Source organism: Lithobates pipiens, unplaced genomic scaffold (genome assembly GCF_037356315.1).
Source record: "Lithobates pipiens isolate NorthernLeopardFrog02 unplaced genomic scaffold, aLitPip1_a1.2 Scaffold_62, whole genome shotgun sequence".
In the NCBI taxonomy this organism is placed as follows: Eukaryota; Metazoa; Chordata; class Amphibia; order Anura; family Ranidae; genus Lithobates; species Lithobates pipiens.
The window spans coordinates 513991-586079 of NW_027507884.1; the positions used below are offsets into that span (position 1 = coordinate 513991).

Genomic DNA, 72089 nt, shown 5'->3' on the forward strand with positions numbered 1-72089 from the left:
AGTGCCCATAATTGCTGTCTCATCAGTGGCCATCAATGCAGCCGTATCAGTGGCCATCAGTACAGCCTATCAGTGCCCATCAGTGCAGCATATCAGTGTTGCTTTATCAGTGCAGCTTATCAGTGCCACCTCATCAGTGGATATCAGTTCCACCTCATTAGTGGCCATCAGTGCATCCCCATCAGTGCCCATCAGTGCAGCCTCATCAGTGCCCATCAGTGCAGCTTTATCAGTGCCCATCAATGAAGCCTATAAGTGCCCATCAGTGCAGCCTCATCAGTGCCCATTGGTGCAGTCCCATAGTAAATGGTACATTTTCAAATAAGACATAATGAACTGACCAACAACAACGTCCAGTCTGGCAGTGCCGCTTCTTTCTGTACCAGCCTCGCAGCTGTAGTCCCCGTTATACCAAGTGTTTGCAGATCTAGCAGTATAGATTTTTCCTGCATGTACCCATGTGCCATCTTTGTACCATATGTAGATCATATCTCTTTCTCCAGTGGACCCCACATCACACGTCATTGTTATAGACTCTCCAGTGAAGATCTTCCTCCAGTTCGGGGTGAAGGTGACCACAGGAGTGACTGCCAATCCTGCAGAAGATTAAAGTGAATTTCTAACTTCTGCCATGGTAATTTCACACAATAAAATATAATATATTCTAAGAAAGTTGCATGACATGGTACTTTCAGTTTCATTCATCTACATAGCTAGTAGTCGTAAGCACATTTAGAAGGACTTGTACGGTACATTTAGGTGCATCAAAACAAAAAGCGTGCAAAATTGTGCAATTTGTTGAATTCACAGTCTCCTGCCAACATGCTGCAAAGCAGGAACCTTGACCTCTGTGTGGAAGCAGTGGTCTCTTTGCAGACACCCATCATCCCCCTTACTTAGTTAAAGCTTAGGGCTCTCCAATCAGCAGAGAGCATGAGATTTTCTGATTGCAGAGCCATAGGAGTGACTCTGCAGAGGGCATGTCAGATCTTTGCAGAGAGGCCACTACTTTCACAGAGTTAGCTAGGGTCCTCCTCTGCAGCTTGCTTGTAATTGGGTTGAAAATAGCAGTTTGGTGCTGTCCCGAACAGGAGGGTAGGAGGTAATGCTTTCCTGGTTCTTTGGTCTTTTGGAGGGTTTTCCTCTGGGTCTGACACCCTGATACTGTGATATAAAAGAGGGGCTGTGGCCTCCCCACTAACAGAGAGTTCCCAAGCGGCGAGGTCCAAGGCCCACAAGGGAGTGAGACGAGGGGACAACACTCTCAAGGAGCAGAAGGATGTTGCTCACTATTACCTGGCTCTAAAGTCATAAGAACTTGGGGATCACCCCAAAGAAACCAGCTGATAATGCCTCTGATGGGCTCTGTAATTACATGTACACTACCTTTACAGGTATGCCAGGACAGCACATACATAGCTTGAGTTAAGATTAGGGATGTAAGAAGAATAATGTCCCTGTATGTTGGACTTTGTAATGTCTATTGCACTTTTTCAAGTAAAGCTTTGAAACCTTGTTCCCACCTGGTATGAAGTTACTAAAGGGATGTAATGCGAGTAACCGTCACTATCCCATGGTTCAGGTCACTAAGGTACTTGGGGTATGAAGACATTAGTACGGAGATAAGGCAGTGTGAAAACACAAGTGGTTATCTAGAGTAACGGGAGTTTAGCAAGCAGCCTGTCAGTAGCGTGTGCCTGTTGCAGGTGATATGGACTCCAGCAGTGAGGGAAATGTTGTTGGCACTCCTTCCGACAGCGGTTTGTCTCCCAGAGCAATGGGAGCAGAGTCGTCCTACAGAGGTTTCCATCCTGTACAGAGGAACGTAAGTTCAAGAGTTAGGTTAAGTTCACTTGTGGAGCCCACGCAAGGTGCAAGGCGGGGCCCTGGGCAATGGTAGAAGAAAGAACAGGATAAGTAGATGTGGACAAGGCTCAGCGTGTCCCTTCTAAATGCAAATTAAGGAGAAGTTGTGTATTGTCACTGGGACCCGAGAGTTGTTAACTGGAGAACAGTTGCAATGCAAGTGTACACAGTGTAAGTTCATCTCTAACAACAGAGGCCACCTTAAGGTCGAGTATTCCCCCACAGCAGCTCCAGCCTTGTCCCAGGGCATTGATAAAAACTGTATAAAGGTAAAGGTACCCCATGTGTAGCAAAGTGATCCTGTCCAGGTGGCTGCCATAGGCCAGAAGAACCCACCCCAGGGTAGGCCTCTCATGTAACCCTTGATTGGCACCCAACAAGGTGGGAAACATGGAGGACCTGACTTCAACCACCCAAATCCTATCCCCCCACCTACATGCTAGCAGGGGGAAGGCATTGCTGGGGCAGCAAGTGGTTCTGTTAATGTCTGTAAATTGAGCTGTCCATGGATGGCTCCATTTACACACAATGTGTACAAAGCTGCTCAGAGCGGCTCAGGACCATGTGATCTCTCTGATGACACATGATGTCAACAGTGTAGCTTAGAACATCTCACTGAGCACTGTTCAATCCATCATCCAAAAATGGAAAGAGTATGACACAACTGCAAACCTACCAAGACATCCACAGCTCAGGTGGGAGAATCTGTCCACAGGACAACTATTAATCTTGCACTCCACAAATCTGGTCTTTGTGGAAGAGTGACAAGAAGAAAGACATTGTTGAAAGAAAGTCATAAGAAGTCCCGTTTGCAGTTTCCGAGAAGCCATGTGAGGGACACAGCAAACATGTGGAAGAAGGTGCATTGGTCAGACCAAAATGTAACTTTTTGGCCTAAAAGCAAACTGCTGTGTATGGCAGAAAACTAACACCGCACAACACCCTGAACACACAATATCTCCGACGTGAAATATAAAGGTGACAGCATCATGGGGTTGCTTTCCTTCAGCAGGGACAGGGAAGCTGGTCAGATGGGAAGATGGATGGAGCCAAATATAGCGCAATCTTAGAAGAAGACCTGTTACAGCCTTCAAAAGACTTGAGACTGGGGTGGAGGTTCACCTTCCAGCAGGACAATGACCCTAAACATACAGCCAGAGCTACAATGGAATGGTTTAGATCAAAGTATATTCATGTGTTAGAATGGCCCAGTAAAAGTCCAGACCTAAATCCAATTGAGAATCTGTGGCAAGACTTGAAAATTGCTGTTCACAGACGCTCTCCATCCAATCTGACAGAGCTTGAGCTATTTTTTAAAGAAGAATGTGCAAAAATATCCCTCTCTAGATGTGCAAAGCTGGTAGAGACATCCCCAAAAAGACTTGCAGCTGTAATTGCAGTGAAAGGTGGTTCTACAAAGTATTGACTCAGGGGGGCGCTATACAAATGTACCCCACACTTTTCACATATTTAGTTGTAAATAATTTTGAAAACCATTTATAATTTTCCTTCTACTTCACAATTATGTGCCACTTTGTGTTGGTCTATCACATAAAATCCCCAATAAAATAAATTTACATTTTTGGTTGTAACATGATGAAATGTGGAAAATTTGAAGGGGTATGAATACTTTTTCAAGGCACTGTAAATGTGGGTTGGGGACCTTAGATTGTAAGCTCCTCAAGGGAAGGGACTGATCTGAATGTACAATATATGTGTAAAGTACAGCATAAAATTTAGAGTGCTTAAAAAAAGATTAAAAGACAAATAAAAAATAAAAAAAATTGACAGTGCTATATAAGTACCAATAATAAATTAATTAGTAAATGTGTCTGTAGCCTTGGAACTGACCTATACAGTTGTACCCTAGTCAACCATTCCAGTTGGCATTATGATATGCTCCAAAGTGATATATGAACAGCCCAATTACTTAATGTTGGGTATGTAAGAATAGAGATGAACAAACAATGGAAAATACTCTGTGCTTGTAGACTAGAGGACCCAACAGGTGTAATAATACGTCCTAAAGGACTGCTTACCACAGTCAGCCACCCAATAAGGATTTAGTATATTATCACGTAAGGTACTTTCTTATATTATAAAATTTTCTTAGCCCTTGTACACACGGTCGGAGATTCCGATGGAATGTGTCAGATCGGACCGTTTTGTTGGATATTCCGACTGTGTGTGTGGTCTACATCGGGCTGTTTCCGTCGGAATATCCGACGGACCAATTTTTCCAACATGTCGGTAAAATTTTCCGACAAAATGCTCCGATCGGACATACTCCGATCATGTGTAGAGAATTCCGATCGGGCAAAGTGCCACGCATGCTCAGATCAAATTCCTACACCAAAGCTATTGGCTACTAGCGTGAACGTAGTCCCGTCGTAGCAAAATAACGTCATCACGTCGGATTTTCCGACAACTTTGTCGGACCGTGTGTATACAACAGTTTCGGACAAAATCCGTCGGACAAAATCCGACGGATTTGGTTGTCGGAATCTCCGACCGTGTGTACAAGGGCTTAGAAGGGCAATTTTATCACACATGGGTTTTACAAAAAATTTTCATGCGGCAATTGGCAGCTATACATTGAAATCATAATGCACACATTTAAAAATCACCTAAATATTCACTCAATCAGGACTATGTAGTATTTTTGGGGTGAAAAAAAGGTAAATTGGAGCTCTAAATATACAATTCTGGGCAGCTGCACACCCATAGATATTTGGATAAAAACGTCATTGTATAATGAGCAATACATAAAAGCACCACATATGGAAGGAAGGGATGGATGGTTCCCACGTTTTACACTCTAGCAGTGCTTTCAACCCGGCCAACAAGACCTAAATACCTGTTCAGATTGCACCCTGTGTTGCACCGGAGAAGGAGTCTGACAGTGCCATCTTACCTGCAGCAGCAGTAATGCATACATACAAGGTGAATTGGGATATGTGCCTTCTGGAATTCCCTCTACAATTCTGCTATAATTTTACTATATTGATTAATTAATTGATTGAATGAATGATAGGTCTGAAATAAAGACTCACCTGTGTGTTCCAGTATTGTGGCTGTAAAATAAGATAAAAAATGTTACATATCTTAAATACAAACCAAAATCTATGCAAAAATGCAGTATTGTTTCTAAGAAAATAGCTATTTATTATGCATGGACAGCCCTCAAAAATCCACTCGCCTGCTCGCATTTTGCAAGTGGATTTTGAGGGCTGGCGAGGGTGGGCTGCCTGGGAGCATGGGGGCGAGCACCGTCGGCTGGCGGGTTGTACAGGAGTCCTTCTCCCAGTGCTTGTGGAGGGGAAGAGAGAGGAGAGAGCCGGCTGGATGATTCAGAGCGCGAGGAACATCATTAGTGGCTTTCATTTCAATAGCCGAATATTTCCTCACATTCGCTGTCACACAGCCCTGGTCCGGAGGAATTAGATCACCCCTCCAATTCCGGGACCAGTGACGTGTATCAAAGTTCCCAGGCCAGGGAATGTGGCCTTATGGGACGCCGAGCGGCGGGAACACAGCAATTGAAATCAGAGCTGTTCCAGTGATGTGCCTCGCGCTCTTATCATCCGGCCGGCAATGCTCTTCCTCTCCTCTGCTCCCCTGCATGATGGACATGTACATACAATTAGTTTTGTACGAATTTTCTAATTTTGGTAAATTTGTACATTTGGGGGGGATCCGAAAAAAAATAATTGCTATGCTTCTGGATTATCTACGAAATTTAATTTACGAACATTTGTAATTGTTACGAAAAGTTAACAAACCTAAAAGTTAAAAACCCAGGAAGTCAGCACAACACGGGGATGGTGGGAGCCCCTCATAATGCTAAATTCATCATAAAGAAGATTTGCAATTGTTACGAAAAGTTAATGAACCTAACGAAAATTTGTATTAATTCTAATACGAAATGGAACGGAACGAAACAAAACACATTTTTTGACGGCGCACATGTCTACTGTATGATGGACACAGGTAAAAGTTGCATGGTTTACATGAGTAGGCAGCATGATGGATATGGTTGGCAGCATGATGGACACGGGTGAGGCTGCATGGGTGGAAATGGGTGAGGCTGCATTGATGGATACGGGTGAGGCTGCATTGATGGACATGGGTTAGGCTGCATTGGTGGAAATGGGTGAGGCTGCATTGATGGATACGGGTGAGGCTGTATTGATGGACAAGGGCAGGCTGCATTGATGGATATGGGTGAGGCTGTATTGGTGGACACCGGCGGGCTGCATTGGTGGACATGGGCGGGCTGCATTGGTGGACATGGGTGAGGCTGCATTGGTGAAAATGGGTGAGGCTGCATTGATGGATATGGGTGAGGCTGCACTGATGGACAAGGTCAGGCTGCATTGATGGATACGGGTGAGGCTGTATTGATGGACAAGGGCAGGCTGCATTGATGGATATCAGTGAGGCTGAATTTAAGGATACGGGTGAGGCTGCATTGATGAGCACGGATAAAGTTGCTTAATTCTGCATAAAACATTTAAGCGTCATTTCATGAGATAATGTATGAGTGGTGTGTTTGGGAGTGGAATTAGGGGCGGGGGAGGGTAGAGGTTTGGTGGGACAACTGGTGGCGAGTAACCCTTGAGGCCTGGCTAGTAGTTCAGGGCTTGAAATTTTGAGCCCTGTGAATGAATATATGATGTGTTAATCATTTTGAGGGATAAAGAACTGAAGCTCTGTATGGTAATATTCAAGTCCAAATACGAGTTTTCAGTGATAAAATGTTTGTAAAGCAGTTTTGGGGGCTGTAGCTCCACCTCCTTCATCAAGGCTTGAAAAAATGATACATTGTAACAGTATATAATATGGAGTCAATAATCCGTGTATAATTGTATATTGTTACAGTGAATAAATAGTGCAGCAATCCATAAGCAGCTGGTATAGAGTAGTAGTGAAGTTAAGTTCTCCTGTATATGTATTCTAACAGGTAATAATAAATCTTTAAATAATACGTAATTATAATTGTAAAAAGGTGCTTATATATCTTTATGAAGGTACATGGCTGAAATACAAACTGTATTCTATGCAAAAACACTGTATTGTTTTTAAAAAAAAAATATTCAATATACTGTATATAATTCTAGCTCATATATATTATTTTGGGATGAGGTGCCGAATATAACGTTGTCACAAACCACTTTACTGCACAAATATATCATGTATAAATAATCAAGAGTGATTTTATTGATTGAAAATTGAAGAGCCATATGGTAACATTGAAGTCCATGTGATTAAAAACTTATATCTCCACAAAGTGTTACTATGAATACGACATTTGAGTATAATTTGCCACGTTCCCATAGTTGGATTATTAAGATAATTGTAGTTTTTGGATGATGGACTTTTTAGGCATAACACAATCGTATAACACAATTGTGTTATGCCTAAAAAGTCCATCATCCAAAATCTACAGTAAAACAACAGACATTCATATTGTCCAGATACAGCAAAACTATACAGTACATAAAATAACCCCACATATAACTCCCCCCCCCCAAAAAAACCACACCCATCTCAGATCTGGTAGCCCTCTCTTTCTGCCTTCCTCATCCTCCCTCTACAAATGACCTCCCCCCCTCAGGAGAGTCCCATCAACTAATATCCCCCCTCCATTTTATGGCAGCTCACATTTTGAGGCCCAGGACCTCCATCCAGTTTTTCCAAATAGCCTCAAACTTCCCTCGGCAATTTCTATGTAGAAGAGTAAATTTCTCTTTTAATATAGTTTCTTTTATTTGCAATCTCCATTCCCCCACTGTCGGTGGATAAGCAGAGATCCATTTCTGTGCAATTAACTTACGTGCCTGGAATAAACCTCTCGCTATTGTATGCTATTGTGCAGCTGGTCACAGTTTACATTATTCCAGATTGGGGTGTAAGGGGTATAGATATTAGTAATATTTTTCATTTCCTGCCATACCTTAAAAAAACTGTTTACCTGACATAAACTTTTTGTCCATTTGTAAAGTTTTTGTCTCCAGCAAGGAGATCAATCTATCTCCCTTACATAGAGGTAATAATAATCCTTGTATGGAGTCAATCTCCTCAATTTCCGCCCATCCATAGAACTGCTGTAGTTGTGTGGCCAAAAAATAATTTTTAGCTTGTGGAATGGAGAGTCCCCCTTCATCTTTAGCTAACATTAAACTTGTTAGTTTTATACGTGATTGTCTTTTTTTTTCCAATAAGCTCTGAACCAAAACACTGCTATCCCGATGGGACAGTTTTGGAAAATATACAATAACTGTGGGACCCAAATCATCGTTAGGAGGTTGGCTCTACCAATCACAGCTAATGGTAATTTGCACCATCTTTGGCATTTGCCTCTGAACCTGAGTAACAATGGTTTGAGATTCAAGTCAATATAGTCTTCCACATTTCGTGTTACCTCAATCCCAAGATATTTAAATTTATGTTTTATTTGTATTTGTGTAGCACCACTTGGTAAAGAGATATTCACATCATGCAAAGGCAACAATATTGATTTCTCTCAACTAATACGAAACCCCGAAAGTCAGCCAAATACAGAGACAAGTATCATAAGTTCCTTTAGAGAGTATACAAAGGGTCACCCAAAAAAATAAGGACGTCATCCGCATATAAAGCTTTTTTTTCTTCACTTCCCGAGCGTCAAAACCCTACTATCCCCTCCGACTGTCTTATGGTCGCAGCCAATGGTTACAATGCTAGGGCAAACAACATTGGGAACAGAGGACAACCTTGTCTAGTCCCCCTAGACAAAGAGAAAATCAGTGACATAGTATTATTAATTATCAGTCTCTCTTTTGGATCATTATATAATATTTTTAGCCAGGATAAGAACCCTGGACCAATACCAAAGGCACTTACTGTCGCCCATAGATATTCCCATTCCACCATATCAAAAGCCTTTTGCGCATCAAGGGATAAAACGACACCAGTCCCCTCATTATCCATTGATAGCTCTAAATTCAGAAAGAGTCTTCGGATATTTTTTGCCGCGGATCTAGATGGAATAAACCCTGATTGGTCTCTATGAATCAGAGTTTTAAAATATTTGGATAACCTATTTGCTAATACCCTGGCTAAGATCTTAACATCAGATGCAAGGAGAGAGATTTTACCGTATGAGTCTGGTTTTAATGGGTTTTTATCAGGTTTTAAAATTACTAATATCATTGTTTCAGTCATTGATTTAGGGAGATCCTGTCTAATATAAGCTTCATTCAAAACTTCAAGTAATTCTGGCAATAATGCCTGAAGATATATTGTATATATCTCTCCCGGGAGTCCAACCATTCCTGGAGCTTTATTATTTTGGATTTGCCTCACTGCCTCTTCCAACTCTACCAAGGTTATAGATTGATCCAAAAATTCACTTTCTGTTGGTGTCAGTTTAAGTAGGACTAAGTTATCCAGAAATTGTTTACTTTGATTTATTTTATATGAAATTTCATATTTATAAAGCTGTATATAATATAATGTGATTTTAAAAATTATTGTGTGGGGCTTCAATTCCTAATCACCTTGTCATCATGGAAGCCCCGAAAGTGTGATGTAGCTGCCAGCCCAACACTTTTTTCTGCAATACTTGGTAATAATGATAATAAGGATGCAAAAGCAATCACACAAATAATCCTTAGGGTTCTGACACCTTCTATCCACTTTCTAAGTAAAAAAAAAATATTGTCTCAGTTTTTACTAGCAATTTATTTTGGAAAGGTAGATATGGAAACAGAAAGGTAAATAGGCAGATAATTAAAAATTGGCAATAATCATAGCAAATACTTACAGAGGAAGACCAGCAGAGCTGTGGACTGGACCGCCATTGCAGTTGTGTGGTTAAGCATTAGTGTGATGCATGTAGAAGGTACAAGGACTTTAAGAAGTTTATGGTTTTCTGTAGCATCTGGCAGGCTCGTGTTATTAGCACCCACAAGGCAGTAAGGAAACTAAAAACATAACTAAAACACAGGAAATAAGCAGGTTGAATGTTGTAGTGATATTTTGTCTTTAAAGCTTAACTCTAGCAAAAAAAAAAAGGTTGACCCTAGCAGTGGGTTTCTCCGAAGCTACAAGGGTTAAACGCTCGATTTTTGTGTAAGGGGGGAGGGTGAGAAAAAGTGAGAAAAAGTAGTTATACTTACCTTATTCCTTGCTCCTGCAGGCTGCCTCCCAACTGCACAACGGCTTCTCTTTTCCACTTTGTTGCTTGCAGGCACTCACAGAAAATGCAAGACCACCCTAAGGATACCAGGAGCCCACCCACAATCCAGAGTGTTGAAGAGAGGAGAAGTGTGCCATCTCCCAAGGGAGCAAGGAATAAGGTAAGCATAGTTTCTTTTTCTGTTTCCCCACCTAGACCAAGGTGTGTCCAACCTTTCGACCTTCCTGGGCCACATTGGAGGAAGAGGAATTGCCTTGGGCCACACATAAAGCAGAAATCTGCACCAGAGAAAACCATTAAGTTGTTGCCAACATCCCAGTGTAACATGGAAAGAGAAATTACCCCCCAGGAAGAGGTGTAGGACTTTAAGGGCAACTATCAACCAAGTATTAGAAGTTATGTAAATCATACATTTTATTAAAACCTTTAAAATGTACACTAACCAGCCACTTTATTATACCTTGCTAGTACCAGGTTGGACACCCTTTTGTCTTCAGAACGCCCTTACGTCTTTGTGGCATAGATTTAACAAGGTGTTGGAAACATTCCTCAGAGATTTTGGTCCATAGTGACATGATAGCATCACGCAGTTGCTGCCATTGCTCCCATTTCACAACATCCCAAAGGTGCTCTATTGGATTGAGATCTGGTGAGTGTGGAGGCCATTGGAGTACAGTGACCTCACTGTCATGTTCAAGAAACCAGTGGTGAGAGGATTGGAGCTTTGTGACATGGTGCATTATCCTGCTGGAAGGAGCCATCAGAAGATGGGTACACTGGAGTCATAAAGGGATGGACATGGTCAGCAACAATACTCAGGTAGGCCGTGGTGTTTAAACAATGCTCAATTAGTACTAAGGGGCCCAAAGTGTAGAAACTTTCCCCCACACCATTACACCACCAGCCTGAATCATTGATACAAGGTGGGATGGATCCATGCTTTCACGTTGTTTATGACACTACCACCTGAATGTTGGAGCTGAAATCGGGACTCATCAGACCAGGCAATGTTTTACCAATCTTCTATTGTCCAATTTTGGTGAGCCTGTGCAAATTGTAACCTCAGATTCCTGTTCTTAGCTGACAGGAGTGACACCCGGTGTGGTCTTCTGCTGTAGCCCATCTGCTTCAAAGTTAGATGTGTTGCATGTTCAGAGATGATATTCTGCATACCTTAGATGTAATGAGTGGTTATTTGAGTTAATGTCGCCTTTCTATCATCTCAAATCAGTCTGCCCATTCACCTCTGACATCAACAAGGCATTTTGCTCCACACAACTGCCGTTCACTGGATATTTCCTCTTTTTCTGACCTTTCTTTGTAAACTCTAGAGATGGTTGTGCGTGAAAATCCCAGTACATTTGAAATACTCAGACCAGCCTGTCTGGCACCAACAACCATGTCACATTCAAAGTCACTTAAATCCCCTTCCTTTTCCATTCTGATGCTCGCTTTGAATTTCAGAAAGTTGTCTTTACCACGTCTAGATGCCTAAATGCATTGCATTGCTGTCATGTGATTAGCTGATTAGCAATTTGTGTTACCAAGCAATTGAACGGGTGTACCTGTTAGGGCTGGGCTCAACCCTTCCTTCCCTGAGCTGGCCGCTCAGCTGTCGGCTAATTGCCAGCTCCTATCTCTCCACAGGTACTCAGCTGTTGATGATATTCTGCTCGTCAGTCCTGCCTACTTAAGCCGTCCAGCCCAGAGGATCTCTGCCTTCGCCTTGGTCAACATCACAGAGACTATCTCCTGCATTCCTGTTAAAAGACTTGCTTGGCTGACATCCCTTCTGACTCCAGATCCTGCTTGCTGTTTTACTACGCTCATCTCCGACTCCCTGACGTTTGGCTTGTCTGTCTATCCAATCCGGTTCCTGAACTCTGGCTATGTTTTGACTACGTTTGTTCTATTTACTTTAATTATTAAACAAGTGTGATTTAACTGTACTTCTGTCTCAGTCTGATTTCATGGTTTCTGACAGTACCTAATAAAGGAGAAAAAAAACGAACCTGTCTCACGACGGTCTAAACCCAGCTCATGTTCCATATTAGTGGGTAAACAATCCAATGCTTGGTGAATTCTGCTTCACAATGATAGGAAGAGCCGACATCGAAGGATCACTATAAACTATACTATAAACTATAAAAAGTTTTGCCTTTAGCTATACTTCAATACAAACTTCCTAAAACCATCCAATACAATGGATCTGTCACAACCATACTCTGATATGAGTTTATAAAAGCATAAAAACCTTTAAAATGTATAACGACAATACATTGATTAAAAATGGTATTAGAAAGGTATTAGAAAGGCAACATATAAAAGAGTGTCTCCTCTTTAATCCCGACGCGTTTCAGGAAGAGTTCAGTCCTTTCATCAGGGGTAGTGTGGAATGGAGATAACAAGATTGTTTCTTTAATACAATATGACATTCATCAAAGTTAAATACAACATAATGGCCTCATTTGTGCTCCCAGATGTATCAGAGATTACATACCATTCACAATGAGCAATGTTTAGTACAGCCTCAAGAGGGAACTCTGTTTTTATATTACAAAAGGCTGAGATGGCTATAAAAACACATATATTCTATGCAAGTTGGCAATTTGTATCTTCCACTTGGAAAACACGCTACCAAGGTGCATAGCTATAAAATGCCAAAGGTTAAATTTCCAGCCCTAGAGAGGGTACGTCAGAAGGGGTGACTGAAACAAACTGTTACAAATAGAATTACGGTGAATTAATTCCCTGAGGGCTACAATACCCCCCCAGTTAAGGTAATCTGAAAATTTCATACCTTTTCTAGAAGGTTTGAGTTCTAACAAAGAACTGAAAGTAAAACAATAGATGGGCAGGACTGTGCCCCTAGCCTTAATGGTGTGCCCCCTCTGGAAAACAGTCTAACTCAATTTAACAGTGGGGACACCAGAGTTTTTGTTCTATACTTTAGCCGAGTTAGGAATTTTTGTGGTATTTGCCATTTGCAATATGAAGTCTTCTTTATTGTTTAGCTGAGAGATATCTGTCAGTTATTTTTGTATTATTGTATGTATTAAAAACATTCCATTTAGCTGTGACTCTCTACGACGTGGAAGTAATCTTCTTTCTGACCTATGGCTGTTCCCTCTCAGTAGGTGAGGGGGAGGGAAGTGACAATCCTACATGCACCCGGAACAGGGAGGCGAGGTTGTTTTTGTTGATCCTGGACCCTTTAATTCGCAGCCGGGAGCCACTTGGCTGACACCATTCCGGCGTCTGTCTAAGGTGGGGGCACCTGGTGGCATTTAAAGATGAGAGTATATATAACTTCTTCTTTTCAAATATTTTATTGAATATAATGCAATAAAAAGAGTCATACAATAGATTTATAGTTAAGTAGAATGTATAAAAGTGTGAAATGAGGCTTCTCAGTATATTAACAGGAGGTGAATACTATAATAATAGTCATGTAATTTGGGATATATTAGTTTAACACATTTTAGCTAAAGATAAACATGTATAAAGTTTAATAACTGGATTATATACATAGTAAAAATTGTAGTTTCAAAGTTTAGGGTTGGAGGAGATTTGGTAATATAACTTCATATGAATTTAATCTAAGACATGGCTGGACAGAGAGGATAAATATTCTTTTTTTTTTTTTATCAAATAATTAATTTTTATTTTTATAATTATACATACAAACAGATAATATATCAAATAAGTTCATTAAATATATGAAGTTATTAAATGATATATAAGAAAAGGAAAGAAAAAAACAAAAACAAAACAAACACAAAAATAACAAAACAAAAACATAAACCAAACAAACCTTGCACCTCTCGAATCAAATAAACGTATCATATAATAACCAAAGCAGGATAAATATTCTTAGTGGGTAAAGAGAAGCATGCACTATAAAGTGAATGGCAAGTCCGTTGTAACTTCTGTATGGATATTTGACATGGTGGTAAATTAAGTTGTGACTGGATACTACTGGTGGAGATGACTTTAAATCAGTCAGATACACTGTTATGATCCCTATTATTCTGTCTGTCCCTCCAATCCATGGAGGTTACAGATGGAGGAGTGCGGGGTCATTTGGGCTATCCAATGTCCCCTTGCGACGAGGTCTTACATGGTGGGTTGAATGATGTGGGGGGGAGGGGGGTGAGACAATATTTGGGATATGTACCATGGAACTAGATATGTGCATTTGTTTTCGTCCGAATGCATTTTCGTCCGAATTTCGAGTATTTTCGTTATCTTTTTAACAAACAATAACGAACGTGCAGAAACCCGAAAACCGAAAGATCCAACATAAACAAATGCTTTATTTTCATTTTTGTTGTGACAACAGTTCGATATAGATAGGGGATGCGACATGACGCTGACAATAGCAATCTGTGTCCATGGAACCTGTGGTCGAATGTGCCCAACCTTAGCTCTATTAGTTCAGGATAATTCTACATAGAGAGAAAAAATTTGACATAGAGAGAAAAGATTCAACATTATAGAGACAATAGCAAAAAAGGTTGAATGTGCCTAAACTAAGCTCTATTAGTCCAAGATTATTCTACATAGAGAGAAAAGATTTGACATGCAGATTCGAAGAAGTCGACGCGAGCGGACATTTATGGTCAAATGCTCCGCCTATAGGCTATAGGAGAATTATAATGTTGATTGACTGGTAATAATAATTAATAAATATAATTATTACTAGTGTCATACAACATTAGAATTGTACTATAGCTTGTAGGCGGAACATTCGACCGGAAATGTACGATTGCGGTGTCGTACAGTTTAGCTGCTCCGTCGAATCTTCTTAGAACATTCGACAGACACCATAAGCCTTCAATGACGGATTCGACCTTAATTATTTCGGATTTTCGGACGAATGTATTTTTTAAGGAAACAAAATAAAAACGAATTTCGGGAGTAACTAAATAAATGTATTTTTCGGACGAAAGCGTAATTCCGAAACTATTTCAGTGTGCACATGTCTACATGGAACTGAGGGTTGGATGTGTTGTTGGAGGGATAAAGGATGTGGTGGTGGTGGGGGGGGGGGGGGGTGGTGTCTATTGGCGTTGGGATGGGTTTGGGTGTGGAGGGTTTAATGGTGGTGGGATGTGGGAGGAGATGAATGTAGAGTGATGCATCTGGTTTGGGGTAGTGAGTTGAGTGAAGAGGGGGCAGGGATCTTTGGGTGTTGGATCCCAGTGGGATGAAAGTGACAACCTTTAAGATTGGATTTTTCCTTGGCCCATTAAGAAGGCCACTACAACTTCATGTGGTCTTTCATTAGAATCGGTGCCACCATTGTGTCTTTCCTTGGCTTCATTGCATGTGGGCCCGCTCTTTCCCCTGCTGAACGATAGGTCCACCTGTTGGATGCTTCCGAGGATCATAAGGGGAGTCACAGTTGTATGTTACTATTGGGTGTACATTGAATAATCTTATTAAAGAGGAAGTAAACCCTGATGGGTTTACTTCCTCTTTTTTTCCCTGCAAAGGTAAAGCATAATGGACTACTATGCATCGCATAGTAGCTCATTATGTGTCACTTACCTGACACAGGAGCCAGCGAAGTCGCCGCTGATCCCTGTAGTCTGCCGCATCCATCTTGCTGGTGGCGTGTCGCAGCTCCGACCAATGACAGCGGCGAAGCCGCGATGACGTCACTCCCGCGCATGCGCACGGGAGTCGCGTCTCGCAGCTCCGCCTCTGCCATTCGGCGAAGCCGCGATGACGTCACTCCCGCGCAGGCGCACGGGAGTCGACAAATTAGGCAAATCCATTCTTGGATTTGCCGCATTTAGTGCGCCTGCGCTCCGCTGTCTACGGCGCATGCGCCGTAGACAGCGGTGCCCATTTTCGGGCAAATATCTCCTAAACCATATAGGTTTAGGAGATATTGCTTGGACCTACAGGTAAGCCTTAATCTAGGCTTACCTGTAGGTCAAAGTGGTTTAAAGGGGTTTACTTCCTCTTTAATTATAATATAATATAATTTATTATATAATATTGTGATGTTATTCCCTGTTGAAGCACGTATTATAATTTTTGTTTGAAACACGTTGTTTAACTCCAGTTGAAGTACTGTGGAAATTACATCTCAGACAGCAAAACAACAACTGGTTGCACCACTAAATATCAAGTCTACTTTCTTGTGATGTAGATCCTCTGTTAAAGGGGTTGTAAAGGTTTGTTTTTTAGTTTCTAAATAGGTTCCTTTAAGCTAGTGCATTGTTGGTTCACTTACCTTTTCCTTCGATTTCCCTTCTAAATGTTTTTTTTCTTTGTTTTCTTTGTCTGAATTTCTCACTTCCTGTTCCTCCTCAGTAAGCTGTTCAGTAAGCTGTTCTGGCTGACTAAACACCGCTCAGATGATGGTGTGAAGTTTACTGAAGAGAAACAGGAAGTGAGAAATTCAGACAAAGAAAAAAAACATTTAGAAGGCAAATTGAAGGAAAAGGTAAGTGAACCAACAATGCACTAGCTTAAAGGAACCTATTTAGAAAATAAAAAACAAAGCTTTACAACCCCTTTAAATCTGTACAAGAAGTATTTGCTTTTAATATGCCACAAGTTTTGTGAATGTTTTGTGATGTAATTTATGAATAAAGAAACAAATTTTGTACTTATTTAATAAAATGTTTATATTTTTCTGTGTGGTTGCTGACAAAGTCCCACTAGAGGTTTAAAAGTTTGGTGGTAATTCTAAGCCCCTGTACACACGGTCGGAGATTTCGACAACCAAATCCGTCAGATTTTGTCAGTTGGATCTTGTCTGAAACTGTTGCATACACGCGGTCAGACTAAGTTGTCAAAAAATCCGATCATTCAGAACGTGATGACGTAATTTCGTTACGATGGGACTACATTCAGGCTAGTAGCCAATAGCTTTGATGTAGGAATTTGACCTGAGCATGCGTGGTACTTGGTCCGATCAAAATTCTCTACACATGATCGGAGTATGTCCGATCGAACCAGTTGGTCGGGAAAAATTTCCAACAAATTGGAAAATTGGGTCCGACGGATATTCCGACGGAATCAGTCCGATGCATACCACACACAGTCGGATCTATATATATATATATATATATATATATATAAAAAACTTTATTATCTTAAGTAATGAACAAGTTATTGTTAAATAAATGGGCCCATAGCAGGTAATGTGGAAATTTTGTGGTCCATTGGAGGTGTATACATTTCCTATGTTGAGATGTATAGAGTGCCACAACCATCAAACAAACACCCGACTGCTACATTTCTATAAGTGAGAAATTCTCATGTCTACAGGAAATGGCTGTTGGTGTCTCTCACTTTGCAGCCTCTGCCTAATTTATCTGTACGCAGAGCTGGACACAATGTACTTCAATGTATTTCATATGTATCAGTATTATATGGCATTATAATTTTTCCTTTCAAAACGTTTATTTTATAATAGCTGTCTCCTTTCCATTATATGTACAAAGGAGAGGAAAGGTTTCTTTCAGTTAAGAATAAAGCCTTGCGGAGTTTCTAATGGCGCATACACACGACCAGACTTTCCGGCAGACTAAGTCTGACGGTCTTCCCGACGGACTTTTGGCGGAGTTCCGACTGACTTTCCGAATGAACGGACTTGGCCACGCACAATCACACCAAAGTCTGACGGATTCAAACGTGATGACGTACGACCGGACTAGAATAATGCCCTGTACACACGGTCGGAAATTCCAACGGAAAAGGTTCGATCGGATTATATTGTCAGAAAATCCAATCATGTGTGGACTCTATCAGACTTTTTCCGTCGGAAATTCCGACGGAAAAAATTTGAGAGCTGGTTCTAAAATTTTCCGACAAAAAAATCCGTTCTGACTTTTTCCAATCGTTTGTAGAGAATTCCGATGGACAAAGTGCCACACATGCTCTGATTAAATTACGAGATGAACGCTATTGGCTACTAGCCTCTACGTAGTCCCGTTGTACACAGCGAACGTCACCACGTTCAGAACGATGGGATTTTCTGACAACTTTGTCCAACCGTGTGTATGCAATGCAAGTTTCGGCCAAAATCCGTCAGAAAAAATCAGACGGTTTTGTGGTCGGAATGTCCAACCGTGTGTACAAGGCATAAGGAAGTTCATAGCCAGTAGCCAATAGCTGCCCTAGTGTCGGTTTTTGTCCGTCGGACTAGCATACAGAAGAGCGGATTTCTCCATAGGAACTGGGTCCGGCGGAGTTCAGGCGAAAAAATTTGAAACACGTTCTATTTCTAAAGCCCGTCAGATTTTTGGACAGCAAAGGTCCGATGGAGCCCACACACGATCGAATTGTCTGACGGATTCATTCCGTCGGACCTTTGCTGTAGAAAAAGTACGGTCGTGTGTACGGGGCATTACCCTTGCTCTTCATGCTGAACAAAAATTTTATTTCTGCTTGCGAGAATTTCCTTTTACGTCCTGTGCCATCTGACATAATTTAAGCTCACAGGAAGTAAGGAGAAATCTCCTAAAAAGGGACAAAAGTGATAATGAACATTTGAAGGAGGTTCTAACCCTTCCAAACTGCTTCTTGGAGTAAAAACGTTTCGGAAAGAGTGGGGCTTAAGACCTCAGTGCAAATTAAAGCAACAATACAGTTTCTATTATAAAAGCCTTATTGGCGTATTTTACAAAAATGTAAACCTCAGTGGTTGTACAATTACTTGCACCCGGCATAAATCAAAATGATTCTCTACGTATAGATCTGTTATATTTCCATACTTCAGGCTTTGACAAGAAAGAATTTTGATGAAGCTAAGAAAGAAGCTGTGGTCTACACTGCCACATATGAGGTAGGCGATGGCTGAGGGGAATTACGGCTTTGCCTTTTTAAAATTGTATTTCTATCTATATATAACCTGCATTGTCATATAATACTCTAGATTATCAGAAACAGTTACATAACTATACTTCTTAGCCCCTGTACACACGGTCGGAGATTCCGACAACCAAATCCGTCGGATTTTGTCCGACGGATTTTGTCCGAAACTGTTGTATACACACGGTCGGACAAAGTTGTCGGAAAATCCGACGTGATGACGTTATTTCGTTATGACGGGACTACGTTCAGGCTAGTAGCCAATAGCTTTGGTGTAGGAATTTGATCTGAGCATGCGTGGCACTTTGTCCAATCGGAATTCTCTACACATGATCGGAGTATGTCCGATCGGAGCAGTTTGTCGGAAAATTTTACCAACCAGTTGGAAAACTTGGTCCGTCGGATACTCCGACGGATACAGTCCGATGCAGACCACACACAGTTGGAATATCCGACAAAACGGTCCGACCGGACACATTCCGACGGAATCTCCGACCGTGTGTACAAGGGCTTAGAGCCAAAAATAAGAAGATACAATTGAATAGCCCATTAAAAAAAGAATTACCTGCAATGTTCACCTTCAATGCCAAGATTTTCTCTGCAGTACTTACGGTATTTTCTGAAAATACATATCCTCAGTTGTATGGCCAGTGTAGCGCCGGCTCCTGAAGAGCATGCGCTATGTGTTTTTCTCTATTTAAATTCCTAGAATCGCAGTTTGGTTTTCGGTTTAATTATACCAAATTATGGTTTCAGTACCAGTCTAGCTGGAGTGTTCTGCTTGGCCACAGGTGGCACTGTCATCATTGTCAAGTGTGAGAACGCAGTTCAGCTGGGTGCATTGAATGCTGCTTTTTCATGGAACCAGCCCAGTGGGAGTGTCGTCTTGCTGCGCATTCTGGGAGAGGGTACTTAAGATACTGACATCACATGCTTTTGGGTTCTGGTCCAGAAGAACTTTCTGTCTGTTTGGTCCTGGTCCTCCTGACCAGCCCCCATGGCCCTCATGGCCTGGGGTGCGGATCCATCCAATTCCGAGTCTCGGGGCTGGCTAGCCCAAGGCAAAGTAACTGGAGGGAGGATTCAGAGGTGGTTCCGTTGCCGTCTCATCTGTGGAGAGGCCCAGCAACTGAGGAAGCAACCAGGGGAGGACTCTTCGGGAAAAGGCCACGCTGAAGTCTGGCTTTTCAGAAAGAGCCTGGAGGCTTAGTTGAAAGACCCCAAGTGAGTCTACACTCGTACGGTATCGCCGGACCGGCTGCGAGGTACTGGTACCGTATGAGGGCTCTCTAAATTTGTCTACATCCTTCAGTTACTACAAGTGTTCTACAACAAGTCTGTGGCAGAGACTTTATTCAAATGTTCTATATGCAAGTCTGTGGCAGAGGCTTCGCTTTATCTGAACACTCTATTGGCCGCTAGGCTTAGTGAGAGGAGGCCTATCCGGTAGCTGTGAGGATCCAGTTGTGAATGGCTATTCTCTGGATTTCTATAGTGAGAGACTTCCTAATTTGAGTAGTTCCAAGAGTACCTGAACTTTCTTCTTAAACCCTCTATCCCTCATTGAGAGACTGTGTTTTGTCTACTCTTTTTTGCAAATAAAAATCCCAGAAGTGGATCCAGTGTTAGTCGCTACAATTTTTTTGGGCCATCTACCTCGGGTGAACCCCTAGATATACACGAGGTCAAGAAGGTAACGGTAAGCCCAGCAATTCAGCTGCTCCTTCGGGGGCCAGTGCTACACCAGCATCATTCAACCCACTTCCTCTGAGCCCAGGTCATCCCGGACCAGCCCCCAACCTGTGACTAGACAGTGAAAGGAAAAGCAACACAGAAATACGCTTATGTCTTTGTCACTCTGCTCTCTCTGCTCTCTCCTCCTGGTTTGAGCGCATGAAATCATTGCCTCTTTGTGCTGCTTATTCCTCTCACACTCCAGCCCTGCTGTACAAGTATTGCAAGAGGCCAATACCAGGTCACATTCAGGTATATACACTGTCTCTATTTATAAAATATACATATTTGATAACGTATGAATGATTACAGAGCTGCATTAATTTGTGTCTTTTATATCTGCCTAGAAATCAGCTTTAAAGTGGTGTTGCCACCAAAAAATAAAAAAGTGCTTAAAATTCTTTGAAAAAAAAATAATTGCAAAAAAAAAATGTTTTACTCACCTCTAAATGCCTGTTGTTAGAGGGTCCCTCGTAGTCTGCCTTCTTCATTGCCCCGGCTGGTGACATCACTTCCCTTTGCACCGCACAGTTATCTGGGACCTGTCACGTGTCCCAGATGACTGTGCAGCGTATCATGTGCCCACAGTACGAATGACGGCGCCGCGAGCGGAGCGGGGAACAAGGGGGGCTTCGCTCCCCCGCATAGCTGGGGCCTGGGACAGGTAAGTGTCCGATTATTAAAAGTCAGCAGCTGCAGTATTTGTAGCTGCTAACTTTTTTTTTTTTTAGGGGCACCTCACTTTAAGTATAAACCTGCTAATCCATCCTGACTTCTATATTTTTTTGCCCATAATTCCCTGCTACTAACAACAGTTAGTTGGCACTTTATAGTCATAGAGCTGACAACTGGTACTAGACGGTAATATATAAAAATAGCAAAAATTCAAACGCTTCACCTCGATGGGAGGCCACCCACCGGCTGCTCTCTCTTTGCTTTGACAGCTCTTAAATGACGCTTCACATGGCGTCAGAATAGGCGGGGTCACCTGTCGGACAGCGTGATTGATGTTGGATTTACATTGCGGGACACTTTTTTTTATTTTTTAATAAAGGATTTGTCAAAAATTGTCTCTTATGGTTTTTACTTTTTTAGTGAATAGGTAGGGGTACGATGTACCCGATACCCTCTTCACATGGGGGGGGGGCAGGATCTGGGGGCTTCCAGATTCCGATCAGCCAACCGCCTGCAGACCCCGACAACCACAGGCCAGGGTTGTTGGGAAGAGGCCTTTGTCTCCTACAACATGGGGGCCAGGTCACCCCAAAGCACACTCCCCATGTTAAGGGCAAGCGACCTGGTATGGTTCAGGAGGGGTGCTCCCCTTTCCTTTCCTGTCTTTGGGGGGGGGATCCCACGGCAATTTTTTTTTTTTTACATTTTGCCCATGCCGGTTTTTCATTTTTTTATCTATATTCCCGGGAGCCGGCAATAAATTACAGTCACAAGCAAGTTTAGATTTCATTTTTTCCTTTAGAAATGTCATTATTGCTACGGCATGTTCTACACCTCACATTGATACATGTCCCCTAGGGGGGTACCTGGGTCCCCATACACTTTTCATGGCAATAACTGCATATACTGTAAGCCTTTAAAATGAGCACCTTGTATTTTTCATGTTCCTGTCCCCCAGACTTTAATAGTTGAATGCCTAATAGCCAATGTCACATCAGCATGAGCATGGTTGTTTCCAAAATGCCTCAAAAACAAAACATTATTGTATAGAATTAATAAAAACAAACACTAGTAAATATATTTTCTATGTATGATTGTGTTCAGCCCAATAGCCTAGTTGTCTGTGCTCCTACCTTGAAAGACTCAGGCCATGAAAGACGCATGGGTTCAAATACCTGCATTGTACTCAGCAGCACATGCTGAAAATAGGCAAATGCCTGTTAGCCCATTAGCCAATGCACGTCAGTTTGGTTGATTCCATAATATTAACTCTTCAAATGCATGCAATGGTATGTAAGTATTTAATAATATTATGGTGTGTAATTCCAAAAATCACACACTAGTTTACATTTTTTTTTAATTTTAATTTGCTTGTGCACTGGAAACATCAACACAGCTACCTTAGGTGGAGTGGTAGGTTGGGTGGGATTTGAACTCATACCCTGAGTGCTTTATAGACATCAGTGCACACCACCAAGCCATTGTGCTAAGTACACTGAGACCTGCATAATAGTGTAATATGATTAAAGAATGAACATAAATAATTACTGCTTTATAGTCTCATAAAAAACTAAATTAACATAAAAAATATATATAACAGATATGTAACTGTAAATGTTCAATACATGTGACTTTACAGAATAGCAGACATTACTCTGTAATACTCATTCATAACTGTATTCATTAGCAAAATAAGAAAACAAACTAGGAGGTTGTCTCATGTTGAAAGTGAGGTTTTCGAAGTTTAACAGCAGCTACAAATTTAAGGAAGTGGGATGGTAAAAAAAAAAAAAAAAAAACTCTGACCTTATAAAAAAAAGTTTTAACCACTTAAGGACCAGAAGGATTTACCCCCTTAATGACCAGGCTATTTTTGCGATACGGCACTGCGTCACTTTAACTGACTATTGCGCGGTCGTGCGATGTTTTACTCAAACAAAATGTAAGTCCTTTTTTTCCCACACATAGAACTTTTTTTTTGGTGGTATTTGATCACCTCTGCGGTGTTTATTGTTTGTGCTATTAACTAAAAAAGACCGACAATTTTGAAAAAAATAATTATGTTTTTTACTTTTTGCTATAATAAATATCCAAAAAAATGTAATCATCAGTTTAGGCCGATATTTATTCTTCTACATATTTTTGGTAAAAAGAAATCAAAATAACCGTATATTGATTGGTTTACGCAAAAGTTATAGCGTCTACAAAATAGGGAATAGATTTATGGCATTTTTATCATTTTTTTTTTTACTAGTATTGGTGGTGATCTGCGATTTTTAGCGGGGCTGTGACATAAATATACACAATAACAACAATGAAAGTGAGTTTTTTATTTCTCGAACAAGAGTAGACATGTGCATTCGTTTTCGTCCGAATGCATTTTCGTCCGAATTTCAGCTATTTTCGTTTTCGTTTTGACAAACGATAACGAAAGCACAAAATCCGAAAAACGAAAGATCCGACATAAATAAATGCTTTATTTTCATTTTCATTGTTACAACAGTTCGATATAGAATAGGAGATTCGACATGACTCTGACGATAACAATCTGTCTATAGAACCTGTGGTCGAATGTGCCTAACCTTACCTCTATTAGTCCAAGATTATATAGAGAAAATATTCGACAGAGAAAAAAGATTTGACAGAGAGAAAAGATTCTGCAAGTTACTGTCCTAAAAAGTGTTTGGGGACCCGGGTCCTGCCCCAGGGGACATGGATCAATGCAAAAAAAAGTTTTAAAAACGGCCGTTTTTTCGGGAGCAGTGATTTTAATAATGATTAAAGTGAAACAATAAAAGTGTAATATTCCTTTAAATTTCGTAGGGGGGGGTTGTCTATAGTATGCCTGTGAAGGGGCGCATGTTTCCCGTGCTTAGAATTGTCCCTGCACAAAGTGTCATTTATGCAGGAAAAAAAGTCCTTTAAAATCACTCGCAGCTATTATGAATTGTCGGCTCCCGTAATACAGAGAACACTCATTGAAAGTCATTGATAAAAAAATATATAAATAAATTAAAAAAAAAGCGTGGGGGTCCCCCAAATTCAATTTCCAGGCCCTTCAGGTCTGGTATGGATATTAAGGGGAACCCTGCCTCAAATTTAAGAAAAAATTTGACGTGGGGTTCCCCCTAAATATCCATAACCAGACCCTTCAGGTCTGGTATGGATATAAAGGGGAACCCCGCATCAAATTTAAAAAAAATTTGACATGGGGTTCCCCCTAAAAATCCATACCAGACCCTTTATCCGAGCACGCAACCTGGCAGGCCGCAGGAAAAGAGGGGGGGACGAGAGAGCGGCCCCCCCTCCCTCCTGAACCGTACCAGGCCACATGCCCTCAACATTGGGAGGATGCTTTGGGGGTCCGTGACCCCTCAAAGCACCTTGTCCCCATGTTGATGAGGACAAGGGCCTCATCCCCACAACCCTGGCCGTTGGTTGTGAGGGTCTGCGGGCGGGGGGCTTATCAGAATCTGGAAGCCCCCTTTAACAAGGGGACCCCCAGATCCCGGCCCCCCCCCTGTTTGAAATGGTAAGGGGGTACAAAAGTACCCCTACCATTTCACAAAGAAAGTGTAAAAAATGGTTAAATAAAACAAACACACTTTTGAAAAATTCCTTTATTAAAAATAAAAAAAAGATTCCAGCGGCGGTAATCCACTCTTGCTATCCAGCGACGGACGGTCAGCTCTCCATCGATGTCTAATGTCATCCAGCGCAGCGCAGCATCCTTCTTCTGTCTCCGTGGAGGAGACACTACAGACATTCCGGCGGCTTGACGTTTCTTATATAGGGTGGGCGGGGCCACCCGTCACCTGACCCCGCCCCCCTCTGACGCAAGGGGAAACCCGGGGTTCCCTGTGACGTAGGGGTGACCCGCACCCCTCTGATGTAACACAGGCAGGTTTCCGTTACATCAGAGGGGGGCGGGGTCACCCATACGTCACGGGGAACCCCGGGTTTCCCCTTGCGTCAGAGGGGGGCGGGGTCAGGTGACGGGTGGCCCCGCCCTCCGTATATAAGAAACGTCAGCGCCGGAATGCCTCCAGTGTCTCCGTGGAGGAGACAGAAGAAGGATGCTGCGCTGCGCTGGATGACATTAGACATCGATGGAGAGCTGACCGTCCGTCGCTGGATAGCAAGAGTGGATTACCGCCGCTGGAATCTTTTTTTTATTTTTAATAAAGGAATTTTTAAAAAGTGTGTTTGTTTTATTTAAACATTTTTTACACTTTCTTTGTGAAATGGTAGGGGTACTTTTGTACCCCCTTACCATTTCAAACAGGGGGGGGCCGGGATCTGGGGGTCCCCTTGTTAAAGGGGGCTTCCAGATTCTGATAAGCCCCCCGCCCGCAGACCTCCACAACCACCGGCCAGGGTTGTGGGGATGAGGCCCTTGTCCTCATCAACATGGGGACAAGGTGCTTTGAGGGGTCACGGACCCCCAAAGCATCCTCCCAATGTTGAGGGCATGTGGCCTGGTACGGTTCAGGAGGGAGGGGGGCCGCTCTCTCGTCCCCCCCTCTTTTCCTGCGGCCTGCCAGGTTGCGTGCTCGGATAAAGGGTCTGGTATGGATTTTTAGGGGGAACCCCACGTCAATTTTTTTTTTTATTTGACGCGGGGTTCCCCTTAATATCCATACCAGACCTGAAGGGTCTGGTTATGGATATTTAGGGGGAACCCCACGTCAAATTTTTTCTTAAATTTGAGGCAGGGTTCTCCTTAATATCCATACCAGACCTGAAGGGCCTGGTAATTGAATTTGGGGGACCCCCACGCTTTTTTTTTTATTTATTTATTTATTTTTTTATCAATGACTTTCAATGAGTGTTCTCTGTATTACGGGAGCCGACAATTCATAATAGCTGCGAGTGATTTTAAAGGACTTTTTTTCCTGCATAAATGACACTTTGTGCAGGGACAATTCTAAGCACGGGAAACATGCGCCCCTTCACAGGCATACTATAGACAACCCCCCCCCTACGAAATTTAAAGGAATATTACACTTTTATTGTTTCACTTTAATCATTATTAAAATCACTGCTCCCGAAAAAACGGCCGTTTTTAAAACTTTTTTTTGCATTGATACATGTCCCCTGGGGCAGGACCCGGGTCCCCAAACACTTTTTAGGACAGTAACTTGCAAATTAGCCTTTAAAATTAGCACTTTAGATTTTGAACGTTGGAGTCCCATAGACTTTAATAGGGTTCTAAAGTATGCTATATAGTTAGCTCCGTCGAATCTTCTTTATACATTCGACAGACACCATAAGCCTTCCAAGACAGATTCGACCGTAATTCATGTGGATTTTCGGACGAATGCAATTTTTGAACGAAAAACGAAATAAATAAAAACGAATTTCGGGAGTAACTAAATAAATTAAGTTTTCAGACGAAAACGAAATTCCGAAACGAAATATTTTACTCTGCACATGTCTAAACAAGAGTTCATCTTTAAGGCCTACTTCACACCTATAAATTTTTGAATGCATTTTCAGTTTTGCAGAAACACACTAAAGTTCATTTCACATGGTTTCCTATGGGTCACAGACACATTTGTGCATTTTATGGAAAGGGCCAGGGACCAGAGGTTGTGTTTTTGGTTTTATAGACTTTAATAGATCAAAAACATGTATTGAAAAACGCAAAATGCACCTGAAATATGCAACTGCAACCTGCTGGCCTAAAGAATGATAATGGGGTGTACCAACTTTGTCAAAACTCAATAAAAATGATTGGATAAAAAATAATAATAATCATGGGGTGATGTTATGTGGTCATTATAGACAAAGGTCATCGGAGGTCTTCTTTAATATGGTGCTTTTCTGCATTTCACAGTGGCGTAGGTGACATCCTTTGAACATACAAGAATTACAAGAATAATATACATTGGTCATATACCAGTAAATCATTTCTTATTTTATCTATATTTTATAGACTTCATTTTAAGCCTTTCAATACGTTTATGCCCTCCATAATACTGTTAACCATAGAACATTAATTAGGTGTCATTGTACTGTCTTCATGGACCAACAACTAAGGGCAGGCTAGGGGGTCATGATCTTTTAACTCCAATGTTATCTGAACATCTGTCCTCACAGATGTCAACATTGACCAAGCAGCAAAAAACTTAAAGTGGAATTCCTGGCTTTACCTAACTACAGTACTCTTAAAACTCCCCCTCCCCCCTCCTAACACCTATACTTACTATACTGGCATATACTTACCTATTTTTAGGTCACTCTGGTCCAGCCACGTGATCCAGCTCCCCTGTGTCAGCCAGCACTTCTGCAGGAGAGAGGAAGGAGTGCCGACAATGGATGGGCCATGAAGCCAATTGGTGATAGAACCACTCCAGGCTTTACTAGCCGTTGTTGGAGTGCTCTCTCTTCTTCCCTGCAGGCTGCACCACTGGACATACCACCCAACTTTTTGAAATGAAAACGAGGGATACCTATTAGCAAAAGTATGTAGGCATAGGACCTACCCCCTGCCACGCTCCTTGAAAGGCAAATTATACTAAAATCCACAAGTGCTTTTTTTACCACTATTATACCTTATATTGGCTTTTGAAATTTACAAATGCAGCAGTTTGGAAATTGGATGAAGGGTTTTTTGAAAGATAAAAAGTGCATTTTATATACAACTATATAGATCAGACCAAAATGAGGGACAAATGAGGAGGAAAGAAGGACAGAGGGACATTGTTCCAAATCAGGGACAGTCCCTCGAAATCAGGGACATTTGGTAGGTATGCCACTGGATGAATGAATGAATGAATGAATGAATTAAATACTTGTATAGGATGGATGGATGATACTTGGGAGATCTTGCTGCTAGACCGGAGCGGCCTGAAATTAGGTAAATATATGCAACTTTCTTACACAGGTTAGTAAGTATAGGTTTTAGGAGGGGGAAGGAGAAAGTTTTAAGAGTAGTTGCGTAGAATTCCGCTTTAATTTTGACAGTTTTCAACTATGGCAGATAATTGTGCACCTATAACTACTACTTGACTGACCTTGCCAGGGCCAAACTCTGAGCGAAATCTTGCTTCCCCTGGTACCCTACCCCCAAGGCTAATGCCAGGCCCAAAATCTGAAGAATATATTTTACTATTCCTTGTACAATTTTGGAAATAAGGGTCTCGCCCTGCTTGTGCACCAGTTAATGCTTACAGCTCTAGAGTTAGCTCCAGTGTTCATATTCTTTCTAAATCTGTAAAAAGAGATAAGGACTGGAGTGCCACAATAGAGTATTGAAGTCCAAAATAAGTTCAAGCAGAATTTGATTGTATAGCCAACTTGTTTCAGGCTCTAGGATGCTTTTCTAAAGGGCTTGATAAATAAAGGGAATGTCTAAGACAGCCATCCTCAACTAGGGTTCCTCCAGAGGTTGCCAGGGGTTCCCTGAGTTGTGGCTGACTGACCACTTATTTAATGGTCATGCATAGTTCAGGGGTCAATGCCACTTGCTTTTTATTTGTTCTATTTATTTAATTTAATCTTTTTTTTGGTTAAACTAGATGGACTTGCATCTTTTTTCAGCTTGACTAACTATCTTTTTAGCTGTCTGTAAGGGTGGCATTTGGACCACTACTAAAGGGGAGCATTCTTCCCACTGGTCAGCAACACAGGGTGCATTTTTTTCCACTGACTACCAATGAATTGTTTTTCGCAATGGCTCTCCGACACCTGAAAAATTATTTAAAGAATTCCTCCAGGGTAAAAAGGTTGAGAAAGGTTGTTCTAGGGCAGGGGTAGGGAACCTCGGCACTCCAGCTGTTTTGAAACTACAAGTCCCATGAGACATTGCAAGACCCTAACAGTCACAGGCATGACTCCTAGAGGCAGAGGCATGATGGGATTTGTAGTTTCAAAACAGCTGGAGAGCCGACGTTCACTACCCCTGTTCTAGGGAATGACGATTATTAGGCATTAGTGTTATACGGCAGCTTGTAAGCATGTTTCTCAGCATCTGATGGTTCAGTATTCTGGTGAGACCCTCCAGTCCTTATCTCTTTATCCATTATCAGTTCAAAGTGGGCTTAGAAGCCCTTTGGTTTGGGAGTAGAGCCAGTCTCCACCATATCTACACTGCCATCTGGAAACACTACTTTGGGTACCCACCATCACCACCCATTAATCCTTCCAATTATGCTTCTGAACCTGATATTGTAAATCTTGCACTTAACCAATGTCTTATTATTGCATTATACTCACAGGTTCTCTGGTCAACGAAGACCCTGAAAAAAATGAATATATGATAAATGTACACAATATTCAGAATATACTTCTTCTATTCCATGACAACTGTGAAGAGAGACTTTAGTGAGACAAAGAAAACAATATGCCATTTACTGTGTAACTGGTTTAAGCTCAACAAAAGTCCAACAAGGATCCAACAAGGATGCCAACAGCCCTTTCTGACAAACTGATATTCACTAGAGGGCTATGAAAATGTAATTAAAACAAAAGTAAAACAGTGGAAATATACTTTCTGTTATACTTTAAAAAAAATAATAGTTCAGAGAATTTATTAAAAATGTGCTGCTGTTCTTCAATTGTTGCCATGCGTATGTTCCCCACTATAAATATGAATTATCATTATGTTGATCCATAGTGATAAACACATTTTAAAATGATTTAAAATGATGCAACAGGAAGAAAATTCTGATTTATATAACAATTTTGTACATTATTTACTTATTTAATTATTATGGTCAGACCTAAAAAAATAATAATAAAAAAGTACTAATATTTTAGACATGTTTTATTCAGTCAGGTAAATCTGAACTATAATATATAAAGTAGTTTGCTATCCTGCCACCAGATGGGGCTTTAGTCTCCTTCTCATATGCTTTCCATATCTTCTTACCACAACGTTGTAAAAGATCTATATCTACAGAGATCAAGCTAAGATCTACATGCATAGGTGAGTGAGTCAGAACACTGAACCACTTTCACTGGATGGCTGAGTCTGAGGTTTTCATCATACGAAGGTGAACTTACTATGTTGTCAACAGTTTATCAATAGGTAAACAGCCAACTGGAACATGAACTCCTACAGAGGGATTACCTTGTGGTCCACGATGCAGAATAAGGTCGGTGTAAGTGACTTCAGTGTCATCGACTGACTCTCTGGCAGCATCTGAGAAGAAGGGAGATGATAATGACACATTCTTCTGTATTATGTTTGCACAACATTTATGTAAGGGCTGGTTCACACTGGTACATATGCTCCATCGTCTGCACAAGTCGCATTACATGCCAAAATCAATGGTCCCTATGAGAGCCAGTCTTAACTGGTCTGACTTTGAAAAATGTTCCTGCACTACTTTAATCCAACTTGGGCACCATTTCAGCCTATTAATTTGGTTTTAGTTCCTCCCAAAATCTATACCAGATCCTTTTCTACACATGCAGCCTGGCAGGTTAGGAAAGGGGGCTGGTCCATACCAGGCTACATGCCCTCAACAGAGGGGGTGCGTGCTTTGGGGCTGGGGGGCTCTGTGCCCCCCGCCCCAAAGCACCCTGTCCCAGTGTTTATGGGGACAAGGGCCTCTTCCTGATAACCCTGGGTGGTGGTTGTGGGGGTTTGCGGGCAGGGGGCTTATCAGAATCTGTAAGCTCCCTTTAAAAGCGGACCCCCAGATCCCACCTTTCCCCCTATGTGAATAAGTATGGGGTAAATTGTACACCTACCCATTCACCAAAAAAAAGAAGTGCAGTGTCAAAAAACAAGAGAGAAGCTTTTGGACAAGTCTTTTATTAAAAATGAAGCGTGTCCCCCGTCAGAGGTCCAACGTGTCTTTTTTCTCCAGTCTTCTCCCTCCTCTGATGTCTTCTCCCTCCAGTGATATCTGCTCCCTCCAATGATTTCTTCTGCTGTCGCCAACCAGATAAGAATAAAAAAAACTGGTCGTCCTCCGATGCTGGCTCCTGCTGCTGTGTCAGTTCCATTGTCTGCCAGTTCTTATATAGAGCGTGGCCATTCGGTGACGTCACCTGGAGACTCTGCCCCCTTGTGACATCACGGGTCAGTAATTACTGCAGCAGGGTTGTCACTTGTCAGGAAGAGGCCTTTGTTCCCATCAACATAGGGACAAGGTGCTTTGGGGTGGGGGGCGCAGAGCTCGTCCCCTCTCCCATTCCTTTGGGGGGGCCCACAATGTGTTTTTTTTGGCATTGGGTTTCTCCTCAATATCCATACCAGACTCTTTTTTTTTGGTGAGGGGTTCCCCTTCAAGCTCCATACCAGACTCAAAGAGCCTCATATGTATCTGGGGGGGGGGCTCACATTTTTCTTTATAGATTTTGGTGTGAGATTTCCTCCATACCAGAAAGAATTGCTTTGTTTGGTCAAAGGACAATCATCCTAAAGTCATCCTAAATGTTGGATCCCATTTTTTTAAGTCTCATGGAAGTTGGAAATGATTCACTAAATAAATAAATAGTGTAGCCTAGCAAAAGTAGAACAATAAAACATCACCTTCAAAAATATTCACCATCAATTCTACATGATGTCTTCAGTCTCCAGACTGAATGATTGCCAGCATCATTCAACCTACTTCCCGTGAGCCCAGGGTACTATTGCACTGAATTGTGCTAATAAGCACTGTACAGCCCAGCAAAAAGCATACTGGAGGAGAAGTAAATGGACCTGTCAACATCAACAGACCAGCCAGAAGACCCTCAGAAAAAAGGGATGTGTGTGTGTATATATATATATATATATATATATATATACATACTGTATAAAAATGATTAGCACTTATCAGCACTAGGGTCGCCGCTTCGAACCTCCACTATTATACTACTTGCCTGGACTTTGCATGTTCTCCCTGTGCCTGTGTGGGTATTCTCCCACACGCCAAAGACATCCTGGTAGGTAAATTGGCTCTTGTCTAAATTGGCCCTAGTATATGAATGGAGACCTTAGATTGTAAGCTCCTTGAGTGCAGGGACTGATGTGAATGCATAATATGTATGTAAACCGTTGCGACAATTAATGGTGCTATATAAGTACCTGTAATAAATAAGTAAATATACAGTATATAGTATATATATATATATATATATATATATATTTATGGTCCAGAGCCCTCTGACCGATACGGATAAGGATGACAAACAAGGTTAACATAAACTCGCTTACTTGAAATGGACCTGAAAGTGTGCCCTGGTCTGACGTACGGTATACCAAAATAAGGGGGCATACCTTAGATAGAGAAGTGGGTGATAAATGAAATGAATATGAATGGAGTGAAATGAGTACTCTCATGAGGAGTATAATGCTTGAGAAATGCCCTGAAAAAGGGGATGGGTGGGTGGGTATCGCGCACCGGAACCAACGAGGGGGATAGGCGAACGGGCTGGTTATATACTCCACCGGGCTCCTCCCATAATTTCAGGCCACCATACTGGCCTTTCTATTTATGGTCCAGAGCCCTCTGACCGATACGGATAAGGATGACAAACAAGGTTAACATAAACTCGCTTACTTGAAATGGACCTGAAAGTGTGCCCTGGTCTGACGTACGGTATACCAAAATAAGGGGGCAAAAACATTCAGGTAGGGGTTGCATTTTATTGATTCAAGTTTGTTACTGGGTGAGCTCGACAAAGGCCTGGGCCATCTCCACTAGCGGATTGGGTATGTAGCGGGCGAAACAGGTGGACCTCCATCTGCCCAACTTCTTGATAATGTGGTCCGGGACCCCTTGGCGGGATGCTGTTGAAGCTGCTCCGATACGGAATGAATGTCCGGAGTAGTGAGTAGGATAGAGGTGAAGGATACCCAGGAGTATCCTGAGATGTTCCATAAAGCGGGCAGCGTTCAGAGGCTTAGTGTGAAATGGCAGAAGCATACTAGTTCCTGGTTGATCAGCCAAAAGGGTCAACAAGCGGGCGAGAATGGCGACCGGGTACCAGCGGTTGTTGGACTTATAGAAGTGTATGTCCGTACCCGAGCCAAGCTGCTGTGTCTTGGAGACTGCTAAGTGTAAGACGAAATGGTCTTTGAATCGGACCAGGTGGTGCTTGCACAGCATGCGTGCCGTGAGGCTACTACCAGTAAACCCGCTCGGCCGTAAGAAGCCGTAGAAGGCCGGGTGTATGGCTGCTTGTAAATGACACTAATGTGGAGACCGAAAAGGTGAAGTGGCCAGGATATCTGACATATTTCTAAAACGTCTCCTGTGATAGGCAGTCGTTTGGTGCCGGCCATCGGCTGGCGCTTCTGGATACCGCGCATAACAGCCTGAACGGCGTGGTAAAATAAGGAGGGTACGGTAGGGTCCTGGAGGGAGGTGAAATGTTATACCGGTCAGGTATAGCCGGATCGTATAAAAGGATAACGCCAACTGCGAGTGGCAGTAGGAAATGAAGGCTATGACTTGCTTGACACGGGACGTCTCTGTGCTGTGATACGTGATTAAGCGGTTAAAGGCCCTCCAGGCTGATTGATAGGCCTTGAGGGTATTGCGGGAAAGGGAGTGATCAATGAGTTGGGTAGCCGCTAGGAGGTGAGGGGCTAATCCAGGGTCAGTCGAGACCAGTCCGGGATAGCTGCTGATGTTGGTCCGGCTCCGGGTACCTGATCGAAAACGAGACAAGGTTAAAGCAGGAGAGGGCGTCCGCTGCCTGATTGAATTTACCGGGGATAAAGGAACAGCGGATGTTGAACTGAAACAACAACAAGAGCTGGACCAGTCGACGTAGGAAGGACATAATCAACAGAGAGGACGCCTTGGCGCAGCCAGGAATTGCCAGTAACTGGGGAGGCCAGGGAGCTGCGAGCCAGAGGTGGCCAAAAACAGCCGCAAGCCCGTGGAGGCCACTGCGTCGGTCATCACCTGGGGAGAAAGGGAAGACACGGAGGGAATGAACAGGGAGACGCCATTCCCAGACGATAGGAATTCCTCCCGCATAGCAAGGACTGCTATTGCCGTGGGATCCAGGCTGAGGGCTTGCTCTGGATCCTGTGAGAGGGACAGTAAGACCAACAGGCGTGACACAAAGGCGCGACCCTGAGGGATGATGTGCATAGGGAAACTCGACATGCCGTGTAGGGACTGTAGGTGTCTTTTGGATGACTAGACTGGGGAATATGCGAGGATATTATATGCCCCTAAAGATGGTAGTTGTGATGGGCGAGCGTTTGCCGTTGGCTATGGGCTGATGCCTCTGGATGCCTCGTAGTGGGGATCTTGCTGTACGGGCCGAATGACAGATGGCCCTCCGTGCACTGTAAGGATAAGAAATGCTGAACGCTGGCTAGAAATAGCCTGGGCGTGCTACAGGAAGAAGCCAGTTGCGTGTGTCAACATGATCCTGGTGCGGGACGGAAGTGGAACTCAACTGTCCTAAGGAAGAGACGGGTAGGCAGACAACAGTGAGTGGTTTGTAAGAAAAGCCACAAGAGACGAGTGGCCAATTAAGTGCTGCTGAAAATGACGTGTAGCCGGTTCGTGTGCCACTGAGAATGTGCTTGCCAACGAATGATTGCAAGAAGTTATGCTAAGTCGCGAGCCTTGGCATGACCAAAAGTGTGTTAAACGTGTGCTTGCGACAATTGCCCGGGAGTCTGTCACTGGAGATGTGTACGTAGTGACTGTGAGCCATTCGTGTTACCGCATGTGCACTGCGAAGACTGCAGGAGTTGTGCTTGAATGTATGTTTGGACGCGTGCTTGCGATGATTGCAAGATGTTACCCAGGATGCGTGCTTGCTATGATTGCCAGATGTTATGCTAGGATGCGTGCCTGCAACTAATGCAAGGAGTTATGCCAGGACTCGTGCTTGCAACGATTGCAAGGAATTATGGTAGGTCACATGGGTAGCCAGGCCGGAAAGACAGAAGTCCATCCAGTCCCACCACAAATCAAAATAAATAAGGTATCACACAACCTGACACACCCAATTCTACGCCCTCAGCTGATCCAGAGGAAGGCAAAAAACCCCCAACAGAGCATAGCCCAATCTGCTTACAGCAGGGGAAAAAATTCCTTCCTGACCCCTCGAGAGGCAATCGGATTTTTCCCTGGATCAACTATATCTATAAATATAAGTACCCCGTAATACAACGTACCTTTAGGAAGGTATCCAGGCTTTCCCCAAAGCAATCTATCGAGCAGCCAGAAGTGCCTGCCAACAATGATTGCCATGAGTTGTGCCTGGACATCTGCTTGCAACGATTGCAAGAGGTCTATGCTCGAATGCGTGCTTGCCATGATTGCAAGAGGTCTACGCTTGAGTGCGTGCTTGTAATGAGTGCAAGAGGTCTATGCTCAAATGCGTGCTTGCGATGATCGCAAGAGGTCTATGCTCGAATGCGTGCTTGCAATGATTGCAAGAGGTCTATGCTCGAATGCGTGCTTGCAATGATTGCAAGAGGTCTATGCTCGAATGTGTGCTTGCAATGATTGCGAGAAGTCTATGTCTGGATGCGTGCTTGCCATGATTGCAAGAAGTCTACGCTTGGATGTGTGTTTGCAACGATTGCAAGAAGTCTACGCTTGTATGTGGAGAAAACAGCGAGACACGCCTAAACGAAGCTGTGTTTCCCTTCCGAGGCAACTTATAATGAAATGAGGCCGAGGAGCAAGGCCCCCGGTAGGCGTCCAAACATTGAAGAATCAACTGGACCCAAACCGGGAAGCGGTATGTGACAGTGAAATGAGAGAACCTGCCATGACAGAGATCCAGATCGCCATGCCACAACTTGCGACCGAGCACGAAACGGATTCTGGAGCATGTACTGAAATGAGGCCATTCCTGGGGCACGCCGAGACGAATTTGGTACACAGATGTGACTATTCGTACCGGAACGTGATAGGTGAAATGAAATGAAAACCCATGACAAAGACAAGAATCAGAGGACGAGCCCATGAACCAAACAGATGAATCCTGTCTTTGGAGCATGTACTGAAATGAGGCGTAGCAGCTGGGCACACCAGAACGAATCAGTGCATAAAAAAACAAAATGCGACAGGATTCGAATTGGAGCGTAATAAGTGACAGAAATGAAATGCCATGACAGAGACAAGATTCAACGACTGGACTGATGGTTACAACAAAGAATCCGTCTCTGGAGCATGTACTGAAATGAGGCGTAGCAGCTGGGCACACCGGGACGAATCGGTGCATAAATAAATGCAACAGGATTCGAATCGGAGTGTAATAAGTGACAGAAATGATATCCCATGACAGAGACAAGATTCAATGACTGGACTGATGGTAACAATAAAGAATCCATCTCTGGAGCATGTACTGAAATGAGGCGTAGCAGCTGGGCACACCAGAACGAATCGGTGCATAAAAAAATGCGACAGGATTTGAATTGGAGTGTAATAAGTGACAGAAATGATATCCCATGACAGAGACAGGATTCAACGACTGGACTGTAGGTTACAAAGAATCCGTCTCTGGAGCATGTACCGAAATGAGGCGTAGCAGCTGGGCACACCAGGACGAATCGGTGCATAGAAGAATGCGACAGGATTCGAATTGGAGCGTAATAAGTGACAGAAATGGTATGCCATGACAAAGACAAGAATCAGGGACCGTGCGTGAACCTGCGAGTGACTCAGTCTCTGGAGCATGTACAGAAATGAGGCCGAACCCTGGGGCACTTCAAAGCGAATCGGTGCACCAGAGGTGCGACAGGATTCGCGCCGGAGCGCGGCTAGTGACAGAAATGATTTGAAACGGTAGAAATGACTGGGACTGAAATGACTTGAAATGAGATGAAATGAGATACATAACAAAACTGCATGAATGATGAGATATACTCGAACTGGAGCAGACCAACCGATACGTGCGGACTGCTTGCTTTGTCGTAACAAGCAGTCGGCTGTGAGTCGAACGATTCGACCGATACTAATAGAAATGCTCGGGGAGTCGAATGGTTTCGAATGCCGTACTTGCGAATGAATCGCCTGACGTGGCGTGATCGAACATGCCGAAAGGTGATAACGACTACATCGAAAGTAGAAACAGTGACATGAGTACGAGAGCCACAGTAAAACATTCGACTGAAAGGAAGTGAGCGGTTCGTGAGTTCAGGGAATGTTGATGGGACATTGTAATATATGAACTGAAAAGGGGGTGCCGAAGCCCTACCTGCGACAGCCGGCCCAACGTGTAACGACAAATTCGATGGGTATGACGACACTCCGACGGCGAAACCCACGGACGCTGATGAACGGGAAGACGAGTTTGTCAAGACGGAGACGAACAACGCGGGAACTCACGAACAGGCTCACTGCGTCTGGTCTAGGATAGTCGGCCCTTGATATCTGACGTATCAGATATCGCGCACCGGAACCGACGAGGGGGATAGGCGAACGGGCTGGTTATATACTCCACCGGGCTCCTCCCATAATTTCAGGCCACCATACTGGCCTTTCTATATATATATATATATATATATATATATATATATATATATATATATATATAAATATATATATATATATTTATTTTATATATATATATATATATATATATATATATATATATATATATATATATATATATATATATATATATATATATATATATATATATATATATACCGTATATCAGCTGTGATCTGCATACAGAAACACAAAGACCCAAGAATGACCTAAAAAAAAAAAGTATGTAATAAAAAGGTAAAGGTAATGTAAAAATTCCATGAGCATGTTGATGTGGAGGGAAATAAGGAACCAAACATAAGAAGAATAAACTTCAACTTAAAGTAATGTATATTATAGAAGCTGTTTCTACCATATTTGTACTACATCCTAGTATTCAGTACTTCTTTAATATATTGATAATGGTCATACATGTTGGAGAAATTTGAGGCTCCGGTTGCAGTCCTCTTTGTTGGTGTGGACACCTAGTGGTTGGCCAGTGCAGCTTGTGTCTGTACTTGAAGAGCAGGAAAGTGACAACCAAGAGCAAGACCAGAAGAGTCACAATAATTATTGGGGTTTTGTGTTTGCTACTTTTCTCTGTATAAAAAGAAACAGAAAATTTTTTAGTTCATGAGACCAGATTCTGCATATTTGTAGATGTACACAGGACCAGGACAAGGGACGGAAAGGGGAGGTGGGGGGCAAGAGGGGAACTTGCCCCAGATGCAGTTTCTTTATGTGGGACGGTTGGGTTGCTGGGAGCTGGCCAGTGCTTTGTTCTCCAGCTGCCCGATTAAAAGAAGTGATGCTCAGAGTGATATGGGGGGCAATTTGTCAGCTCTGCCCAGGGCACTGGATGACCTTGTCCTGGTACTGGATGTACATACTTATGTGAGTTAACTTTTTTCTTAACTGACAGTGAAACAATTTACCTCTTATCTGGACAAAGACAACCTCACTCTTCTTAGAAATGTTCGATGCAGATCTCACATCACAGGAATAATTCCCAGAATTCCCCAGCTGGACGGACTTGACTTCATAGTGATTAAATAAACTGAATTCCTGAACATTCCGTCCATCTCTGTAGAAGGCAAACTGCAGTTCTGTCCTCTGTCTGAGTGGACTGAGACTTGTGTCACATGTCAGGGTCATGTTGTCACCTTCTAAGACTTCCAATGTGCTTACATTTAGCACCGGGGTAAAAAATAACTCTGCAAATAATAAGCAGTTAAACAAATCGCATTTGCTAGAAAGGATGAGCATCAAACTTCTGTGAAAATTTGGTGAAATGTGTTTCTCTTAAAGCTGAATTTCAGGTATGCATAGTCAAGCCAGCCACAGAGGGTTCAAATCTCGGCCAGTTCAGCAGGGACCATCCAAAGGTTCGAACCATCTATGGCAGGCTGATTGTAACCAAGTCAATCCCTCCATCAACTTGGGCACAACCACCATGTGGGACTACTGCCTGCAGGTATAGCCGCTAGCAATAATCATTGTGTTCTCCTGGCAGGGACGGCTCCCTGTGCCCCCATTCCCCACCAGGAGAACACCATGGGTCAGTGGGAGGGATTCCCCCATCAACAATGACTGTGTTGATAGGGGAATCAAGCTATTTTCTTTCCTGCCACTCGTGGTTGCAGAAAAGAAAATCACATCATCTATGACCTGCTGTACACTGGTACAACTAGGACCAATGTATGTATGCATATGGCATACTTGTGGGACCACAGTGGAAGGGGAACATCACCATGGTAGTCATCACTCCTAAAGTGATTGCCAGATCTTCAGGGTTCCATGTTCTCCTGCATAGTGAAAACAGGGGCTGCTGACAGAATGTGGAGAGTCAGGATGGTGACAGTACTATCTCCATCTCACCCCACCTCAATAAGAGAATGCCTTGCACTCAGTGAGAAGAATGTCTGACTCTGCCAAGCTGCACTGGACCCAGAACTATGCAGGCAATGTGAGATATGAGGTCAATATGCCACAGCCAAAGAAACAACAAGCAACTTCTTGGCAAACTCCAAAGTTCAACAGAACCCAGGTAGAGAAAAGAACTCTAGTCAGAATGGTGACCACTGTAGTAGCAGTGACTACTAGAGCTACCCTCTGCTTTCACAGTGGATCTACATGTATGGAACATGCATACATACATTTTATCAAGCCGGACCAATGTAATTATGCAAAAAAAATCCATATTTAGAATTGAGCTTTAGCATCAATGAATTTTGCCAAAAATTCCCCAAATTTTTACAAAGCCATGATCAATTTTGGGCTAAAATTTACCAGAAATGTCGTTAAATTATTCTGCCTGATCTTATAAATTGCTAACAATTGTAACAGTCGGGAGACAGTCTATAATTTTGCAACTTTTTCTTAAAGCTGGAGGTACATTTGTGATCTATTCAGGAATAAATCATATTCACCTTTTATCATAATATGGATGAAGTGACTTCTCTTCCTCACTTTATCATTCAAAGCTCTCACATCACAGGAATAATTTCCAGAATCCTCCAGTTGGGCGGATTGGACACCATATTGATCGGATGAACTGAATTCCTGAACATTTCGTCCATCTCTGTAGAAAGCAAACTGCAGTTCTGTCCTCTGTCTGAGGGGATTGAGACTCGTGTTACACATCAGGGTCATATGGTCTTCTTCTATGGTATGATATTGGGTTCCTATGATTTTTGGATTTACGAACAGCTCTGCAGAGAAGGAAATCAAGGAGGAAACATTTTAAATGCTTTTCCATGAACAAGCACATGTACAGGTCATCTGAAGTTTTCTAATGAACATCTGAATGATTCAGAGGAGAATTGGGTGGAAGTGTTGTGGTTAGATGAGATCAAAATCAAGCTCTTTGGCATCAACTCAACTCACCGTGTTCGGAGGAGGAAGAATGCTGCCTATGACCCCTAGAACCCCATCCACACTGTCAAACATGGAGGTGGAAACATTATGCTTTGGGGGTTTTTTCTGCTAAGGGGACAGGACAACTTCACTGCATCAAAAGGACGATGTATGGGGCCATGTACCATCAAATCTTGGGTGAGAACATCCTTCCCTCAGCCAGGCCAATAAAAAAAGGGTCGTGGATGGGTCTTCCAGCATGACAATGACCCAAAACACATGGCCAAGGCAACAAAGGAGTGGTTCATGAAGATGCACATTAGGGTTCTGGAGTGGCCTAGACAGTCTCCAGACCTTAATCCAAAAGAAAATATGTGGAGGGAGCTGAAGGTTCGAGTTATCAAACGTCAGCTTCGAAACCTTAATGACTTGAAGAGGATCTGCAAAGAGGAGCGGGACAAAGTCCCTCCTGAGATGTGAGCAAAACTTGTGGCCAACTACAAGAAACTTCTGATCTCTGATTGCCAAGGAGGGTTTTACCACCAAGTACTAAGTCATGTTTTGCGAAGGGGTCAAAGACTTATTTCACGCATTAAAATGCAAATCAATTTATAACTTTTTTGAAATGTGTTTTTTTGGATATTTTTGTTACTGACAGATGGATGCTGAGCAGGGTGACAGGGGAACCATTACACTCAGCAACCCTACACTTTCTAGAGGACAGCAAAAAGTTAGGGAGCAAATGTACAAAAGTCAGTGGGCAAATGTACAAAATCAGTAGGGAATCAAATACTTTTTTCCCTAACTTTTTGCTGTCCTCTAGGAAGTGTAGCCAAGCCCCCGTAGGGTTGCTGAGTGTAATGGTTCTCTGTCACCCTGCCCAGAATCCATCTCTCAGTCACTCAGAGACACAGATTGTTTGATCGTGGGTACACTCACTCACTCCAGCTCTTCCACCCGACAACTCCTCCCTTGCTGGGCTGATCCTGGGTATTTGAGGAGGCTTGCCTCGTGCCAATCCAGATTGGGGATTGGTCAAGACTCCTTTGAATACCCCAGGCAGCTCCACCTCTCCTCCTCTTTCTAGTACCTTCTAGAAAGAACAGGGAGGTGACAGTGATGCTACCTGTGAGTCACCAGCTGCTACAATGAGCCACTCCCAGCCCAGAATTAAAACAAACAGGCCTGGCAACCAGCTAGGCCTGCCTACATTTTTCTACTCTGCTAGAAAAATCCTCACTCTAGCACCTACCTAACTAGAACGTGCTACAGAAGTAGTTGGTTGGGCTGGAGTACCCCGGCTGAAGCCTTTTCTGCCGAGGAGTGTCCTGGAGAGCTTTTGGTGGCCCTTACAGCTGGTCCAAGATAAATATGAGCTGAACTGAAGCTTCCTTACAGTCTAAAGCTGCGTACACACAATCAAACAATCTGCCCGTGTGTGGGCTCTGGCGGACTTTTTTTACCCAAAAGTCTGGCAGACTAAGAAAGCAGTTTTGCACTCAAATTTGTCCGTCGGACTCGCATTTCCTCGAACAATACAGCCGCGTGTGTGTGCTAGTCCGCCGTACTTTTGAAATGAACAGACTTTTCCCGCCCAGAGAAAAGTCCGCTCATTTTGAGCACAGCTCCAGGTAGCCAGGACCAATGAAGGAGGCGTCGCTGGCCCCGTCACCTGGTATGGACTTAAAGGGGAAGCCCTACGCCGAAAAAATGGTGTGGGGGTCCCCCTCTAGGTCCATATCAGACCCTTATCCAAGCACGCTACCCGGCCGGTCAGGAAAGGGGGCTGGGGACGAGCTAGCGCCCCCCCTCCTGAGCTGTACCAGGCCGCATGCCCTCAACATGGGGGAGTGCTTTGGGGAAGGGGGGCCACGCGACCCCCCCCCCCACCCCAAAGCACCTTGTCCCCATATTGATGAGGACAAGCACCTCTTCCCAACAACCCTGGCCATTGGTTGTCGGGGTCTGCGGGCGGGGGGCTTATTGGAATCTGGGAGCTCCCTTTAATAAGGGGGCCCCCAGATCCCGGCACCCCACCTTATGTGAATGAGTATGGGACACAATGTACCCCTACCCAGTCACCTGTGAAAAAAATGTAAAAAAAAACACAACACACAAGGATTAAAATAGTTTATTGCACAGCTCCGGGGGTCTTCTTCCATCTTCGGGGGTCTTCTCGCAAGACTCCTCCGCTATCTTCTGCTAGCTCTTTTACTAGCGGAAGAGCCCGGCTTTCTTCTTCGCTGCCGCCTGGGGGTCTTCTTCCGACTTCGGGGGTCTTGTCCCCCTCTTCGATTCTTCTTGCCGGCATCCTCTGGGACTGTGAGATCATAATGGGCAGGGACATCATCCGGCGATGTCCCCATATAAGTCGCCACACGCAGAGTGCCTGTCATTGTGACCAGAGACAGCGATGAGGCAACAGCTCAAGAAGAGAAGAACAGAAGACAAGACGGCGACAGCGGCGACAGAAGACCGGGCCAACACTTGTAAAAGAGCTAGAAGAAGTCGCAGTGGCCCGGCAAGAAGAACTGAAGAGGGGGACAAGACCCCCGAAGTCGGAAGAAGACCCCCGAGCGGCGGCGGCGAAGAAGGCCGGGCTCCTCCGCTAGTAAAAGAGCTAGCAGAAGATAGCGGAGGAGTCCGGCGAGAAAGACCCCCGAAGACGGAAGAAGACCCTGGAGCTGTGCAATAAACTATTTTAACCCTTGTGTGTTGTGTTTTTTTTTTTTTACATTTTTTTCACAGGTGAATGGGTAGGGATACGTTGTACCCCATACTCATTCACATTGGGTGGGGGCCGGAATCCAGGGGCCCCCTTATTAAAGGGGACTCCCGGATTCCAATAAGCCCCCCGCCCACAGACCCCCCAACAACCAACGGCCACGGTTGTCGGAAAGAGGCCCCTGTCCTCATCAACAGGTACCCCCTTCCCCAAAGCATCCCCATGTTAAGGGCACGTGGCCTGGTACGGCTCAGGAGAGGGGGCACTCGCTCGCCCCCACCCCCTTCCCTGACTGGCCAGGTAGTATGCTCAGATAAGGGTCTGATATGGACCTAGAGGAGGACCCCCTCGCCGCCTTTTCCCTTAAGTCCATATCAGGTGACGTGGCCAGCGATGCTTCCTTCGCTGATCCCAGCTACCTGGAGCCGCGCTCAAAATGAGCAGACTTTTCTCCGGGCGGGAAAACTCTGTTCATTTCAAAAGTACGGCAGACTAGCACACACACGGCCGTATTGTCTGCCGAAATGTGAGTCCGGCGGACATATTTGAGTGCAAAACTACTTTCTTAGTCCGCCAGACTTTTGGGTAAAAAAAGTCCGCCGGAGCCTACACACGGGTGGATTGTTCCATTGGATTGTTGATCGCGTGTACATGGCTTTACAGTAAAGAACCCTCTATGTAGTTTAAGGTTAAATCTCTTTTCTTCTAATTTTAATGAGTGGCCACTCAGTCTTGTTAAACTCCCTTTTGTGGAAAAAGTTTTATCCCTATTGTGGTGTCACCTTGTGCACATAAACAAGTAGTTAGATGATCAATAAAATAAAGATACAAAATCTCAAATGTATAAACCACAACCTCACAGATACAAAAGCTACAAATATGTGTTAAAACATACAATAAATAAAATTCCAATCATCAAGTTGATAGATATATACACTATATTGTCAAATGTATTGGGACGCCTGCCTTTGCACGCACATGAACTTTAACCGGATCCCGACCGGCACACGCCGATGTACATCGTCAGAATGGCATGGCAGGGCAAATGGGCGTACCTGTACGTCCCTTTAAATTTGCCGCCGTGCCATCGCATGCCAGTACCTCCGTGAGTCAGGTCGCGGGTCCCGCGGACTCGATCGCCGCAGGGATACCCGCAGTCGCCTCATGGAGAGGAAGAATGGGGAGAAGCCGTTGTAAACAAGCATCTCCCCGCTCTGCCTAGTGACAGCGTCACCGATCTCTATGATCAGGAGCAGAGATCAGTGACGTGTCACACGTAGCCACACCCCCCAAAGTTAGAAACACTCCCCAGGACACACTTAGCCCTTACACTGCCCCCTAGTGGTTAACCCCTTCACTGCCAGTGTCATTTACACAGCAATCAGTGCATTTGTATAGCACTGATTACTGTATAAATTACAATGGTCCCAAAAATGTGTCACAAATGTGTCAAAAATGTCCGATGTGTTCACCATAATGTCGCAGTCATGATAAGAATCACTGATCGCCGCCATTACTAGTAAAAGAACAATATTAATAAAAATGCCATAAAACTATTCCCTATTTTGTCAACGCTATAACTTTTGCGCAAACCAATCAATAAACGCTTGTTGTGATTTTTTTTCTACCAGAAATATGTAGAAGAATACGTATCGGCCTAAACTGAGGGAAAAAAATTTTTTTTTTTATATTTTTGGGGGATATTTATTATAGCAAAGATATTTGGAAAAAAAACAATATTTTCTTTTTTCTATTTGAAAAGAAATCCAATAAAATCAAATTTTGTCATAAATTTAAGCCAAAATGTATTCTGCTACATGTTTTTGGTAAAAAAAATTCCGTTAAGTGTATAATAATTGGTTTGTGTGATCACGGATATATGTACGCAAATGATCATGTACATATGTGTGCAGGTGATCACGTACATATGTGTGCAGATAATCATTGGGACATGTGATTTTAGTGGGACATATGTGGGGGACATGTTTTTATTATTAGGGACATGTGTTTTTATTATTTGGGGACATGTATGTTTTGGGGACATGTGTGTTTTGGGGACATATGTGGGGACTGTGTTTGTACTGTGTGGTGTGTTGTGTGTTTACACTACACTGATGATCAGTGAGTAAAAAGCTGTAAAAAGCAGCCCATACTCACTGATCATCAGCCGGCTGCAGCGTTCTGCTCTCCTCTCCTCAGCGGTGACTTCCGTGTGAGGAGAGGAGAGCCGATTGCCTAGCAACCGGCTGTTTGTTTACATCACATGACGGCCGTGATTGGACACGGCCGTCATGTGATCAGGAGGGCCAATCACAGAGCCCTCCTGCCGATCTGAGATGTGCCGTGTCCGGGTGACACGAGCACATCGGGATCGCGCCGCTGCGCGGGCGTGCGCACACGCAAACCCGCTACTCCTGAAGGACGTTCCTGAACGTCCTATCAGGAGTAGACGGCTCCCACCCGGCCGTATATATGCATTGGCCGGGTGGGAAGTGGTTAAATACCACCAAAAGAAAGCTCTATTTGTGGGAAAAAAAGGACGTCGATTTTGCTTGGGAGCCAAGTCGCACGACCGCGCAATTGTCAGTTAAAGCGACGCAGTGCCGAATCACAAAAAGTGCTCTGGTCAGGAAGGGGGTAAAATCTTCCGGGGCTGAAGCGGTTAATGGCATCCCCATCTTAGTTTGTAGGGTTCAATATTGCAGCTATAACAGCTTCAACTTTTCTGGGAAGGCCATCCACAAGGTTTAGGAGTGTGTCTATGGGAATGTTTGACCATTCTCTCAGAATAGCGCCTTTGTGAGTTCAGGGACTGATGTTAGACAAGAAGGCCTGGTTCACAGTCTCTGCTCTAATTCACTGCAAATGCCGTTCAGTACCTGCCTGCAATGAGGACTGGGTGTGTGACCGGGAGACTGCAGCCTGTGAGGCGCGGAGCAGAATCGATCGGCCTCTGAGGTGTTTCAGAGCACAGTCAGCTTGACCAGCGTGCAGATTGGAACGGTGGAATCAAGATTTCTGGAGGGTTCCTGCATTACAGTCATCAGCCATAAGAAGGAGTGTGACGGCGCCAGCTTGGATCAGACTTAGACATCAGGAAAGGAGCCTTACAAGCATCTGGGCCTGTTGTGGTGAGTGGGCACTTGCCCAGATCAATATAGTGCACTGTTCTGTGTGAGTTAGTTGCAGACTGCTGGTGAGACTTGTAGTTTCACTTATCCATAGGCTGCATACAGTGGAACTTCAGGGTCTGCCTACCCTGTGCTATGAAGTTAATGCTGAGTTGTACCCACTGCTAAGGAGAAAGTATTACAAGTGACTTATATGTGCAGGTACACAATTACCAGCACTTCATTTATCCTACAATTTGCTTTCCTTACCTGGATTTACAAATACTGCAGTCTAATACCATAAACTACCTGAAGATCAAGAAGACAAGGGACTTTATCCTCTTCTACAAAGCATCACAGTTCGCTTTGCATTTGGAACATTGCATTACAACCTAGGGGGAGCCCTAGAGTACAGGAAATATATATTGTATTGTACGGTTGCATGTTTATAATATAATACTGCAAGTTTGGTGTGTGTATGCTTTGAGGTTTCAGTGGGAGGGCACTTAATATAAGTTTTGTAGTATATTGGATGTTTATCCCATTGTGCACCTGTCTGCATACCTCAATTACGGTAACTATTTTCTATCTACAATTCTCGGCTTCGGCATCGCTGGACCCTGGGACAAGTAAGTGTCCATTTATTAAAAGTCAGCAGCTGCAGTATTTGTAGCTGCTGGCTTTTAATATTTTATTTTTTAGGTGGACTCCCTCTTTAAGTGGTTCAGTAACATGGTGTGTGATCCTCATTGATAACATAACATTACAATATGGAACCTGAGGTGTCAGAGGTAAGAGAGGATCTGCAGAGTCGGGGTAGCCAGTGGAGTATAGAGTCAATCAGCAGCCCCTATGGGGGTACTGCTACACCTATTATAAAGTATAAACAGTAATTGGTTAGCGCCCTCTTTCTTCCTTTTTTTTTTGTATTATTACCAAAGAGTTTGGAGTGAGATGCTGGTCTATTAATTCACTATCAAATGTTGTGTTTCACTTCTGATTTGGGTTCATAAAATGTTACTCATTCCTTTGGTTGGTCCCGAGGTTGACTCACCATTTATCTTAACCAATGTCTCCTGACTCCTCTTTCTTACACTGTTGGTTGTAGTTGTCACTTCACAGGAATATTTCCCAGAGTCCTTCACCTGAGAGAACTGAACTCCATATTGATTATATGAAGGGAATTCCTGGATATTCCGTCCATCTTTGTAAAAAGCAAATTTCAGTTGTGTCCTCGGTCTGAGCGGGCTGAGAATAATGTCACATGTCAGGGTCATCTCATCACCTTCTACCACTGGATACGGGGTCACTGTTATTTCTGGAACTTCAAATAGATCTAAAAAAAATAATCACATACACAAAGGCTTTAGAACCAATTTAACCAGATGCCAACCGCCCCACGTACATTTACTAGACATGTGCAGACTAGAATATTTCGTTTCGTTTTTTCGTTTTCGTCCGTAAATTTTATTTATTTAGTTACTCCCGAAATTCGTTTTTATTTATTTCGTTTTTCGTGCAAAAATTGCATTCGTCCGAAAATCCACATGAATTACGGTCGAATCTGTCTTGGAAGGCTTATGGTATCTGTCGAATGGATAAAGAAGATTCGATGGAGCTGCTAAACTATATAGCCTATAGGCGGAGCATTCGATTGCCGAAATGTACGATTGCAGTGTCGTATAGTTGCGACGATCCCGTCGAATATTATTATAAACGTGCAACGATCCCGTCGAATATTATTAAACGTGCAACGATCCCGTCGAATATTATTAAACGTGCAACGATCCCGTCGAATATTATTAAACGTGCAACGATCCCGTCGAATATTATCTATTTTTTTTTTTTAATTTACTTCCCCCACCCAATTCCAGTATCGTTTCTCTCTGTCGATTCTGTTCTCTCTATGTCGAATATTTACTCTCTGTCGAAGCTTTTCTATATAATAGGACTAATAGAGGTAAACGAAACTTAGGCACATTCGACCACAGGTTCAATAGACATATGGAGTCACGTCGAATCTCCTATTCTATATCGAACGGTCACTTCGAATCTCCTATTCTATATCGAACTGTTGTAACAACGAAAATGAAAAAAAGCATTTATTTATGTCGGATCTTTCGTTTTTCGGAATCTGCACTTTCGTTATCGTTTGTCAAAACGAAAACGAAAATACCTGAAATTCGGATGAAAATGCATTCGGACGAAAACGAATGCACATGTCTAACATTTACCGTGGCAGAGCGGATGCTCTGGGCAGAATCACGTACCTGTACCTTTCCACAGTGCAAGCACCTCCCACACAGTTAGCAAGCACTCCCTAGGAACACATTTAACCCATTGATCGCCCCTGGTGTTAACCCCTTCCCTGCCAGTGTCATTTGTACAGTGATAGTGCATATTTTTTTAGCACTGATCACTGTATTGGTGTCACTGGTCCCCAAAAAGTGTGAAAAGTGTCAGTTAGGTGTTCGATCTGTCCTTCACAATATTGCAGTCCTGCTATAAGTCGCTGATCGCCGCCATTTCTGGTAAAAAATAAATATAAATAAAAAAATCCAACACATATACAGTATCTCACAAAAATAAGTACACCCCTCACATTTTGTAAATCTTTTCTTCTATCTTTTCATGTGATAACACTGAAGAAATGACACTTGTCTACAATGTAAAGTAGTGAGTGTACAGCTTGTATAACAGTGTAAATTTGCTGTCCCCTCAAAATAACTCAACACACAGCCATTAATGTCTAAACCGCTAGTACACCCCTAAGTGAAAATGTCCGGCGGATTGTCTGATCGTGTGTACGCGTCATAACACTGCACATCACCCTGAACACACCATCCCCACCGTTAAACATGGTGGTGGCAGCATCATGTTGTGGGGATGCTTTTCTTCAGGAGAGACAGGAAGTTGGTCAGTGTTGATGGGAAGATGGATGGAGCCAAATACAATGGAACCTCGGTTTTCGAGTAACGCGGTTAACAAGCGTTTTGCAAAACGAGCACTCGCTTTCCGAGGTTTGCCAAGGTCAGCCGAACTGTCCTTTGGCCTTTCCGTGCATTTCCGAACGTTGACGATCAGAGATGTTCAGCTCTGGCGCACCCCACCTCAGGCAAAAAGTAGTACTTCACACTGCTTTTGGCCTGAATCCTGCTAGTTTTGGGAGACAACACTTGAAAACCGAGTTAGGATTCGCCGAAGTCAGCCGAAGTGTGCTTGGGCCTTTTCAGCTGTTTCCGAGGCTCTCTGGTGCCCCCCGCCTCTGGCCACATGCAGTATTGCATTTCACTGAAGTCAATGCAGAACAAATTATTTTTGTTTCCATTGATTTCAATGGGAAAACTCACTTTGATATGCGAGTACTTTGGATTACCAGCATACTCCTGGAACGGAATCCGAGGTTCCACTGTGCAGGGCAATCTTAGAAGAAAACCTGTTAGAGTTTGCAAAAGACTTGAGACTGGGGCAGAGGTTCACCTTCCAGCAGGACAATGACCCCAAACATGCAGCCAGATCTACAATGGAATGGTTTAGATCAAAGCATATTCATGTGTTAGAATGGTCCAGTCAAAGTCCAGACCTAAATCTAATTGAAAATCTGTGGCAAGACTTGAAAATTGCTGTTCACAGACGCTCTCTATCCAATCTGACAGAGCTTGAGCAATTTTGCAAAGAAGAATGGGCAGAAATGTCCCTCTCTAGACATGCAAATCTGGTAGAGACATCCCCAAAAAGACTTGCAGCTGTAATTGCAGTGAAAAGGGGGTTCTACAAAATAATGACTCCGGGGGGCACCATACAAATGCCCCCCCACACTTTTCACATATTTATTTGTAAAAAGTTTTGAAAATTATTTATCATTTTCTTTCCACTTCAAAATAATGTGCCACTTTGTGTTGGTCTATAAAATAAAATCCTAATAAAATACATTTACATTTTTGGTTGTAACATGGAAAAAATTAGGAAAATTTCAAGGGCTATGAGTACTTTCTTTCAATGCACTGCAATGCAACTTCCACATCTAAGGTCTGGTAAGCTGCAACATATTATATGTTGTTCTTGGGGTTTAGATATATTGTAAGTGACAGAGTTTAAAGGTTAAAGCAGACCTTCACTGAAAAGTTGATTCTCTTTGTGCCCCTAACTCCTAATTTCCAAACTCTTTTCTTATGTGCAGGAGCCTTTTTTGACAGGTGTCTTGGGGCGAGGATGACATCAGTTTGGCTCTTTCTCCCACCACCTGCACCCTCCTGGGATACATCACATGTTGCAGAGGGGAAATCGACTGCAAGACTTTATAAGGTTACATAAGAGATGGTGGCACCGGGATCCAAAGCCCAACGAAGTATCGACTCTGGCGAAGACAGCACTGGAATCCATGGGCTAGTAAGTACCTGTTCATTAAAAGTCAGCAGCTACAGTACTAGCAGGCACCAACTTAGAATTTTTAAGTTCCTCTTCAAATATTAAAGGAGATGCTAAGAGTTAAGTATTTGGAGCTGAGAAGTAGAGATGGACGAACTTCCGACGGGACGTTTCGTGAATGCGAACCGCAAACACGGCTGAAAGTTCGTGAACCGCAAAGTTTGCGGCGGGCCCCATTGACTTCAATGGCAGGCGAACTTTAAAAACCTGCAGGTCATATTTCCAGCCACAAAATAATTACTAGCTGTGCACACATAGTCCCACCACATGGCCACTGACATAAGACATGTATAAAGTGAATCTGGGATCGACAACTACAAGCATTCTTTTTTTATCTGTGAAATCTTGACAATTCAGGACCCAGGAGCGCATGAAGGCAATGGATGAGAGGAAAGGTCAGGGTAGGCTATGAAGAGGGTGCAGGAGATGATCACCAGCACCGTGATAGAGAGCACTGACACCAGCACCGTGATAGAGAGCACTGACACCAGCACCGTGATAGAGAGCACTGAGACCACACCAGCACCGTGATAGAGAGCACTGACACCACACCAGCACCGTGATGTAGAGCACTGACACCAGCACCGTGATGTAGAGCACTGACACCAGCACCGTGATATAGAGCACTGACACCAGCACCGTGATAGAGTGCACTGACACCAGCACCATGATATACAGCACTGACACCAGCACTGTGATAGAGTGCACTGACACCAGCACTGTGATATAGAGCACTGACACCATTACCGTGTTAGAGTGCACTGACACCAGCCCCGTGATATAGAGCACTGACACGAGCACTGTGATAGAGAGCACTGACACTACACCAGCACCGAGATAGAGAGCACTGACACCACATCATCACCGAGATAGAGAGCACTGAGACCACACCAGCACCGAGATAGAGAGCACTGACACCAGCACCGTGATAGAGAGCACTGAGACCAGCACTGAGATAGAGTGCACTGATACCAGCACCATGATATAGAGCACTAACACCAGCACGATGATAGAGAGCACTGACACCAGCACTGTGATATAGAGCACTGACACACACAACTTCCGGTTCCGGCGCCACATGAGGAGGAGGTAAGCGGATATCGCTCCGACCGCTCACCCCCCTGAAACCGGCCTCTAAGCCTGCCATACGCCTCGGGGACCCCCCCACCGGACTCCGGGAGTAGCTGAGCCGCCGATGGATCGCTTTGTGGAGCGATCCCCGCACAGATCGCTCGCCGCGGCAATCGCCGCTGAAACGGACCAGGCCGAGACTGCGGCCAAGATGGCGCCTATGCAATGCCTCACTGAGCCTTCCCCGCTGTCTCCGGCGGCTCCCAACGCTGTCACGGCCCCCTCTGCTGACATCGCACAGGCAGTAGTGTCTCTCCTGACCCCCACGCTGACCGCTACTATAGACATAGCTATACAAAAGGCCATGGAGCAGCTCCACACGGAACTCCAGCTTCAGGCCCAACGCCTCACACACGCAGAGGAACGCATCTCCCTCATGGAAGATGATGCCACAGCACAATCTGCGGCCATAGCATGCCTTACCCATTCTACCAGAGACCTCTGGATTAAAATCGACGATTTGGAAAATCGGGCCAGAAGGAACAACTTGAGGGTAGTGGGCCTACCCGAATCGGTTACTGCTGCACAACTGACTGACATTTGCGCCGAACCCATTCCTGCCCAATTAGGCCTCAAAACGCCATGCATTGTTGAACGGGCCCACCGCCTAGGCCATCTCAATGAACAGCGCGCTAAACCCAGTCATTGTCCGCTACCTCAATTATGCTGATAAGCATGCCATTCTACAAAAATTTCGATCCCAACGTTCCCTGACTGTTGATGGGGCGACCTTGCTTCTATTTGCTGACTATTCCATTGAAGTCATGAAGATGCGCAAAGCCTTTTCGCCGATCTGTGCGGCCCTCCTCAACAACCATGTTAAGTTTACTCTAACATACCCGGCAGTAATTCATATTACTTCCTCTGATGGTACCCGCCGCACGTTTACCTCTCCTGCTGAGGCGGAACACTTTCTTAACTATCCTGCAGACATGGACACTGCCCATGCCCCCTCAACCAGAAGCCTTTCGCCTGGATCGGCTCTCGAGCCTCACACCGGCACCCCCCAACGTATGAGTCCTGAAAAACCGCCTTACAAACGAAGCCGCTCGACCACTCATCCTCCCCGCACAGCCCTTCGCTGAAGATCTCCTTTTGCTGAGCTTCAGCACCTTTCCTTGTGTTGGAGATCCTGCTACTCCTGTTGATTAAATGCAGGATGGATGTTCGCTGCCCTACAGTTTTGCAAGTTGTTTTGCGGACCTTCAGTGTGTTGGGTTTGCGACTGCTCCCTCACTTTATACCTCTCCCGTCGTTTTTGTTACGGATTGGTATAAACAGGGGGATGGTTTACATTTTTCTTTGTTGTTTTTATTAACCTAGGCCCTGCTGCCTGCCATGGGCTTGTCTACTGATGTGTTCTGGTTGTTTTCTTTTACCTATGTTACTTGATATATTGATGCTCCCATTATTTTGCGGCTGCTATCTGATTCCTCCTGCAGTCCATTACCCTACCCTTCTTCCCTGATCTTCCCTCCCCTTTTCTTCTTTTTTCCTCCCTTCCCCCCCCCTCCCCTCCCTTGCTTTGCCTGGGTCCTCCCCCTTTTCCCCTAGCTTTTCCTTTTATCCCTCCCTCTACCCCGAGGTGCAAATCTTGCCTCTCCCAGGGGGTGCGGTCACTCTCTGGGAGATGTGTTTGTACAATGTTCCTTGTGTGGAAAAAAGTGAAGATGTGGTTTACACTTGTTTAGTAGCTTTACTGTTCTGTCTTTCTCTCTCTTCTTTACTCTTTTCCTACTACTCCTTTTCCTGCTCTCCTTTCCTCCCCTTCTCTCTCCTCCCCCCCTGTCCTATGTGCCATCTTATATACACATACCCGCCCCTACTACAATACCCACCCTAAGTCCCATCGGATCTCCTTTAATGGTAGCTCTGAGACTCTTATGCACTCACCACACACCTGATGGCTGACACAAGCGGAACCCAACTGACCGTGGTTACGTGGAATGTCAAGGGCCTTAGATCTCCTGCTAAATGCATGAAAATACTTAGACATCTTAAACGTCTGCGGACGGATGTCGCGCTCCTTCAGGAGACTCATCTGTCCGCTGACAACATCTCTCGCCTCCGGAAACTTTGGGTCGGAGAGGAGAGGCTCACCTGCTGATGGTCGCAAGGCAGGTGTAGTTATTCTTCTACACAAACACCTTCGCTATACGACACGGGACGTTCGCACTGACTCGGGTGGGCGTATGCTTACCGTACGTCTCTCTTTGAACAACAAAGATCTAGCCTTTACTAACATCTATGCCCCTAATTCACCTGACTCCGCGTTTTTCCAAGACCTGCTGGCTTGGATATCGAACGTGCCTGAAACTCTACATTTAGTTGGTGGGGACTTTAATTCGGTCATTAACCCGTTGGAGGATAGGCAATATCGGGATCCTCCTGACATCACCATGGTCGGTCCTCGCACACCCGCTACCACACCACTAGATAGGACATTTTCCACCCTCCAGTTCACTGATGTCTGGTGCCTTGCCCACCCCACCGATCGGGAATTCACTTATTTCTCGCCCCCTCACAAATCCTTCTCGCGACTCGATTACTTTTTTGCATCCCCACCCCTAGTGTCGTTTGTTAGAGATCCGGAGATTAAAGATATGGTAATCACAGACCATAGCCCAGTCTTAGTCCGTTTACTATATGCCAAACCCTCGTCGCCAATGAACACGTGGCGTTTCCCTACACATTTAGCAGATAGCGAGGATTTCAAGCAGCTGTTGTTAACTAGTTGGTCGGAATATACAGACACTAACGGTGCACATTTAGATGACCCTAACTTGTTTTGGGAAGCGGGAAAGGCCTACCTTAGGGGCAAGATCATAGCCTATGTTTCCACACATAAGCAACATTCCAAGAAGCAATACTTGCTAGCTAGCCAAAAATTACGTACAATACATCTCAACCTTCTGCGCAGTCGTTCTCCTGCTAACCTTCTTGCCTGGCAATTAGCCAAGCAGGAATTTGACCTCTGGGCCGATGCACAGGAACGTCTGACCTCCTCGTACCACACACTGCGCCTCCATAAATACGGCAACAAGGCAGGGAAACTTCTCTCTAGGCTTTGTTCAGGCTTTCATCGCCCCACCTATATACATACCCTGAAACGCACAGATGGGTCTCTTGCTTCTGCTCCAGAGGAGATTAGTAATATTCTCACTGAATATTACACTTCTTTATACGCCACTGACCCTATCGACCAATCCTTAGCGGATCGACTATTATCCAAAATCCACCTGCCAAAAATAACTGCCCCGCAACTGGAAGCCATTAACGCCCCCATCACAATAGCAGATATTAAATCCACTATTAAACACCTATCCTCCTCCAAAGCCCCAGGTCCTGATGGCTATACTGCGGAATTTTATAAGATTACTCAAGACTTCCTTCCTGACACCCTGTGTAATGTGTTTACTACTCTCTGGAAGGGGGGCTCCTATCTTCCTATGGGCTCCCAGGCACATATTAAGCTGATAGCAAAAAAGGGCAAGGACCCCTCCCACCCTGGATCTTACAGACCGATCTCCCTGATAAATGTTGACGTAAAGATCCTGTCCAAAATTATTGCATCCCGTCTAGCTGCGCTCCTCCCCTCTCTTCTCCACCCAGCTCAATCTGGTTTCACCACTGGTAGATCTGCAACCCTTAACATCTGTAAGGTTCTCTTGGCACTGGAATGTGCAAAGCGAAATCCGGATTGTGACATGGCCATTATCTCGGTTGATGCCGAGAAGGCCTTTGATAACATCAATTTTACCTGGCTGTTTAAGGTTCTCCAGACCTTTGGCTTCTCTGGCCCGGTTTTACATTTCCTGCGCCAGATGTATGCTGCCCCAACTGCCAAGCTGGTGACTCCAGATTTTGTCTCTCCGACTATTCCCCTCACTAAAGGCACACGGCAAGGTTGTCCACTCTCTCCCCTACTTTTTAATTTGGCCATTGAACCCCTGTCAAGAATCCTAAATTCCCCTGAAGGAATTAGTGGTATCCCCATACACGACCAAACCTTGCAATCTGCCCTCTTTGCAGACCACATTCTCCTCTTCTCTTCGGACCCTTTAACAGATTTTACCACCATTCGTGACCTGTTTACAAATTTCCGGCAATGCTCGGGGTTTCGAATTAACTATGACAAAACTGAAGTCCTAGCCCTAAATCCACGCAAAGCCACGTTCTGGCAGTCATCTTCACCCTTCACTCTTGCACGACACTCCATCACATATTTAGGTATATGCATAGGTAGGGAACCCTCCTCTCTGTACTCCCTCAACTACCCTCCACTGCTGACCAAGATTGTGCGAGAGCTAGAGTCTTGGGCAGGCCTGCCGCTCTCGCTCTTTGGGAGATGCCACCTTTTCAAGATGGTTTCATTTGCGAGACTTTTATACCCGATGCAAACTATCCCACTTTTAATAAAACACTCTGACGTCCAAAAACTACACAAAGCCCTGAGTGCCTTTCTATGGGCAAATAAGAAACCTTGCATCGCTCTTCAGAAACTAAGTCTCCCGAAGTCCGAGGGAGGGGCTGGCCTGCCCAACATTCGCTTCTATAACCTGTCCTGTCTAGTACGCCAAGGGTTGGATTGGCTAGTGGGTAAATCTAGATATTCGAACTATGTTCTCGAAAATGCACTGGTACACCCTTATACTCTCCCTGCTGTTCTTCACTCCAATTTACATGTTCTTCCGGGTCATCTTAAGGTTAATGTTCTTATCCGTGACACAATTATTGCGTGGAGGGAAGTCAGAAAACTCATGGGACTATCTACCAACTTCTCTACACATCTGACTATCCAGGGGAACCCAATGTTTCCTCCCTCCACGACTCACCAGGCCTTCACACTTTGGGGCTCGAAAGGTCTTACTTCGGTAGCCTCCCTATATGACCTTCCTCAGGGACGACTCAAACCTTACCATACTTTGGCTGGCGAATACTCCCTCCCTCCATCTCAAGTGTTCCACTACTTCCAACTAACTCACTATCTGCAATCTATAGGAGGGACTCGGCCGGACTCCTGCTCCAAGTCTCCCCTTGACTCCATGCTTCAACGTGACACTTATTCCATCTCCGATCTCTACTCCCAGTTAATCTCCTATCAAGCTGATAAGTACCACCTCGCCCCTTTCAAAAATTGGGCCTCCATCTTTGGCGACACGACCCTCTCTGACAGTATTCTAAAAGGATACAGGCTCGTTCATAAACTCGTCATTTCTGAAGTCTGGAGGGAAACGCAATTTAAGCTTGCACACAGGGCCTACTACCCATTTCGCACCACCATTGGAGATCCCTCCCAAGCAAAGTGCCCTTGGTGTTCCTTGGATCCCCCCACCTTGCTTCATCGCCTCTGGGAATGTACTTCAATTTCCACCTTCTGGGACTCGGTGATACATTACATATTCACTATTACCACAATACGTTTGCCGAAGGAGCCACTCATGTGCTTGTTTAGCTGTGGCCTAACTAACTCTGACAAGACTCACCCTGGATCTGGGGTGCTTTCACACCGGATGCACATCTGTCTGCTGGCTGCTCGTAGAACTATTATGTCCCATTGGATCTCCTCGTCCCCTCCGAGTCTACATGGCGTACAGCGGGCTCTTTTGTCCCTGTTCTACATGGAAAGATTGGACACTATTTCCTCGCATCTCCAGTCTACTACCCGGTTTTTCGCACGGTGGAAAATCTACATCGAACAGTCCTTTTCTCCGGACGACATTCCATCAATTATGTACCCTTTCAGATATACCAAATGGTACCTCCACCGTAACCTCAATAACTCGCTAGGGGTACTTAAGCTACCGACCTCCCATATTCCTACCCATCCTCTCAATGTAGTGCATTATCCGCCATGAACCCATGAGATAACCTTCCGGCTGCTCCGGTCATTCTACTACCTCCTTGACGCTTGTTCTCTCTTTCCACCATGTGTTTCCCCTGACTTCTCTTTTTGGCTACCACAGATCTACTATTAATGTGTCTTCAACCTATCAACTGTCAGTAGTATGTAGGGGTATTGGATATTGATATTATGCTTCTTATGTTTGTCAGTTCCCCGTGATATGGTGTTTACTGTACTATTCAGCGCTTGGGATGGCACACATCCCCCATATTCCTTCCCCCCCCCTCCTCCTCTTCTCTTTTCTTTTCTTTTTCCCCTCTTTCTTCCTTCTTCTTGAATAACTCTTGTGGTTAGATTTTTCTCCTAAGTCTTGTTTTACCAGGTATTTGACTCTCATACCTCATGCAACTTGTCAATTGATATGCTTCTTGTATCTTGTTAAACTCTAATAAAAATATTTATTAAAAAAATAGAGCACTGACACCAGCACCGTGATATAGAGCACTGACACCAGCACCGAGATAGAGAGCACTGACAGAAGCACTGATACCAGCAACTCACTGCTGGGCCCCAAAAATATGACACCGCTCAACCTCTTCAAACAGGAGGGTACGGCATATAGTACGGTGTGCTTTTTTGTACAAGAAAGTGAGCCAAATGTAGAAAAAAGGTCTGTGGGCTCGATTAAATAAATAGTTTATAGAGATATACATGGTCTACTGGTCACATGTGTTGAATTCCTCCGAGATCCATGTATCATTCATTTTTAGAAATGTGAGGTAGTCAACACTGTCGTGAGCTAGGCGAATGCACTTATCGATCACAATCCCCCCTGCTGCGCTGAACGTCCTTTCGGACTGGACACTGGACGAGGGGCAAGCCAACAGTTCCATTGCAAATTGGGCAAGCTCTGGTCAGAGGTCAAGCCTGCCCACCCAGTAGTCCAGGGGTTCATCACTCCTCAGAGTGTCCACATCGGTCGTTAACCCGATGTAGTCAGACACCTGACGGTCTAGGCGTTCCCTGATGCTGGATCCGGATGACACCTGTCGATGGGTCGGCTGAAAGAAGGATCTCATATCAGAAGTTACCAACACATCTTCAAACCGCCCTCTTCTTGCAGGCGCTGTTGGATTGGTACCCGCAACTCTTTCTCTGGGAGTGGGAATTGCTCCTCTGCCAGCGCACACAAAAGCAGAATGCAGCATTTCTCAAAGCAAGGCCTGGAAGTGCTCCATTCTGACAGCCCTCTGTAACGGTGGTAACATTTCTGCCATTTTGTGTTAGTACCGGGGGTCTAAGTACGTTGCCACCCAGTACCGGTCCTTGACCCTCTTGCTTTTTATACGAGGATCCCTGTTAAAACACTGGAGCATGAAGGCCCCCATTTGCACCAAACTGGAAGCGGTGTGGTGGCCTGGCTCCTGCTCATCATCCAGGATAATGTCGTCCTCCTCGTTCTCCTCTCCCCATCCACGCACAACAACAGAGATCCCAGAAAGGTTTAAAGCATGCTCTTCTTGCTCCTCCTCATCCGCCCCGGCACCATCCTCCTCTGACTCTTCTTCAGACTCCTGTTGTTGACTTGTCTCAGATAGAGTAGCCCCCCCTGGGAATTCATCCAGCATTGCGACTTCCTCATCTTCCCGCTCCTGCTCCTCCATGGCTTGATCAATGACACGACGCAATGCATGCTCCATAAAGAAGGCATAAGGTACCATGTCACTGATGGTGCCATGGCTGCGACTGACCAGTTTGGTGATTGCATGCAAGTCTGCATGCGTCGCGCATGAGCAGCCACTGGCGTGGTGAAAAAAACCCCAGCTCCCCAGAACCTATTCTGCAGCAGAGTTCGTACAGGTAGACATTAACTGCACGTTTCTGCTGAAGCAGCCTATCAAGCATATAGAAGGTTGAGTTCCATCGCGTCAGGCAATCGCAAATAAGACATCTGACCGGCAGATTGTGTCGCCGCTGAATGTCAGCAAGGTGAGCCATGACCGCGTAAGATCTTCTGAAATGGGCCGAGATTTTCCTTGCCTGCCGCAAGATATCCTGGACCCCAGGGTATTTGACAACAAATCGCTGCACGACCAAGTTTAAGACGTGTGCCATGCATGGCACATGCGTAATTTTGCCCTGTTTCAATGCGCTAAGCAGATTGGCACCGTTGTCATACACCACTTTACCAACTGTCAAATTGATCGGTGTTAGCCACTGATCTGCCTGTGAACGCAAAGCTGAAAGGAGTGCCGGGCCAGTGTGGCTCTTGGTTTCCAGGCACAACAGACGCAGCACGGCATGGCAACGTCTCACCTGGCATGTCGAATAGGTTCTGGGGATCTTGGGCGGTGCAGTAGAAGAGATGCTAGCAGCGGAAAAGGAGGAGTCAGCCGAGGAGGAGAGGGAGGAGGATGGAGTAGGAGAAGGAGAAGAAGAGCAATCCGTTGTGGTAAAACCAAATCTACACGGGTGCCAAGGGTTACATGCTTGACGGCCGTCAGAAGGTTCACCCAGTGGGCAGTAAAAGTTATATACCTTCCCTGTTTGCTAGACCATGTGTCTGTGGTCAGATGTATCTTGGCACCGACACTGTGTGCCAGAGATACATTCACTTGCCGTTGAACATGGCCATATAGCTCTGAGATGCCCTTCTGTGAGAAATACTTCCTTCCCGGGACCTTCTATTGAGGTGTTTCAATGGCCACAAATTTTCAAAAGGCCTCAGAGTCCACCAGTTTATATGGCAGTAGTTGGCGGGCTATCAGTTCTGACAAGCCAGCCGTCAACCGTTGGGCAAGAGGGTTATCCGGCGTCATCATGTTTTTACGCTCGAACATTTGGCCCACGGAAGCCTGCCTTTTTACAGAAAAACATGAGGACAGCATGATGGAAGGTGGAGTGAAGGACAATTGTGAGGAGAGAGGAGAAGGAGAAGTAGAAGACGAGGCTGGACGGTAAGAGCCTGGAGTGTGGCTTTGTGGGTTCCGTTGCTCCCACTGGGCTCAGTGATGGCTGCTCATGTGCCTTCTTAAGGAGGTCGTCCCTAGGTGAGTGTTGGGCTTACCGCGACAAATGCGTTGACTGCAAAGATTGCAGATGGCAACACTATTGTCAGCAGCAGACACGTTAAAAAAAGCCCACACTTCGGAGTCATGTGCTGGAGTCCTGGGAGCGCCAGATGTGACCGTACATGGTCGATGACTATCTCCTGATACATTAGCAGTCTGCTTTGTCCCTCCATCGCAATCTAAGTTCCGCCTGCTTCTCCTCCCTATCTGCTGGTCCATATCTCCCTCTGAATCCCCTCCTATTTCTCTCTTGTGGGCACCCACGTGACATCACTAGAGACGTCATCATGGATGTCACCTTCCCCACCACTATAATTAGAGATCTCGGAGTAGGCAGCAACACCGGAGACCAACCTCCTCCTTGGGCTGATCTGGGTACTGTTGTGAGACTGTCAAGTGGCGGTTGTTGCTACCTCCTCTTCCTGATCCAATGCCAAGAGTGGCTGCGCATTCGCAATGTCTTGTGATGGATCAGAAAATAATTCCTGTGACTCAAGCGGAGGGTATATGGTGGTGGTGGTGGTGTTGGTGGTAGTGTCTTTGGAGGTGCACACAGCAAAGAGTGAAGAAGAGGGTGCAGATCGAGAGGATGAGGAGGGTGCAGAAGAGTAAGGCTGAGTGAGCCACTCAACCAAGTCTGGTGTGTCCTTTGACGTAATCGAACGCACCTTCTGCAACTTCCCACTTTGGCTCAAGCCTGTTTCTCCTGCCCTACCCCTGTCATTTTTTAAATGATCCTGTGACAAAAGTCTCTAGAGAAGTGCAGTATATGTGGAAGAAGGTATAGAAAATCCCGCTTTAATTGGTTGTTTTGGGGGGCCACTGGCCTATCACACCAGTTATAATATATATTTTTTTTGCGTTTGACACTCTTTGTAGTATCGCTGCAGAAGTGCTTGGCAGTCACAATGCTGCACAGTGGAAATGCACTATACTACACTTTCTATATTTGCAAGTATTTTATACGTGTATTACACCCCTATATACTGCACACCAAATAGTACACCTATACCAGTCCTTAAAAGGACCTTTGTGGACCTAATAGTAGCGAGCTAGTAGCTAGTGAATTGCAGACTGTCCCTGTTCCAAAGACCAAACTGTCCCTCCCTACACTGAGAAACGACAGCTGCAGAATCGGTCAGCAGCATAGCAGTGCAGTGCACTATAATATGCTTTCTATATTTGAAAGACAGTATATTATACGTGTACAACCCTATATAATGTACACCTATACCAGTCCTTAAAAGGACCTTTGTGGACCTAATAGTAACAGCTAGTGATTAAACTGACTGTCCCTGCTCCACACAGCGTCCTTTCCCTACACTGACAAAAGACAGCTGCAGAATCAGTTAGCAGTGCACTCAGCAGCACAGCAGTCAGCAGCAGTGCACCAGAATATACTTTGTATATTTGTAAGAAAGTATATTCTAAGTGTATTACAACCCGATATACTGTACACCTATACCAGTCCTTAAAAGGACTTTTGTGGACATAATATTAATAGCTAGTGATTAAACTGACTGTCCCTGCTCCACACAGCGTCCTGTCCCTACACTGACAAAAGACAGAATGTAAAATGGCCACCAGATCAGGTCTATTTATAAGGTAGGGACAATGTCCAATTGTCCATGTGCTGAAATGTCTCAATTGGCTGTCCTGTACCCCATGATGGATGTGTCATCATGGGTCAAACTTCTTTCACAATGTAAACGCATATGTCCTCCACGCGAACAGTGCCAGAAGTCCGCAGGTTTGGCGAATCGTGAACGAGCAAAATTCGCCACGAACCGACGGCCGGGCGAACCGCAAGGCCATCTCTACACATTTGAGTTCTACAGCAGGACAATGATCCGAAACACAACAGCAAGTCCACCTCCAAATGGTTCAAACAAAGCTAAATTTGGGTTTTGGAGTGGCCTAGTTAAAGACTTAAATCCAATTGGGATGCTGTATCATGACCTTACACAGGCCGTTCATGCTGGAAAACCCTCCAATGTGGCTGAATTAAAACAATTCTGCAAAGAAGAGTGGGCCAAAATTGCTCCACAGCAATGTGAAAGACTCATTGCCAGTTATTGCAAATGCTTGATTGCAATTGTTGCCTCCAAGGGTGGCACAACCAGTTATTAGGTTTAGGGGGCAATTACTTTTTCACATAAAACCAGGTTTGGACGGCATTTTTCCCTTAATAACTGAAACCATAATTTAAAGACTGTATTTTGTATTTACTTGGGTTATCTTTGTGTAATAATAAAATTAGTTTGATGAGTCATTTAAGTGTGACCAATATGCAAAAAAAATCGGAAAGGGGGCAAATACTTTTTCACACAACTAGGTAGGTGTGCACCAATTTCAAACTCTCCAGGTTGCTGCAGTGTAACACTGGTAGTACTATTTCCATGCATGTCACAAACATTGCAGACCCCTACACCACTTTTAGATGACCTTGTCCCAGCACTGCATTTGACAGCTGCATATCGATTAGGAAAAGTGTACTTAGATTTTTTTTTTATTAAAATAATTACAGTGCCACCATTCATATACAGTAATAGAAGGGACAATGTGAATTAAACAGTGTGTGTTTAATATCACTTTAAGGACCTGTAAAGACTTTTAAAGCATCACCTATGGACACTTTTGGGTACTGTATTTTATTGTCATTTTATGGCTTTCGAATTTGATATGTTTGGCATCAATTTACTTTACAAAACTCTTTTATATACAGTACTTCCAGAAATTTGATAATATATTGTGTTTGTGTGCACTAAAATACATTTATGTGGGTTTGATAAACCATTGTGCTAATATCGTGTGACATAAAAAAAATCCACCATTGTATTCTCCAGGGTCTCTGCTCTCCAAAAAGATATAATGTTAAGGAGTTTAATCTTAGAAAAAAAAAATAGAAAATGGCAGCCAAATGTAAACATCCCATGACTTACTTAGTATGGAAATAAAAGCTTCATCTGCGAAAGTCACATATGAATGCAAAGTTATTTGCTTTGTACATCTGTATTTTCCGGTGTTCATCATCTTTACAATTCCTACATGAAATTCAGATGTGTCCTTCCAGCGTTGAATGATAGAATCATCCTTGTAGAACACTGTATATGTTCCCATGTAGCCAGAACGATGGTGACATCTCAGAGTCAGATCATCTCCTTCATGAACATCGAGAGGAACCTGCAGGATCACCGGGCCTGGAACACAGAGACATATTACATGAGCAGATGTAGGTTACAGGACAGACATAGTATTGCCTCCACAACCAGCAGCAAGTGGCACTACCTGACACACCCAGAATTGTCAGGAAGCAGCAGTTTTCAGCATCTTTTTTTTTAAGAACCATACATACCTAGGTGGATTCCGCATCTGTCCTTTGCCAGCTCTAAGACTGAGAATCGAGCAATCAAAGAAGGCTGATTGCTTAGTTCTCATTGCCTTTGGCTGTACTTCTCCTTTATGGGCTATATCCATTGTAATGCAAAGCAATAAATGTTGTTTCCTTAACCAGTTCCAGACCGGTGCACGACGATGTACGTCGGTAGAATGGTACGGGCAGGCAAACTGGCGTACAGGTAAGTCCAGTTGAATTTGCCACCCTGCCATTGCGTGCGCGTGCTGGTTGGGACCCCCGTGAGTCCGGGCGCAGGCTCGATCGCCGTGGGGATACCTGCGACCGTCTCACGGGGAAGGAGAACAGGGAGATGCCGATGTAAACAGCATCTCCTCATTCTGCCTAGCAACAAGTGACACTGATCTCTGCTACCTGTGATTGGAGCAGAGATCAGTGTTTACTAACACACAGCCCAGCCCCCCCACAGTTAGTAACACGCCCCTAGGACACACTTAACCCCCACACTGCCACCCACTGGGTAACCCCTTCACTGCCAGTGTCATTTACACAGGAATCACTGCATTTGTATAGCACTGATTGCTGTATAAATGACAATGGTCCCAAAAATGTGTCAAAAATGTCAGATGTGTCCGCCACAATGTCGCAGTCACAATAAAAATCGCTGATCGCCGCCATTACTAGTAAAAAAAAAAATTATTAATAAAAATGCCATAAAACTATCCCTTGTTTTGTAAACGCTATAAATTTTGCACAAACCAATCAATAATCGCTTATTGCAATTTTTTTACCAAAATATGTAGAAGAATACGTATCAGCCTAAACTGAGGAAAAAAATGTTTTATTATATATTTTTGAGGGATATAAAAATAGTTTTTTTTCAAAATTGTCGCTCTTTTTTTGTTTATAGCGCTAAAAAAAAAAAAACGCAGGGGAGATCAAATACCATCAAAAGAAAGCTCTATATGTGGGAAAAAAAGGACGTCAATTTTGTTTGGGAGCCACGTCGCACGACCGCGCAATTGTCAGTTAAAGCGACACAATGCCGAAGCGCAAAAAGCTGTCTGGTCATTGGCTGCAAAATGGTCCGGTAAAGTGGTGAAATTATGTCACAATCTTTAACGCTGAACTCCAGGCAGATATAAAAGGCACACATTATTGCAGCTCTCTCTTCATAAATACATCATTCAATTATTTTTTATCAGCCTCTTGCAGTTCCTTGTATAGCTGAGCTCAGGGAGGGGGAAAAAACACGCACAAAGAGTTAATCAGTAGTGCTGCAGTGCTCATATGCTAACAAAGATTTTGCTGATTGGAAGAGATAGCAGAGTGACATAGAGATGAGGCAAGGTCTACAGTATTGTACTACGTGGGTTAATGTTTCAATACTGAAGGGTTAACTATGGACAGCGGTGTGTCAGTTTGAGGTTAGGTCACTTCCCCTTAGAGGGTATACAGGAGAGAGAAAATTTAGTGCAAGCGCTATTTCCATGGGAGGTGGGAGGAAGGCCACACATGCTGATAGTCGCTGTTTTATTTTTAAAAAGATCAGACGTAATGTGCAAAGTGTAGCGCCCTGCTCCTGATGAGCAGACGCTATTGTTTTTTTTTTTTTATATAATTATCTGAAGCTGTAGTTTGGCTCAGATTCATTTCTCTAAAGTTCTGGTTTCTGTACCAGTCCAGTTGGGTTGCACTGATTCCCACCTGACTGTAGGTGTCACTGTCACCGTCAGTGGGTGTGGAACAGCAGCAGGCAGGATGTATTGAATGCCGCCTCTTGCTTGGAAATGGTTCAGTGGGAGTGGTTCCCCTGCTGTGCATTCTGGGAGAGGGTATTTAAGGTACCGATGCCATTTTTCTTGGTTCGTTTTTTGCTTTCTGGGGTCTGTGATCCCAAACCCAGGGCCCTCCTTGCCTGGGGTCTGTGACGCATGGTCCTGCTGGCCTGAGGATTTGCAACTGAGAATGTAGGCCCAGGAATGTCTTGGGGCCTACTGATCCAGGGGTGGTCAAGTGCTGTCTCGCCTGCGGGGAGAAGCTGAGGAAAGCTGAAGGATCCAGGGGAGGATTTTTCCAGTGGAGGACCGAGCGCAAGGCTGGTGTCTCTGGAGGAGCCCGGAAACTCAGTTTGGGGGCGCATCCCGGATCAATATCCTTACAGTATTGCCGTCTGGTACTGTATGGTAGTTCTTTCTAAAAAAAAGTCCAACTAACAAGTCTATGGCAGAGACTTTGTTTGGCATATCATCGGCTGCTAGGTCAAGTGAGTGGGGCCTATCTGGTGACTGCTGGATCCAGTCTGTGGAGCTGTTTGTCCTCTGGATCTGATTGATACCTCTAACCCGCAATTACCAGGTGCCTGAACTCCCCTTATCCTCTAACCCTCTATTGAAGGACTGTGTCTTTCTTTGATGTTACCCCTAAATAAATCTTCAAAAAGGACCACGTGTCTGATATATCTTAATTTGAGCTACTTTGCATGGGACCCCCCTAAGATGAAGAGACAAGCAGAAGGCAATGGTAAGCCCGAATAAAACCAGCAGCTCCTTTGGGGGTTAGTGCTACAAAAGTATACAAACCTGAACATTCAACAGACATAGTAAAGAATAACCAGTGTGTACAGCCAACCAAACTACAAAAGAGTAACAGTGGTATAATGTAGTACTAACGTCATATAAGGTCATAGGCAAGACAGTAGATCCCTTGTTTGAGCAAAAGCGATGAAAGAAAAGACCTCCCAACGATATAGGCATGGCAGACAGATCTGTGCGAATACAGAGTGATACACGCATGAGATTTAGTGTGGAGGCAATTATATAGTACCAAGTAGAGCGGGGCAAGACCCGGGATAGTCAACCAGGATTCCCAAACATATTAGGTCACCCACAATGTAGATAAATTAACTTATCATATCGCAAGTGAGTTCCCATTTTCTGCCTCCAGTCCCCGACGGTTGGGAGAGCCTCCAACTTCCAACATATGAGAATGGCCTTACGTGCCCTGAAACAGAGTTTTGGAGAGTGCTTCCAACATAAAAGCATCTTGCCTAAAATTTTCTAGGATTCCCAATAGGCAGTGCTTAGGGTCAAGGATTAAGGTGGTTTGAAACAGAGTTAAGAGTAGCGATTACCTCTTCCCAATACCAGTGTCATCTCAGGCAGCTCCATAGCATATGGATGAGGTCCCCATGTTTCCATTTATACTTGCTACATATAGGATCCTGTCGCACACCCATAGAATATAGTTTAGTGGGTGTTTGGTGATCCTTAAGTAGAATATATAATTGTGATATATTAAAAACATTTAGAGAGCTTAAAGAGAGTTGGACTGATTGTAGTGCGGATTCCCATTGGTCTTCCTCAAAGGCCCCAACATCTTGTTCCCAGTAATCACTGTTAAACAGAGAGAACTCACCCTTTCTAAGGGATCCATGTGTGAGAAAAAGAGAGATTGAATAGTTGATCATATGGGAAGTGTCACAGCCAAAGGTATTCACACTATTACCACAGCTGAATCCACAGTTTATCCAACTTCTACATCCTGTTCTACTGTTTTGTGAAAGGAGAGTCTTGTTGTCAACTAATGTACATCCGAAACATGTTGCACTACTGCTCTGTAAGAAACCTGTTATTAAGAAGAATAATTCTAACCTCAGTAAATGAGTTCCATTCATTCAACTATGTCTGGTCTGGTCACTATGTGAAGAAGTGTTTTCACAGTGAATGGTAACGGGGGATGAAGTGAGCGAAATAGAGTGATGTTTGCATATAGAAGGAAGAACAGCCAGTTCAGGAGAGGGAGTGGTGGTAGACTGTGATGCAGGCTCCAGTTGGATGGGTGAAATTATGCCCAGTTGATCTAGCCTTCTCAACGGTAGGGTTCCTATCTTAGGACCCACTGCAGAACAAAGGGATCAAGCCTGGACCAGAAGTATGCATGACCCTGCAATATGTTCGGTGGCCTCCTTCCATGCCTTTGGGCTGAGACAAGATCAGAGTAAGGTGAATAATAACTGGTGGATGATAATCAGTGTTTTACCTTGTTTCCTCTAGAATGACTCTGTTGAAGACGGGACGGGTATCCCTGATGGGTGTGTGCCTTCTGGTGTGAGGCATAGTGAGGCGGTCTGTTCAGTGATCACAATGAGGCACTAACTTACACATTGACTCTGCAAGCTTAAAATTTAGTTGGGCAACATACAGTTCCCCTGTGTTGCCAACAAATTCATCATGGGTCTCCCTGGTGATGCCATTGACCAAATCTGATCAGTGACATCACGGGGGATCAGACTGCACTCATCTCTAATGCTTGATAACTCTTAAATTATTTTGTCTGGAATGGGCAAAGAACACATTAAATTATACATTTTCTAAAAGGAACTGACCAACAACAACATCAAGTCTGGCATTGAGGCTTCTTTTTCCACTGGCCCAACAGCTGTAGTCCCCGCTATGTTCAGTTTTTGCGAATCTAATGGTAAATTTTTTTCCTGTATGCATCCATTCACCATCTTTGAACCAGGTGCAGGTCAGATGTTCTCCTCCAGTGGACCCAACATCACACATCATTGCTATAGACTCTCCTGAGAAGATCTTCCTCCAGTTGGGGGTGAAGGTGATCACAGGACTCACTGCCAATCCTGAAGAGGATTAAAGTGAAATTATAACTTCATGCCATGTTAATTTCACACAATAAAATGTAGTATGCTCTACGAGAGTATAACAAGAGTTAGGACTCATTCAGTCAGGCAAAGCCATCCTACAATCTGAGCTGCTGTCTGCTGTGAATTAATCCACTCGAACCTGCATGCAGGCAGCCCATAGAAGTAGATGCACACACAGCAGCTGTATGGACACAATTGCATGTCAAATTTTGAGTGTGAGTAGAAGTGGGTATGTGGATTCAAATGTGGCTTAGAATGGAGGATGGGTCTGATCACCAACCTGAATAAGCCCTTATACAACAAGGATCTATTGTTTTGTTCAGGCCAACTGAACTTTGGTGAACCAGTCTTACATGTGCTAAATACATTCTAGTTGCATCAAAACAAAGGTGTGATAAGTTTTACAGTTCATTAAAATGTCAACTGCCAGCATGCTACAGCAAAAAGACTCTTGTTCTCTGATTGTAAGCAGTGGTCTCTTTGCAAAGGTCTGACAAGCCTCTTTTTGCATCAAAGCTAGAACAAAGCCATAGGTGGGGCTTCCACACAGCAAGGCTCATTTTCTGCAGCAAGTTGGCGTATTACTAATACTATCCCAACTGTTTGTTTCCCAGATGATGCAGAGGCCATCAGTCACACAAGCAACAGTCCATTCACTCTTGCTCCATAAAACAGTCTAGGGAATGTATTCTTAAAGATTATTTGCTTGTAGAACTTGTAACAGGAGAGGGATTGAGGTGGTATGGGATTCTCCAGAAATACTGACTTGTAACAAATGGACACACTTCACTAGGTGAAACTTATTTGAACTGTCTTTAAGCCATAAACAAAGGTGACTAGGGATCGGCTCAGGCATGTTTGGGTTGTAATCCCACCCAGTGGCGGCTGGTGCGCCATCAGTCGGGGGAGTGGCAGACGGACCTAATCACAAACCCCACTGCCACTCCAGCTCCCCTCCGTCTCCTCCGTGTCTTGGCCTCCGTGCCCCCCTGTATTTTCCTCCTGGCCAATGGGGTCTTAGGACTCAGGAGTCGCTTCCTGATTTTCCGGGAGGAGAAACAGGTAGATGTTAGCAAATATTAATTTGCTAATGTCACACAACTAGGTGGGCCCACCATTTTTTAAGTCAATTAGAGCTTCAGGCTCTAATCATGAGCATCTAAAAAAAAAAAAAAAACTATATTGAAATCCATGCGTCCGGCGCCATACATGTAGATTAAGGGACCAGATGGGGGGGCGTGGCTACCGAGCTACTGCATGGACGTGTAAGCAGTTAGCTCCGTGCTGGAGACCGGGAAACGACACTTTACGGAGAGCATTTCAACTCCAATTTAGCACTACCTGCGTGGGAATCATCCCTCACTCCCTCGACATGGCCAAAAAGAGGAAAGGAGTCTCACAGCTCCATAAACTCCAACATTTCTTCCCGCAAAAAGACCGCGGCCTAATCCAAGATGGCGCCGGAGACGCCTCGCCGCCTGCCTCCAGCGGATCCTCAACATCCTCGCCTAGCCCGAGACCCAGTGCATCCGCGTGCCGAGATCCTCCGGATGTCTCCTCTCCGCCATACCGGAGCCCGGCGAAATCTAAACCCCGTCTGACGGAGGACACGACCGCCGACAAGGTGAGCGGGGACCATGAGGGCCTGGATGACACCAGGGAACTAGCCGAAACACTCCAAGCCTTTCCCACTACTAACCAGCCGGTGTCTGACACCACGCTGAAAGACATGTTAGTGTCCCTTCGCAGCTCCCTCCACGCGGACCTGATGGACTGCATGAGAAGTTTTAAGGCAGACATAGGGGAGCTAGGCGACAGAGTGTCACATGTGGAGGAGAAAATGGGTGATTATGCTACCTCGTATAACTCACTGGTCGATGCCCATAATGAACAGGCTGACGAAGTGTCCTGGCTTAGATCAAAGGTCGCTGACCCCGAGGACAGATCCTGCCGCAACAACCTTAAAATTAGGGGGGTCCCTGAAGTGATCACCCCAGGTCAATTATTGCAATATGCTCAAGCTATGATGAGATCCTTTTTGCCGGACGCCACTGACTCTGATTTAGTGATTGATAGGATCCATCGGATCCCTAAGCCGTCCCATCTACCAGACAACATTCCTAGAGATGTTCTTATGCGGGTACATTTTTACCACATTAAGGAAAATTTCATGTCTGCTCACCGCAAAAATAAGCAACCACCTGAATGCTATGCACACATCCAGCTTTTTGCGGATTTGTCCCAGTACACCATGCAAAAACGTAAAGCCCTGCTATCCATTACTAAAGCCCTGCGTAACCATGCCATCTTGTACCGCTGGGGATACCCGGCTAAATTACACATTACCAAAGATGAGCAGGTGTCTGTGGTAAATTCGTTGGAAGAAGGACTAAAGCTTCTCCGCGCCTGGGACATCCTTCCAGCCCAATCAGAACCTCACGCTTCTCCACCATCTTCAATGGATGTCAGTAACACCTGGCAGGTTGTATCCAGGAAACACAAAACTGCCTCCTCTAGGAGACACACTTGATCTCTCCATTATATGCTACCAACACAACTATGAATACCCGGCTCCCCCAGCACGTATGCCACTGAGTGTCTCTACACCCCATGACATTTGGTGCAGAATTTCTGCCACGGGCTCCTGAAAAGGGCCCTTTTCTTAATCTAGAGCATGATATAGCTCTGAGTTCCTTTCCTTTATTTTTTATTTTTTTCTCTTTTCTGTATGCAGCTATGTTGGTTTTGTTTCCCCCTGTTTGCTGTTTTTCCCCTTTCCGCTCTACTCCCTCCCCCATTTCTTCACAGGATGGACTCGCCATACTTCTCGGATTCTCCGTCTTATTGATGAAGACCGCTTCTGCAGCAGGACATTCGATGACATCTGTCTGCCCAGTAATACTTTGGTATGCTTACTATTATCTCTTCCCTATAACTGTTGCCAATGGTAAAAATTGTTTCCTTTAACGCACATGGGCTTAACCACCCGGCTAAAAGAGCTGCCCTCTGGAAGGAGGCCAGTAAACTGAGGGCCGACATCCTATGTATACAAGAATCGCATCTCACACTACAGGACCAGCATAGACTTAATCATAAAAAATTCCCCCATATTTTCCAGGCTTCGGTGTCACATAAACATAAAGGAGTTGCTATTGTCATCGGTGCTTCTGTAACCTTCACCCTCAAGTCTCTTATCACCGATCCGGGAGGTCG

The 72089-nt window shown here is 44.2% G+C and overlaps 1 protein-coding gene across 1 annotated transcript; it reads right to left on the minus strand.

Annotated features, from left to right (window-relative positions):
• Window positions 1-27073: 27073 nt before the first annotated feature.
• Window positions 27074-53935, minus strand: LOC143958847 (Fc receptor-like protein 2). The gene is made up of 7 exons (XM_077467828.1): window positions 53833-53935; window positions 47640-47716; window positions 40119-40323; window positions 38625-38903; window positions 38122-38289; window positions 30369-30440; window positions 27074-27147 (listed from the first exon to the last, which is right to left on the minus strand). The coding sequence occupies exons 1-7, from the start codon at window positions 53933-53935 to the stop codon at window positions 27074-27076; spliced, it is 978 nt and encodes a 325-aa protein (XP_077323954.1).
• Window positions 53936-72089: the final 18154 nt, after the last annotated feature.

What these genes read in the sequence shown, in the direction of transcription:
- LOC143958847 (XM_077467828.1), bottom strand. Translation starts at nt 53,935, where the DNA reads ATGTCTAAGTATTTTCATGCATTTAGCAGGAGATCTAAGGCCCTTGAC. An exon ending in AGATGACCCTGACATGTGAC is followed by an intron (nt 40,324 to 47,639) that starts ATTATTCTCAGC and finishes CTGATGTGTAAC; the next exon opens with ACGAGTCTCAATCCCCTCAG. An exon ending in GCCTCAAATTTCTCCAACAT is followed by an intron (nt 30,441 to 38,121) that starts GTATGACCATTA and finishes CCTTCTTCTCAG; the next exon opens with ATGCTGCCAGAGAGTCAGTC.